We start from the raw sequence: 72,089 nt of genomic DNA, 5'->3' as shown, positions 1-72,089 counted from the left end.
TAAAGATCAAAATTCAATATACTTACCTTATAATTTGCTTGGTTCTTTATTCACGGTAGAGGCCCCCAACCAATCAATTGGTTTAGTATGTTGATGGAGCCACCAATGGGGATTGAAGAAAGAGAGAAGTATCAAAAACTAGTGAATTATTAAAGAATTCACAGCTCTTGGCTTAGGTAGAGTAGAGTAACAATGCATAAGACACTCTATATTTTGGCTTAGGTGGAGTAGAGTAACAAGGCATAAGACACTATATATTTTGGCTTAGGTGGAGTAGAGTAACAATGCATAAGACACTATATATTTTGGCTTAGGTGGAGTAGAGTAACAAAGCATAAGACACTCTATATTTTGGCTTAGGTGGAGTAGAGTAACAAAGCATAAGACACTCTCTATTTTGGCTTAGGTGGAGTAGAGTAACAAAGCATAAGACACTCTCTATTTTGGCTTAGGTGGAGTAGAGTAACAAAGCATAAGACACTATATATTTTGGCTTAGGTGGAGTAGAGTAACAAAGCATAAGACACTATGTCCTTTTTCAACAAGGGGAGGCTTCTATTTATAGGAAAATTTGAGCTCCTAACCAAACAAACCGATTCTAGAATTTTCCAAGTCAGTTTGGTCACTTTTTGACCATTTTTAGGTCAGTTAAGCTAACTTTTTGGAACTAGACTTGAATGAGGAGAGAGGAGAGATAAATTATCTCAATTTTTATGAGTTTAAAATTTATTCAAGCATGTGAAATATGCACCTCCTTTAAAGAATTCCCCTTCCTTACATATGTGTCATAATGGAATCATTTTAATATTGCTCATAGTTTTTTACTAATAAGCCTTGTACATTTTCAACTCTTCATCTTATGTGAGCATTTAAGGGATTCCCCTTCCTTACATATGTGTCATAATAAAATCATTATTCCCAAAATATCTCATATTTTTAATATAGTTTTTTTTTACTAATAAACCTTGTACATTTTCAACTCTTCACCTCATGTGAGCATTTACTCATTTTTGGGTATTTTCTTTTTACAATTTGGATTTATCTCCTCCCTACACATGGATTGATGCTATTGGCCCATAGGAACCTTAATTGGACCATAGTCTAAAGATTTATGAAAATCTAGACCCTTAGGCTAAGGTTCTTTATACCTATTTCCAATTAATTCCAATTGCACATTGGAAAATTCTTTTTAAATTTCTGTTTCAGGGGAACTCATCTGAATTATAAGAGATATTTTTCTATCCAAAAATATTCAAAATCTGAATATTCTCTCTCTAGAATATTTTCTCTCTCTAGGTTAAAACAGTCACAAACAAGATCTCTTATATTTCAGAAAAGGAATTGATTACAGGGGAATATACTAGACATCAAAAAGGGGTTGGGAGAGGAATCTTACATTGAAGCATCAATATGGACATAGATTTGGTTCCAATCTGGTGCCCATAAGATGGGTGGAGACACTAATGCTTGCTTCAACTTTTCAAAGGATTCCTCACACTCGTCAGTCCAATTAAACTTTACAAGAAGAGCATATAATGGTCTGGCTAGGACAGCGTACATGTAGATGAATCGATGATAATAGCCACAATGTCCCATGAATATTTGTACCCCTTTAGGGTTGATAGGCCGAGGTAATGAGACAATGACATCAATTTTATCCATATCTGTTGAAATACCATTGCGAGAAACAATATGGCCCAAAATCTTCCCTGGTCTTACCATGAATTTGCACTTGTGAGGATTCAAGCATATACGATAAACTTGACACTTTTGAAACACAAGTCTGAGGTGTTCTATATGATCATCACGCTCTTATGAGTGAACACATAAATCATCCATGAAGATCTCAAGAAATAGCCTAAGGTACTCCTTGAATACATGACTCATTAAACGCTGAAAGGTTGCAGGTGCATTTGTTAGACCAAACGGCATAACATGATAGGCAAAGATGCCATCTTCAGTTGCAAAGGCTATCTTGTGTTGATCCTTCGGATCAATTGACACTTGATTGTAACCGGAGAATCCATCCAAGAAACTATATGCCTTTTTCCTTGCAACACGTTCCAAAACATGATCCATGATTGGAAGTGGGTAATGATCACGTACAGTAGCTACATTTACCTTCTTGAGGTTTACACATACTCAAAGTTTTCCATTTTTCTTGGGCACCAGGGAGACCCATTCAGTGTGTTCAATCTCATAGATAAATTTTACCTCTAAGAGCTTGTCTATTTCTTCTTTTATCTTTCGTGCAAAATTCTCATTGTAAGTATAAGGACGTTGCTTGGAAGGCTTTACATCCTCTCGCAATGGAATTGTATGCTAACATATGCTTGGATCAACTTCTTTGAGGTCTTTATAACTCCAAGCAAAAACATCGCGATACTCCTTTATTATTTGAATTAATAACTTCTCCTCATCTAAGGACAAGTCTGTGGCAATCCACACATAGCGAGGCTCTTCTCCTGGCTTAGCGATATCAAATTTTTTTGCATCTTCTGGACCATCATATGAAACCCCTGGCATGCTTGGTTTTTGTCGCATGGGCTGTTGAAGAACAATCTTTCGATCTTGAAGAGTGTCTGTGTGAAGTTGGGGGGAACATTGAGACCTTGTTCTTGTCCACTTGAGTCATCACTAATTAAAGACCATGCGGTTTTGAGCTCTCTTTTGCAATCTTGCATCAGAGTTTTTTGTTCAACCGTTATCTTTGCACTTCCGACACTCTCTTTTGAATCGGTTTGAGACTTGAGTTTTTGTTTTGGTCTCTTTGTTTTTTTACGATTTTTGCTAACAATTTTTAGCTTTTCTCCTGGTTGGAATCCATCTGATCGTTTTACTTGGTCTTTGATACTATCTTGTGCTTGGACGTAGTATAGATATCCATTCTTTCTTGAGAAGTGAGGTGGTGGTCGAGAGTGTTCATTCTTAAACTCCTCATTTTCTTTTTTTATTCTCTCATGTCGTTTCCTCTCATCTTGTTTACAAATTCTCTTATGGCTCTTAGAGCATTTACGTTTGGGTCGGCTTCGAGAGATCTCTATTTGAACCTCCCTTCCTCTCAAGAGTAGGCGTGCCTTTCCTAACTCTTCCTCGGGGATTATCACATCATCATCAAAATCAGAGTCCCATCTGTCTTCCTTATCAGAATCATTAGCCGATTCGAGTGTTAAATCCTCCACTGAGACTTCCTCTACATGCAGTGCTGTGGATGCTACCCCATAGTACAAATCATCTAGAAGGTCACGTGGTTGTACCATTCGTATAAAGGAATAATGTCATATCCATCTGAGTCATAAAATTGAATTGGCTTAGGTAAAGCACATGTTAATAATGTTGCAACAAGGACATGACTCCATTCTAGGGGATCAATTGGCTCAGGGAAGGGTTGTGGAATGTATGCCTCATCTGATACACTTCGATTACCCCCTTAAGTCTTTCAGTATTGAAATCCTTACATGAGGCTCCACACATCCATAGATCTTCTCGCCCATCTGACAATGTAACTCTTGAGCCCTCAGATGAAGCAGAATCAAACTCATCTATTGGAGACCGCGTTACATCACGATATGAGTGATTCTTTAGGTTGACCCTTGTGATATGATCGGAGGTACAAATAATTATATCCCCAATCTTGAATCATTTGAAATTGTCGCATGAATGGTCTACCCAATATCACTTCATAGTTTGGATGCTTTCCAAAATCCACTACTGCAAATGTGTGCTCATATTCAATCCCACATGTGGTGACCAATATGTTCTCTAGCAGCCCAATGGGATGTTCTAAGCTTCCATCTGCTAGCTGCAAGCGCATCCTTGTACTCCTAATAGCTGGTTTGCCTCACTTTTCCCAAATGGACCTTGTCACAATGCCCACTCCTGCACCACGATTGAGTATTGCAGTTGAAGCTACTTTTCGCACTTCTAATGGGAGGGTAGCATTTCCCTGATCATCCTCACAAAATTTTCCTACTTTGTTGATAGGAACTGGCATAACATGCTTTGTCTCAGGGTGTATAGTACATTGATGGGTGGTGACCCATTTGTAGCAATACCTGCTCTGACAAACATGTGGCAATATCATTCCACAACTTTGGTAGAAACTTTATCAAATCAAGCAAAGGTAAGGTACAAGCCACTGGTGCTGACAAAATAGCTTGCAAGATACCCATATCCATCTCCTTTGTCAACCTTCTATGCATGGAGGGTATCCTCAAGGTTTGAGAACAGTTCTCATATTCTCCCAAATAAGATGGTAAGGTTTTCATTGTATGCTTACTTCTAGGAGAAACAATTGTTTGAACTTCCTCCTGGATGCTTGGGCGTCTAAAGTTGTTTTCTGTGCCCCTGGTAAAATCCACTTCAGAGAATGGAGGTGAAATAATAGAGTACATATTCTCATGAACTTTCTCATGAACTACTGCCCACATCTCATTTGCCATGTCCTCGGTAGCATCAATAACTTCATCATTGCATGGGAAGGCAAGACTAGGTGGTGGCAGAATGCCTTCTTTCGGTGAGCTTGTGAGATCAGCTTACTTTTCATTTCCCAACTTGATGACACTTCTGGTATGGTTTCTAATGTTGGCTTAAGAGAGGTTGGGCCCCGAGGGATAGGTGGAGGTGGGCCCTCAAGTATTGATTGAGCTTCCCTAATCAGTTGTGCTGATGTACAGCTAGATTGATCTTCTCCTCACGAGGGTTTGGGTATTCTTGAAGCTTCTTGGGTAGCTCAGATAAAGCTGCAATGCGACTTCTATGAGCATCAATGATGGCATCTAGAGTCTCGTTCACCTTATCCACAAAAATAGAACCCCCAGAACTATCCTCGGTTGTACTAGCCTCATCTTGTTTAGCACTAGGCCCAAGTTGAGGTTGATGCTCCTCATGCACTTGTTGGGATGTAAAAGCTTGATCCTCCATGTTTTGTTTAGAGACTTCTTGAGAGCTAGTGGATGCACTCTTAGTTTGCTTGTTGCGGTTATTTTTCCTCCTAGTGGTCCTTTTTCTATTGGAATGTAGGGTCTTGTCCACTAGATTTGCCTTTGTATCCCTAGTTCGAGGTGTCTCATCAGTCTGCATTTCGGCATTTTGTGTCTGTGATCTAGTCATGACTCTAAGTGGCACGACATCCTCATTCTCTAATGAAGGTGGAGATGGAACTGTCTCTACAAAGTTGAGTGAGACCTTTGGTTGAGAGGTGCCTTCCTCATGTGGTTTCAGCAATTGGAAAGTGTTCTACATAATACCCTAGACAATATCTTTCAATTGGTGGAAATTGTGGTACTGTTGTATTGGATCGAGATGCTTGCCTTGGGCGATGTGGACAATCACGAGCCCAATGGGGTTCTCCGCACTCATAACAGGGGCCCATTAGTTTGGCTTCTACTTTCCTTTGCTGCCATTGATCTGAGGGGCCTGAAGTCCTAGGTTGGTAGCCGCCTATAGCAACATCAAAGAATTTTGTTCCCCCGGTTGAGTCCAGTGCTTGGCTTGGATATGCGAGACTTTCAAATAGATTTTCCTTGAATGAATATGAAGCATATTCCTCCTCCACATAGCTTGGGTTTACCAAGTCGCTACACATATTTGAATTATCGTAGTCAATAAACCTCACAGGAGCAGTCCCAGGAGCAGGAGGTTGATCTCCAAGTACAAGTCGTGCTTGCTCTTGTGCCATCCGTGGCTTACATTCAAAATTAGTATACTGTTGATGCATTTGTGGAGCCACTGCACCCCTTTGTTGCTCACGCTCCTGTCTCATTCTTGCAATGCGAGTACATTCTTGTGTGGTGTGGGTATAATTCCAAGCACAGGCCTTGCACCACTTCTTTGTGGGTTGGTTTGTGACTAGAGGAGAAAAGGTATTACATTCTTCGGTTTTATGGTTACCGCCACATGCTCCACAAAGATGAAGACCTGTGGGTAGTAGTACACTCCTCATTCACTGCTGGTGCTGCTGTTGTGGCTACATGGGTGGGCAATAGTTTTGTCCCAATCTCCTTAGTACTATATTAGCTATCTGGTCCGGATTTACTAGTGCGCTAGACCCTGAACTTTGGTCATCACCCTACTGATCTCTAGGTTGCACCTCAGGGCCAATACCATCTTGGAATTTGAAGTTATCTATGAAATCCATAGCATCATGGCAACACTCATTGAAATTTGTATGCTTCTTTGCATAGAGATGTGTGCACAGTGTTGAATTTTTGAGTCCTTTTAAGAAGAGAGAAATTAATCGACTCTGGGTGGGCTTCTCATCTTCTCGGCAAGGATTAATGTACTGCTTCATCCTATTTACACAATCTCTAACACTCTGGGTGGGCTTCTCATCTTCTCGGTGACGATTAATGTACTGCTTCATCCTATTTACACAATCTCTAACACTCTCAGTCTCGCCTTGCTTGAAAGAGTAGATGTTTGCTACTGTGTCATGCTGAGTCCCCATCAAGGAAAAAGCAGCAATGAATCTCTCTTCCAAAACTCGTAAAGAAGATTTGTCTAAAGCCTCTAGTGCCTGAAACCAAGCAAGGGCCTTTCCCTCAAGAGTGATCCCAAATCCTTCAATTTGCGTATGCTTGTCACCAATCACTTGCTCAGCTCGAACTGCTTGCCTAAATGCTGCTACATGCTCATATGGATCTCCCGACCCTTCGTACTTCTTTACCAGTTTCTGAAGAGTTGATGGCCTTACTCGTCTTGAATACTCATCATCGGGCCTACGGCCTCTCACTCTTAGTGGTTCCTCTCTTTGGTAACGTGGTCCATATGCATCCCAAATTGGTGTGGGTCCCCTATTACCCTGCCTCACCAACCCCCTCCAAAGATCTTGTTACCCGCATTTCAGGAGGTGCATTTATGGGAGGCCGAGTTGGCTCCCCTACCCTCCGATTGTCATAGTAAGAGAAACGTTGTTGTAGTGTGATCTGTGGTCGCACTTTTGGTGTAGGATAATATCTTGGTGCTAGAGTTGGGCTACTTGCAGTGGTCCACTTTGATGTTGAGGGTCCCTCTCTAGTGAACTCTCGTAGGGGAGGAGCAATAGTTTCTCCAAGAAAGGTTGTCTCTCCTAGTTTAGCTATATTAGTAGAGAACACTTCCATGAATAATGGTTGTCCTCTCCACGTGAGCTCATGAATCTCCTTCCAATCTAAGATTCGGTATTCATTGGGCAATTTAATGATTTGGTTCTTGTATCCTACAAGCTTCTGGACTACCACCACAAGTGCTAGAGGAAGATCTAGCTCTGGTAAGCTAGTTGTGGCATAATATCCTTCGAAAGAGTCCTTATAGACCTCTTGAAGTGGGTCATCCTCCTGAAAGACCTTTGTCACTTGAATTTGTCGTACAAACTCCCATTGGCTCTCAACCCCTTGATCCATTTTGCTCTTGCCTTTCCTGTCCCTTTCCAAATTTAGATCTACAAAAAGTAAATCATCTATGGATGGCTTTGAGGACTGGGCATTGGATGGTCCAGGCATGTCTGGCTCAATGAGCCAATCATCTCTAGACTCCCTTGCTCTGAAAGGCTTTGATAAATCTAGGAACTCACTCTTAGAGAGCTCTCCTAATTTGTCTACATTCTCTGGATGATAGGTGACTTCGTAGCGAACACCATCTCCACCCATGTACATGTTACCCTAGTCATTGACTAGAGGTGCTCTATCAAGCTCTAAGAAAAAGTCTGCGATCTTAACGAGATACCGTTGTTGTGGATCCCTAAAGATCTCAGCTCCTTGAGCATTCGTGTAGACATATTGAAGTCTCACATTGAGTGGTAACCCCATGGTGTCGGCTTCAAATGGATTAAAAGATCTTGTGGGTGTCCTATTTGGGGTTAAGGGATGACTAGATTGTCCATAGACAATGAGCTAGTTGTCCTGGAAAGGGTATCAAATTGGGATTCAGAAAAGGTTTTAGCAATATCTACCAAATTTCCTACCGATTGGGTCCCACTTTCGTGTGTAGGTACTCTAGAAGGTGCCCTAGACCCTATGGCAGTGTCTATATGGCGTCCCGACTGCAAGTGCATAAGGTCAAATTTTAAGGTTTTTTTTTCAAAAAAATCCAAAAATTTTCAAGTTGGCTCAAACTTTGCCTGAACCCATTTTGAACCCCCTCGAACACATTAGGCCAAAAAAATAGCGTATTTTTTCAGATCAAAAATCGCCTAAAATTTACCAATTTCCCATACACTATGGGAAAATGGTTCCGGGACCGAAATTTCGACGATGGGTGTTTTCTAACTCCTCTCGAAAAATTAGATAACCTCCCAATTTTTTGCGACAGAAAATGAAAAATTTTCCACCATTGAGTTATGGCATACTTATCTTGCTAGCTCACTCGCTTAGCATGTTCACATTATGGACCACATGCACATAGTACTTTAATACTTATGTTGTATTTCCATTATCTTTTGGGAAAGAACCCTTTTGTTATGAAGAAGAAGAAGAGAAAATTTTCAGCTTTTCATCTTGTGTTCTCTTCTAGGGTTTGTGCAAGTGTGTGTGTGCTTTTGCAAGATTGAAGAGGGGTTCTCTCTACCGTGCAATATAGTGCTCATAGAGTACTACCGATCAACAAATGTGTTGAGAAACACAATGTCAATCCGAGGACTCGACCCGATTAGTGCATGAAGGCTTATCCCTTACGGGAGAGCTCACATACACGAACAACCACTTGACGATTCAACCATTCAACACCTCAATCAATCTCTCAATCCCTTAAACCCACTACACTAATGAAGAAAACAAGCAATGCATGGCAATCTCTTAATCCCATTCAAACATTGATTAAATCTTAGCTTTCCCTAATGCCAGCAAATTTATAAGTGTGCATCTACTAACCCACAAGCTTAAGCAAGCATAGAATGTAACATTCACAAACCCACAAGCTCATAGAGAGAGTCTATCCATGAATAACTCATTGCCAATGAAGTGGGCAAGAGCTTGCATCAATGGAGACTACACACACACACACTACAAGCATGCAGCATACACAAGAGAAAGAAAGAAGCATTCAACTAATCATAGATTAATCTACTTCAATGATGCTAAAACAGATTAAGAGAATGAAGTGGAGCTATACTAATTGGAGCTTGATGCTCATTAGAGTACAATAGAGAGAGAGTTAGAGAGTTGCCACAGCTTGAGAGCTCAAGAGCTTCACTCAATAGCTTATGAGAATGGCCAAAAATGTACTCTTTCTTTAGCTAACATCTCTTTTATAGAGATGTCACTAACCCTAACCCTAGGGCTCTTTCACACATGGGCGGACAACCCCATAAGTGAGCCTTGCTTAATACACTTAGAACTCTCATTTAGAACCCACATTGGCCTAAAACGATTTACATTGCACTTTGGCACAAAAATATGGAAAAATTATGTGCGTCTTTATGTTCCCATGGCTACAATCCCGCTCTCTCGCATTAATTGCTTCCGGCCTCCTTCCATAATCCGTGTTCCCGTGGAACAAAGAGCTCAAGCTCTCTTCCTCCCTGCATATTTTCAAGGTATCAGAGCTTGTTTCATGCTAAGAAGCTGAGCAGTAAGCAAGATAAGCCCCAAAAGCAATACGAGGGTAAGACCTTCACCTACTCTTCCCCCTTTGTGTTGGCTACTACACCCTTGGTGGGAGCTCCTTGGGAGGCATCGGCAAACGAACTCGGATTGAGAAGTTATCTTTGCAGTAGGGGAGTTGTAGGGAAACTATAATGTCCTTTGGACTAAATTTTTAGGCCCAAAAATGCATTTTACGCGTGTCTTAACCTTCATTTTTTAGTTCGTAGACGTTCACGTGCACTGCGACGAGTAGATTTGGATTCTTTGCAGAATTCTATTTTTGAAACTACAAGAAGGGAATTTGGTTATGTAGACTATGTGTACTATAAGATGTCTTACAGGTGCTATTGGGTGTATGTATGCAAATTAAAGTCACTGGTTGTGACAATTTGAGTCTAGTATAGGACTGCTAGAGAATATAACAGTTTGTATGCAGGTCAAACAAGAGTGTTGTTTTGGTGAGTTTGTGTTGCAGACAAGATATAAACTAATGAAATTAACCAAATTAATGGAGAGAAGCTTGACATGAACAAATTCTATGCTTGGAGGTTTAAATTAACAATTTTTTTGATAAGAAAAGGCTATTGGGACTACATTGAAGGTGAACATAAGGAGGAACCACAGATACCTGATGGAAAACAGCTATTGGGACTACATTGAAGGTGAACATAAGGAGGAACCACAGATACCTGATGGAAAACAGCTCCTGGGACTACATTGAAGGTGAACATGAGGAGGCACAAGAGATACCTGAGATAAATCCAACTACTGCAGATGTAAAGGAATACAAGGATTGGAATCAAGGGGCACTCAGAGTCACGTATTGGATTTTTATTAGCATACAGGTTACAATCATTGGGAATATATAGGATGTCATGTCACCCAAGAAGGCATGGGACACCTTGGTGAAGTTGTATGAGACTAACACCAAGGCACGAAAGATTCAGTTGAAGAATGAGTTTCATGTTGTGGAGAAGAAAAACATGTCTGCTATGAATGATTATGCCTTGAGGATTATGGACATTGTGGAATCCCTTACATCTATTGGTGTTTTTGTTAATGATGTTGACAATGTGAAAGTATGTCTATGTGGCCTGGAGCCATGATACAAGGCATTCAAGAAGTCTATTCAGACTAGGGAGACCATTCCCAACTTTATAGATTTGGTGTCAATGTTGATCATTGAAGAAAAGCGTTTGGGTGAAGACTAGGCTTCACAAAACAATCGGAGAAACATGCCTTCACAAAACAAAGGCAGTTTTTTTTGTGAAGACCAGTCTTCAAAGTGAAGACCAGTCTTCACAAAACAAAAGAAATTTGGAGCAACATGTCTTTTTCACATGTGTAAGTAGAGGATGCGATAGAGATTGAGGCCATGGACAAGGTGATGGCTGTACAGGTAATCAAAATTATGGTCAGCCATGAATCACAACAACACACAAGTGGAAGAGGCCAGTTCAGAGACAGGGGGAGTCAAAGAGGTCGTGGAAATTGGCAACGGTACCAAAATGATACACGAGGCTATTTTTACTGTGGCAAATCTGTGCATGTGTAGAAAGATTGCTATAACAAGCAAAATGACATAAGAAATGAAAAAGTGCAGCAAAATAATTTTGTGTTTTCTAACTGAAGTAATGAGGACAATGAGAGGTTGTTTGTTATGTGGCACGTGCTTAATGTTGTGTTGGAAAATGATGTATCCGCATGCAATGATGATGTGTGGTATGTGGATTCAGGTACATCAAACCATATGACCAGTCATGGCGAGTGGTTCAAGGATATTAAAACTCTTGAAAAACTAGGTTTTGTTGAAATAGGGGATGATACTACTCATCCAATTGTCCATGTTGAAAATGTGTCATTGTCTATGCAAGATGGTAAGGTGAAGTATCTTGCAAATGTACTTGACGTTTCAAATATTACAAAGAATTTGGTTTCTGTTGGATCCGGGTTTGTAGCTGTGCTTTAACCCTGATGGTTATTATGTCGAAGACTTTAAAGACAAGTGTAGGTTGAATGCAAAAGGCAATAGAGTGGGTAGAATGTTTACACTAGATGTAAATATGCCTGAAATGAAAGCTACAGTGTTTGCACAAGTTCAAGAGTTATTGCAAATATAAGCATTTGACACAAGAGAATTGGGCATGTAAATGTGTAAAGAATGAAGTCTATGCAGACTAAAAAAATTATGATAGGGCTGCCTAAGTTTAAGGTTGATGGTTTGCAGAATGTATGTGAAGCGTGTCAATTTGAAAAGTAGACAAAGCATGTATTTACACATGATAGAAATGTGAGTAGGAATGTACTAGATGTTGTGCATTCAGATGTATGGGGTCCTGCAAAAAAACTACATCTATGGGTGTTGTCTGCAGGTATTATGTAACATTCATTGATGTTAACACAAGGAAAGTGTGGGTGTATTTCATGAAGGAGAAGAGTGAAGTTTTCACTCATTTTTTAGAATTTTAGAGTGATGGCTAAAAAGCAGAGAGGAGAGCATGTGAAGTTCCTAAGGTCACATGGAGCAGGAAAGTAGTTCCCTAATGAGTTCTCTGATTTTTTTTGTGAAAGAATGGTATTCACATATAGTTTACATGTAGTTACACTCCACAGCAAAATAGAGCTACTGAGCAAAAAAATAGGCACATTGCAGAGATAGCACGAGCATTATTCCGCATAGCTATTAGGCTAAAGCTATTTCTACAGCATTTTATATCATGAGTTCAAGACCCCTTTTGCAGCCATACATGATGTAACACCAGAGGAGAAGTTCACTGTCAAGAAACTTGATTTGTCTCACTTGAAAGTTTTTCGATGTATTGCCCAGTGCATGTGCCAGATGAGTTGCGTACAAAGCTAGATCTAAAGGTAGAAAAATGTGTGTTTATTGGATATTCCCTTGAGCAAAAGGGATATATATACTATAACCCTACTACACGTGAGTTGAGGGTAAGCAGAGATGTTGTGTTTGATGAAATGAGTAGCTGGTATACTACTCATTATATGAAATGAGTAGCTAATACGCTACTCATTATATGAAATGAGTATCCAGTATGGTGCTGAAAAAGATTTCGATAGGGTTGATGTAACTGGAAATGTAATTGCACAAAATGTAAGTCAGCAATCATAGTCATTGAGTGGACCTGGAGAGTCCTCTTGTGTTGGGCCTGTTGATAGACCATGGAGTGGTAGGCTACATCAAAATACCACTCTTGAAAATGTAGTTGATATAGCATAGAAAGGCAAAGAGAAGGTTGGTGAGCCTCTTGGTATGCCCGACATTTTTGCAAGGCATTCTTATGTTGATAGAGAGTCTAGTGGCTTGGAACAAAGCCTCGACGATGAGCTTGGGATTCCACCTATTAGAACACTTGGTGTAAGAAAGTCAAGAGAAGTTGTAAAAATGTTTGACAGTGATCATGGACAATGCACGTCAGGGGGGAGATTTAGAAAAACTCTTGACAGGTTGACATATGATGGTTATGTGGCTCATCATTATGCATATATGGCTAAAGTTGTGCAAGATGTTGAACCCACATGTCTTGAAGAAGCTATTGAGAATGTAGATTGGGAGAAACCCATGGATGAAGAAATGGCTACATTGGATGCAAATGAGACTTGGGACTTGCACTACTACAGGATGATCCATTTTCGATGACTAGTTGCAATGGTGGTTGTGCTGCAAAATACCTATCGATATAAATGTCGAAGAAAAACATCAAAATGATCGTCAAAATAACTGGCAAAAATGAATGTCGATATAAGCCTCAAAAAGCGTGTCAAAATAATAGTTAGTATAAGCATCAAAAAACGCGTCAAAATTTAATTTTTTGGGTGTTGGGCCGCCAAAAAATTCAAAATTCAATTGTTGTGAATTTGAATAAAAAAGAGAATTGAGGCGGGCGTCAAAATAATCATAAAAAAAAGCATCACAAATTACCGTTCAAAATAGGTATTATTGATGCTTATTTCAATGCTTTTATTGACGCCTGTATCGATGCCTATTTCGACGTCTATTTTGACCTTGGGAATTATTAACAGAACCATGTCGCCTCACTATTAGCATTTTTGAAACCTGGATTTTCTTCACCACTCACCCCAAAAATTTGAAAGTTCTCTACTCTCCCGTTTCCCATCCCTTTCTTGTTTCATTTTTTTTTAAATGTGTGTGTGTCTCTTATATGCTGTGTTTTCTGTTAAAGTTCTATTATCTTTCCCAAATTTTTGCAAGTTTTCTCCTCTCACCTCCCCCATCCCTAAACCCTAAATCTAGACCCTTCCCCCATCCTTTTCTTGCTTCCAGGTTTTAAACGTATATGTGTGAGCTAACATGCTATGTTTTTTGTTTGTTTTGCAGCTTCTAATTTGCTAAGATTCGAAGTAGCCCTTCACCTTTCTCTTGTTTTTGTTTATTTATTTGCCTTTCCTTTGATAAGTGCATCCTTGGGTGCTGGGGTTCAGGATTAGCTTAGGTTTACACATGCATGTATCTAGCTTAAGCTTAGATCATAGATTAAGCTCTATGCATAGAACCTAATTCATGCATTAAGCGCTATACGGTTTTGCCGCGTGAGCTGTCCTTTGAACACTCCCCGCCAGTTGTTGCAACTGGACTTCCCTTAGAAAAACGCATACCAAATGCTCCCTCCAGCATTCTGGTGTAAGACAATCCTTTAAGAAAACAGGGTTTCTATGTAAGTTTGCAGTTTTGATTTTCTTTTGAATTTCCTTAAAAGGAATTTTCCTTCTCAATCTTTGTGGAACTTTTTTACTTTCTTTCCTATCTCATTCTCTACAAGCTTACGCCATTGTTTAAACTTGCCAAAAGCATTGTCTTAAAGGAAATAAACCTACATCTTCCTACTATAATTGTTGACTTACAACATAAAGTAAGAAGATCTCCCTAATGCAGTAGTAGGCATGTTACCATAGAGATCAATATATACCAGCTCTATAGAAGTATTTGCCCTATTACTGCTTTTCTGTAGAAATACCTTGTGTAATCGTTGACTAAAAGCCCTATTGCTCCTCTCCTATAGAAATGCATTGTGGAAATCTTCCTGCTATAATCATTGACTAACAACATAAAGTAAGAAGATCCTCCCAATGCAGTTGTAGATATCTTACCATGGAGATCCACATGTACTAGCTCTATAGGAGTCTTTGCCCCATTGTTGCTCTCCTATGGAAATGCCTTGTGCTGTTGCTTGCCAATCATGCAAGCCTTACATGGTGGTTGCAATTTTGAAAATGCATGCAAATTACCTACCATTTTCTTTTTTTAAATAGCTCCTTTAGCATTGCAAATACGATGTGACCAAATTACTTGTGCCAAAGCCTACTTGTGTTGCAGTTATATATAGTTTCTAGCACCTCTGCTCATATAGATTGCTGGTGCCTTACTCTTGTGTGTCTACTACCTTGCTAACAAAATCTAGAACTTTTGCTTCAGTTTTCTTGAAGTATAATTGTTAGAAATACACCAAAATACCATGTGACATTGGGGATACCGGCATCCGGTCATTAGGTTTATAGCCAACTTGGTGTGAACACTCTAGGTGTGAACAACCTCTTAGTTAGAGTCAAAAGATAGGGTTTAATGCCTATAAAATGGTATTGTACTTGGTGATTCATATCTCATTCTCATTCATTCATAATAAAATCACCTTGTGTTGTGCCCAAATTGCTCTCTCTTGCTCTCTCTTTTCTTTCTTCTTCTTCCTCGTGTCAACCATGGAGAGATTCCATCCTCCATAGCTCCATGGTTGGACCTGTGATTGCCAACATGGTATCATAGCCATGTTCTATTAATTGAAAAAATCCTAGCTGTAGTGTTCTCACCTTTCTCATCTCTAAACCCTATCCAGTGGATTATTTTTTACCACACCTCTTAACATACAACCATTTTCCATTCTACAAATTCAGCCAAATTCCCAAGTCAAAGGTGTATCAGCCATGGCAAGTAATTTGGAGAAAACGCTGCTAGACCTGCCGTCAATCGTCGTCCCCTGATTGAAACGCCCCCGCATTTTTGGGGAAAAATGCAATGGTGGATGTCTCTTTGCTAATTAATCTAATTTCTCTTGGCCCCAAGGGTTTTTAGCCACTGCAAATCTGCCTGCACTATTACTTTTGTGTGAATAGACGTCTGTGTATAAGCCGCAACCATGTGGTACCTCAGTAAGCTTCCTTTTCAAAGTGATTAATCTCTGATTAATTAATATTAATATCAAGATTACGGGCATACAACTTAATTAGACACATTGGTATAAGTTTCCTTGAAGCTTGTTGGAAGAAGATTTGAGAAGGGTCTTCAATTTCACACTCCAAGTTGCGTCTTCTTTGGCACTACAAACAATGAGTGGCCTCATCAAATTAGTGATTAATCGACACTAATACTTATGTTGTTGGTCCATTGAGGGTTCAATCATACTATTGGGGACTTGCTATTGCCAAAGCTTCATATGGAAAAGACACTTGATTTTCCCCTTTGACAACGGTCTCCAAATCATGGTATTTTTTGCTCAAGTAACAGAAAATTGCTTTCACTAATACCTTGATTAGTGCTAATCATGAGGTTTTTAGTGCCATTACTCGTGGGATCCACTATACGTAAACTCTCTATATCACGTGCATTCAAGGCCTAATTTAGAAACTCCTTATGTGTAAAATTTTCATGAGTAAAACACACCCTTTTTCTATTCAATTTGTAAATACTCCCTTTAAATGGTACCCTTCTGTATGTAAAAAATGTGTTAAAAAGGGATTAAAAAAAACCCTTCTGTTGAACCCACGTGCTATGCTTACATATTTATGAGTGACCCCCCCGAGGGCCATTAATAGTTCATATCTCACATTCAAGTGTTGCTAAACCTCTATAAAGCATCAAATTAGATTTTCCCCTTGATTTAGGTGGCCAATTTATTAATCCAAAATTGGGTATAAATCTTTATCAATATTTGGGATAATGGGATTTCTAAGCTTATATGCTTCATGTACCACATCTGTCATGCTCATAAATCATTTGTATAAGAGCAAGACATTGGCCATTGATAAGTCTAAGGCCTCATTAAGCAGGTTCAATGAACTATCATTTGGAAAGGACATGCATCATCATCATGTCAGGCTCTATAAACACATTGAGAATATGATACATCTTTGCCTACCTGGATTTCATTACACAATGAAATCAAGGATAAAGAAGACCAAGGGCTACATCAGAATCAAGATCTACATAAAAATAAAGAAGATCAAGAGCAACATAAACATTACGAGCCACATCAAGAAGATCTTTATATCAGCATATTGATCATCAAGAGGGAACTCTCCCTTTATTTATAAATTTCTATTTTATGTTCAGTTAGGGGTTCTCTGCCTCGATCGTCCCCCAAAATCTAAATCTTTTGGACTTGTTATATTGCCTTGATGTTACAAAAGGCATAGGTGGCTTCCTAAACGAGACCATCTGTGGTCACCCCTCTATCCTAATAAGTGAAATGTAATCATAACTAGATGTCTAGCATCCATCATCATAACTAGCATTGTAAACCTAATTGGAGTAAGACCTACGGAGTCCACCATGGTCATCACCAACTAGCATTGTCAATAGTAACTAGAGCTAGCATTCACATCATAGTATCCATGGATATTTTATTGAGGGAGGGTGTTAGAAATACACCAAAATACCATGTGACATTAGAGATACGAGAATCCGGTCATTAGGTTTATAGCCAACTTGGTGAGAACACTCTAGGTATGAACAACTTCTTAGTTAGAGTCAAAAGATAGGGTTTAATGCCTATAAAAGGGTATTATACTTGGTTATTCATATCTCATTCTCATTCATTCATAATGCAATCACCTTGTGTTGTGCCCAACTTGCTCTATCTTTTCTCTCTTCTTCTTCCTCCTCAACCATGGAGAGATTCCATCCTCCACTGGTGGACCTGTCATTTGGAATAGTACTTCAAGCCCATGATATGCCATCACACAAAGCAACTAATAGCATGTTCCTCTTCATTTGAGGTATATAGAGCATGTCTGAAAGCTTCTTCTACTACAAAAGAGATGGTTCCAGACCCTTTGGCTAGACATTTAGCATTATTCCACTTCCTATAGAGGCTTGCAAGAACTATACCAACCCTTTTCTTACTAGTCATTTGTCAAAATGCTCCATTATCTAAAATACATGGATCAACGATAAATAAATAGGATCTTGAGTAGATGAGCATACCTTTTCAATGGTAATCTAAAGTTCAAGCTCGGTATTGGCATTGTTTTAAGTGGCTCATTTGAAGATTTCAAGGTGTTGTTCTTCTCATTAACCTACTTCTTTCTACAATCTTTGATAGCGGGATGCTTCTTGTAACAATAATAGTAGCTTCCTTGCAATTTCTTCTTCTTTGGCATCTTCTTTTTATCAACAAAAGATGCTGTACCTTTATCTTTAGCATTGGCTAAAAATGCAGCATTAGTGCCATCTGGGGTTATTAGTCGCATCTCTTCCTTAAGTAATATTTATTTATATGATAGTGGTGGTACTCTAACCCAAGTATTTAGTGCCATAATGAAACCATTGTACTTTTTGCGAAAGAATTTGAATACACCTCTAGGATATTTTGTCACTGGTCTTTGTAATCCTCATAGCAGCCATTTGATCCTACAGATTTTTTATTTGTTTGAAAAATACTTTAGTAGCATCTTCTCCTTCACCAAATTTCTTAGCATTAAGTTGATTCTCCACGCTGTGAATCCTAATCTAATTTGGGTCTCATACTAATTCTTTAATATGGTCTAGGCCTCTGATACATTAGTTGTGTGTTGAACTAGAGTAAGAACATAATCACTTATGCTAGTGGTAGTAGTAGAAGAGAGTGGTGATCTACGAGGTGGATCTGACATTCAACTTGAAACACTATAAGCATTTGGAGCTAATGCTAGCTACTACTATATAAACATAGTATGCTGACATGGTGAGAACCACATTAGAGACAAATTAGGGAGACACATGTACACTCAATCTCTAAAGTCACTAGCTGGAAATAACCCCTAGACACAATCACAAACACGTAGGAATAATATGCCAACACTAAAAGATGCCCATCTAATCCCATTAAATAACCTACGAGGTTGTTATTTAATGGGCTTAAATAACCTCCTAGGAATAATTTGCCAACACGAAAAAGATTCTCATTAAATCCCATTAAATAACCTAGGAGGTTATGCTCATGATGGAATGTAACACATCATGTTACAATAGACAGTTATGATGTAGCACTTCAAGAGTAGGCCATTAAAGGACACCACTTGCCACCTCCGGTTTGGCTATGTCCTTTTATCATGGTGGAGTGGGTGATGAACCATAGACATTAACTAGAGAGAGTTGTAACTAGGAGAGAGAGAGAGAAATTAACTTAATATAGTGATGTTGCTTATTTTGTAATGAGATTCCTTAATTTTGTGAACCATAGACATTAACTAGAGAAAGATAGAGAAATTAACTTAATATAGTGATGTTGATTATTTTGTAATGAGATTCCTTAATTTTGTCTCCATTTAGCTTCTTAGCACTTGGTCTATATGTGTCTAACGATATTCCACATCTATCTGTGTGCTAACCCACATTTGCATATTGATGGCTATTGGTTACCAATACTTTTGGCACACTGGGACAATGCCACACATAGTAGTGATTAGGGAGGCTTATGATCTTGGTGGAACATCCCATACGTTTACAATAGCAGATCTCCACCTCAACAATAGTGTCAACCCTTGAAAATAAAACATGCAGTAATAGCCCCAGGGCTCTCTACCATGATGCTACAGACATGATAGCTCAACTATGCCATCAACCTACTCCACAACAAATTACTGGTACAATTCAATGAGATCACCCAGTAGAGTGTAGTGATCTACTCCGCTCAGTCACCATATCCATAGTCTAGGTAGCTGCTAGTATAAGCCAAGGCCGAAAGAGGCAGCCAAACATCGCGCACACCTACTACAATGAGTGTAGATCTAATATGGGAACCTACCTAACGAGTGTAGATCTAATATGGGAACCTACCTAACGAGTGTAGAGCTAATATGGGAACCTACCTAACGAGTGTAGAGCTAATATGGGAACCTACCTATGAATGTACAACTAATGTGGGAATGTGCCTACCATGCCATGGAATGAAATGAACAAGTTGATACCACTAGACCTCAAATTGAACATTATGTAAACCTACACAAGGCTCCAATACCTCAACTAGGAGGGAAAAGAAGTGAGTAGTATTCTTTACACTAGAAGCAGGATATTGGCATGTAGAATGATGAATTAGCTTGCACAACTATCTAATTTTTAACAATAATGGGGAAAAGATGTCAGTATTATGGTGAAAGGGCCACTGCAAGAAGGAGTACCAATACCACAGTTGTGGGAGATGTTATGAGCAAAGGCATAGGCAAAGATACTATGACATGTCAAAAAAATCAGATTTGTATGTAAATTAAGTGAAAGAATGAGACTGGGGCTTAGAAAGCTTGATAAATCAAAGAACACACTGAAATATTTCTCAAAGTTCATAAAGGAAGAAAGGCACTGAGGCTATAGCATAACAAGGGGAACTAGAGATCATATTTAAGCATCATTAGAATATAAGTGCTGCAAAACAATCTACAAAGACTCTTGTCAATAGAAAAATAGATAGTAAAAATATGTGCCATTATTAAGTTAGATAAGGAAACATATAGAATCAGATGAGGATTGTAATTTTGAAGAAGAAGATGAAGATGAAAACGGAGATGAGATCTTACACTATAAGAACAAGAAGGAGAGTCTCAGATGAGGATGATTTCTATTTTAAAGAAGATGAAGATGATGATGAAGCTAATTTAATAGTGTAAGAATAAGAAGATAAGAAGAGAAAAGAATTTGCAGAAGCAAGCAACCCTAGACCACACAAGGATGGCATGAACATAAAATAATTTACAAAAGCAAGCATTCCTAGATCTTACAAGCATGCCATGAACATTAAAGAGCAAGCCGAGGCCTTAAAAGTTCTAAATTTGCCAATCTTTAAAAGTGCTATTTCAAACCAACATAACCAAGAAATAAACCAAAATGAAGAGAATGCGTGTGAGATCTCACTGCCCCCTCCGTGCACTGGATTCCCAATTGCTAGTAGAGCAGAAGCAGCTCCATCTTGCACGAGGCAGGGTTTCCCACTCGGGGCCTCGCCCTCGAATGTCCGGGCGGCACGAGACTAAGCTGGTGGTCATTCCGAAAATCGAAACCGAGAAAATTTCCCATTTCAGAAAACGGGGACGATTCCACCATTTTGAATTTCTTAACAAATTTTTCTAACAAGGTCAAGATACTGAACTAACCTTCATCTAAATAAACTTGATAGAAGGGAAACTATTACAGACTTAACTTGAAGGAATCAACGCTTTTTTCCTAATTGAATCAGGCACAACCGCTGTTGATCTATTCATTTGAGAAGTCTTCAGGTTATTATTTAAATATTTGAGTTCTAAGCGTATTCCTATTGATCAATTTTATTATCAAAACTCTACTGATTCTAGCCTAACCCCATCTGGCCCCTGGGTTAGCCACCGCCCAACCACTATAGATACGCACACACTCCTCTTTAAACTTTAATTTATAAAACAATCCATTGACAAACAATGGTTATAGATGTCATAACTCAAAATTTCCATTCCATCCTTGTTTCTCACAAAACACTATCACTCTGGACTCTCCGTTGAAACCAGCAAGTTAGCAACGAGATCTAGTAAGATTACAATAATTTTCTCGTCATCATACATATATATATCTTCCATGACATATGCATGGGTGTCCTAAGCACCGCGAGCCCGTGCATCGCCTGGTCAGAACCCTCTAGGATCCTCCTTAGGTGTCCTGGCACTTCACTGAGGGACTGCTTCATCGACCCTTGCCCATCGTACCGGAAGCACATCATTTTACACCATACCCATGCTGGTCAAGACCTGGGCAGGTTTTTGCCACGTGAGCCGTCCTTTGAGCACTCCTCGCCAGCCGTTTTGCAACCAAACTTCCCTTAGAAAAACACATATACCAAATGCTCCCTCCAGCATTCTAGTGTAAGACAGTTCTTTAAGAAAACTGGGTTTCTATGCAAGTTTTCAGTTTTGATTTTCTTTTGAATACAATGAGTATATCTTAATTCTGTATCCCAATACTTCTAGATCACAGGTCTAGATTCCAATAGAATTTCTTGAATTCTGTAACTTGGATCCTTAGATCAAAATCAAAGGTGTCAATTTAATTTCAAATTCGATGGGTGATTTGAGTGTAGATTACTGAATTGGTCACGTCGTCTTTTCTTGAAACTGACGAAGGAGTTACGTCTTGGTCATAGTCTGATTCAGGGTTTCAGTCTGGAAAGGTTCTCCCTGAACTATCTTTCTTGAAGGGTAATATTTCAGTTAGTTTTTTACTAAATTTCATTCATTGAGTATTTTGCTTAACTGAACTCAAAACTAGTCATCATGAATTCCTATGAGGAATAAATTAATCATTTATCTAAAATTCTGACATCGATAGATCTTCTGAATTTTCTCATTACTATCGTAGAGAATATGAAAGAGTAGAATTTTCCTTCACAGAGTATTTACTTATTCATTTACCAATATTCATGGGATTTAAACAATGATTAAAGAGAACTCTTATTTTGATATAAAAAATTTATGTATGCATCTATTTATGCATAAAATCCAACTTCTTATGGAATTAACACTTTTATATAAAAGAAAATCCTTTTATGCATCTATTTATGTATAAAAATCCATTTTGTTGAAAGTAACACTTTTATAATAAAAATTCTTTTATACATCTATTTATGCATAAAAATCAATAATGATGAAAGTAACTTATTTATAATTAAAAAAACTCTTTTATGCATCATTTTATGCATAAAAATCAATAATGATGAAAGTAACACTTTTATAATAATAAAAAATTCTTTTATGCATCATTTTATGCATAAAAATCAATAATGATGAAAGTTATATTTTTATAATAAAAAAATTCTTTTATATATCATTTTATGCATGAAAATCAATATTGATGAAAGTAACACTTTTATAATTAAAAAATTATCCAATGTGCATCTTTCTATGCATAGAACTTAAATCTAATGAAAATCATGCCTTTATAATAAAAAAATTAACCAATTTGCATCTTTCTATGCATAGAATTTAAATCTAATGAGAATCACTCTTTGATAATAAAAAAATAAACAATATGCATCTTTCTATTCATAGAATTTAAATCTAATAAAAATCACTCTTTTATATTAATAAAAAAATAACCAATATGCGTCTTTCTATGCATAGAATTTAAATCTAATGAAAATCACTCTTTTATAAAAAACAAATAATCAGTATGCATCTTTCTATGCATAGAATTTAAATCTAATGAAAATCACTCTTTTATAATAAAAAAAATAACCAATATGCATCTTTCTATGCATAGAATTTAAATCTAATAGAAATAACACTTTTGTAATAAAAATATTTCTACTATGCATTTTTCTATGCATAGAATGAAAATAACACTTTTAGAATACACAAACGATGGGGATTACTCTTTTTGAATAATAAGAGGTAATACTTATTTCACAAAATTTAAGAAAATTTTGCCATAACCTCCTTTGTATGGCTGACCATTTTTCAAATTTTCCTATTCTTAATTTATTTAAAAATTATCCCCAATTTGTTTAAAGCATTCTAAAGTAATCAAATTACACTTTTAAAAGAGAAACAATTTGAAAAGTTTAATTCAAACAATTTGATTACTTAACTAGGATAAAGAAGGGCTGAATTTAAGAATGAGAGAGGGGGAAAGCTTTTCCAGCAAGGCATAGCATCAGATTATCATTTTAAAGATAACAAAAATTAGAAAACCATTAAAAGAATAAGAAAAAGTAGGATTTCTAACTTACATGAAATTTTGGGAGCTTTCCTTTGGCTTGATGGTTTGAGGGATCTACTCTTGCTTGCAACAAGAGTGGCCACCAATTATTTAGAAGAGGGAAAGGTCAAAAACTAATGAATTATTAAGAAATTCACAGTTTTTGGCTTTGGTGGGGGAGGAGTAGAGTAACAGTGCATAAAACACTATTAAGCTTCAACAAAGGAGGAGGCTTCTTTTTATTGGAAAAAGTGAGTCTCTAACCAAGCAAATTGATTCTAGAATTTTCCAGATCAGTTTGGTCAATTTTTGACCATTTTTTGGTCAGTTTAGCTTACTTTTTGGAACTAGACTTGAATTAGGAGAGAGGAGAGATAAATATCTCAATATTTGAGAATTTAAAACTCCACCACACATGTGAAATAGGCGCCTCCTTCATGAGGGGGAATCCCCACATGTGAGGTCAAAAAAATATTTTTTTAGTATTTCCTTTAGACCTTAGTCCACTCTTCATCTTATGTGAGTATTTACTTATTTTTGGGAAGATTTTTTTTATTTCTTCTATTTATCTCCTCCACATATTTGGATGAATCTGATTGGCCCCTCAAAACCTTAATTTAAAGATTTGAGAAAATCTGGACCCCTAGGATAAGGCCTTTTGAACAGATTATAATTGATTTCTAATGCACCTTCTGAAAATATTTTTGAACTTCTATTTCGAGGGAATTTATTTTAATAAGAAGAGATATTTTTCCATCCAAAAATATCTAAGATCTGAATAATCTCTCTCTAGAATATTTTCTCTCTCTAAGCCAGAATAGGTAGAAACAAGATCTTTTATATATCTGAAGAGGGATTTGATTATAGGGAAAGATACTGGACATCTTGAGGGGCTAGGGAGGAATCTTACATTCTCTCCCACTTGAAAAACGCGAGATGTCCTCATCTCGCAAACTGGGGGTAATCTCGCAACAGTTCGGCTTCTTTCTCCTAGGTGGCATCTTCAAAAGGATAGAACTTCCATTTGACCATTAATTCTCTCTAAATTCTATTCGAGAGAACCTTTTCTCGAACATCAAGGATTTCTTTAGGTTGGAGTTCCATCTGCCCTTGGGTTGAAGAAGTTAAGATTTCATCATCAAGCACATGATTTGGGCTTGGTATATACTTTTTATGAAGGATGGACATGATTTGGGCTTGGTATATACTTTTGAAGAAGGCTGACATGAAATACATTATGTACTTTGAGATGAGGAGGAAGAAGAAGCTCGTAGGCTAAGTCACCTACTTTCTTTGTAATCAGATATGGTCCACAATATCTGGGGGATAACTTCTTGTACTTCCCAAGAGATAGAGAAGTTCTTTTGGGACGTACTCGAATGAAGACCATATCTGCTTCTTTGAATTTTCTGTGTGACCTCTTCTTATGTGCATACTACTTCTGTCTATCCTGGGCAGCTTTTATATCTTTGCGAATTGATAGCATCTGCTGCTCCATGTCATCAAGCATCTATCTGGACATCTCGACCCTAATCAATGGGTCGGACCAAGTTAATGGAGTTAAGAAATCTTGTCCATAGAAGGCTCTGAAAGGGCTCATCTCAATACTTATGTGATAAGAAGCATTGTAGGTAAACTCGACTAGGTGTAGATAGCTTAGCCACTTCTTGGGTTCCCTACCCACAGCATGACCGAAGTATATCTTTGATTACTTGGTTCACCCTTTCAGTTTGACCATCAGTCTCGGGGTGGTAAGCTATGCTCAGATCCAAGAAAGTTCCTACTGCTTCAAAAAATGCAGTCCAAAATCTTGACGCGAATTTGGGATCTCGATCACTTACTATTTTTCTGGGGGGTAGGCCATGCAATTTGAAGATTTCTTTGAAGAACACTTTGGCCACATCCACTGGCCACATCCACTGTAGTGTAGGTTTCTTTTACTGGAATCAGATGGGCAACTTTGATTAGTCTATCAACTACCACGAAGATGGAGTTGTAACCTGATTTGCACTGAGGGTAATCCAGTAATAAAATCCATACCGATGCATTCCCACTTCATCTGGGGGATGTCTAATGGATGTAACTTCCCATGCATTTTTACTCTCTCGGCCTTGACTTTCTGACAGGTCAGACATTGACGTACATGATTAAGCACATCCTTTTTTAGACCAGGCCAAAAGAAGCTTTTCTTCACAGACATGTAGGTTTTTGATGAAACATGGATGTCCTACAATAAGTGTCATGGGCTTCATTTAGAATTTGTCCTTAGTTCCCTCATCATTGGGAATGCATAACCTGCGATTATAATACATAATTCCATCATCCAGGCTAAACCCTTGAACTCGGTTCAACTTCTGTGGAGTTTTGCTTTCCTGCATGAGTAGGTTAGCAATAGGGCCAAAGAACCTATCCTGCATGATCTTCTCACTTGCTTCAATAATAAAGGGATTTAACACTACAGTAATTGTAAGCAAGGAGGCTTTTCTGCTGAGGGCATCTGCTACCACATTTTCTTTGCCTTGGTGGTACTTGATTTCAAAATCAAATTCCTGCACGATCTTCATCCACCTTCTTTGGTGCATGTTGAGATCCTTCTGAGTGAAGATCCACTTTAAGCTCTGATGATCTGTCATCAAAGTGAATCTTTGAGCCAGTAGGTAATGTCTCCACAATTTCAAGGCATACTGAAAGTAGTTCTAGGTCGTGGATAGCATAATTCCTCTCATGCGTTCTGAGTTTTCGAGATTTATAGGCCACTGCATGACCTTCCTGCATGAGTGCACCTCTAAGCGCAAAACCACTGGCATCAGTTACTACCTCAAAGGGTAGAGAGAAATCTGGCAGCTTTAGAACGGGATTGGTTACCAAGGCGATCTTTAACTTATCAAAAGCATTATGGCACCTGGCAGACCATTGAAACAGGATATTCTTCTTGAGAAGATTAGTCAGGGGGTAAGCTATGAGAGCATACTTTGGTATAAAAATTCTATACCAACCAATCAATCCCAAGAATCCTCTAACTTCTTTCACTATCTCTGGTTCAGGCCAATCTATGACTGCTTGGACTTTTGCGGAATCTAGAGAAATTCCATCTTTGGATAACAAAAAGCCCAAGTATTCAAAATGGTCGGTAGAGAAAGTGCATTTGCTCTTTTTTGCAGAGAATTGGTGCTTCCTTAGAATCTCAAGAACTTTTCTGACACGAGCTTCATGGTCAGCTACATTCTTTGAGTAAATCAGAATATCATCAAAGAAAACCAGAACAAAATCATCCAAGTATTCTCTAAGAATGTCTTGCATTAATCGATTGAATGTAGCTGGGGCATTTGTCAGTCCAAATGGCATGACAGTGAATTCATAATGCCCATACCGAGTATTGATGGCTGTCTTCAGGATATCTTGCTCATTAATCCTAATCTAATAATACCCTGATTTGAGATCTATCTTTGTGAAGATCTCAGCTCCACTTAGCCTGTCCAAAAGCTCATCAATTCTGGGGATAGGATACTTATTCTTAACTGTCAACAACTGATTGAAACCTTTGTAGTCCACAAAGAGTCTTAGTGTTCCATCTTTCTTTTTCTGAAAGAGAACTGGCGTACCCCAAGGTGAAACAGTGGGTCTTACAAACCCTTGTTCTAATATCTGTCTAATCTAATCCTTGAGTTTGATGGCTTCAAGAAGTTGCATTTTGTACGTGCAGTTTGTAGGTGCAGAGGGGGTCAATTCTATCACATGATCTACTTCGTGAATTGGAGGCATCTCTGTTAATTCTACTGGGAATAAATCATCAGAATCACTTAACCATTCAGGTTCTTTAGCTTTTAACTTTGAGTCTATTGGATTCATTTTGACAGCATAAATGAGCTGCTTCTTTCTAAGTCCTTTTAGTAACTTAGAAGCCTTTACTAGAACTGCAGATTTGGGGATCCTGAAATTTCGGTTCCTTGAACTTTATTTCTGTGGAGGTCACGGAAGGAAATGGTTCCATTATGATAGTGAATGTCAGCTTGACTTTTATGGACCCAATCCATTCCAAGGATCCCGTCAAAAACTCTCAAAGTTATAACTCTGAACTGACAGTTAGTTGAATTCCCATCTACATTGAACTGAATATATTGAGAGTCCCCTTAGAGTAGGATGCACTCTCCAATTTTAAGACTGCATTGTAATGAACAAAGACTAAAAAAATAAGAATTTATAATTTGACATGGTGAAAGTATCCTTATATACACAACTACTACAAATTAACATTATTAAAGATAGAAAGAGTCTCCTTGCAGTTTTGTCAAAATGATAGTTAAAAGTCTTCACCTACTCTACTAAAAAAATAATAATTTGCGCAAAGTTTGACCAAAAGATAAAAGGATAAAAGGAGTCCCCTTAGAGAAGGATACACTCCATTTATGACTCAATTATAATAAGACATTGTAAATGAATATGAATTTATTGCTTGTGCTAGAATTTGTTCAATGCTTTGCAAAGGCAAACATTTGAATAGTATGCTCCATAAGAGGCCTGATTACAATATCATATTTCAATATATGGACTTTTATTACACTAAAAAAGGCCAAAAAAACCGAGATGAGCGTCCCCTATCAGCATAAAACCGTGTCCTATCATGAGCACTCCTGATAGAATCCCGAGCTTTGGTCAGCATTTCCTACATATCAGGCAAGAAATCCCTCGATGCATCAAGCCTCCTGTCGTCGCTTCCACACGTCTGCCTTTTTTCTATTCTCTACTTCCAATTTCTCTTCTTCAAGCCATTTCTTCATCACATCATCTGAGAATTGGTTAGGTTTTTCTTCAAAGGCATTTTCCCATGTATACTCTTGCCGATCTTCATTCTGTAGCCATAAAAACAACCAATTTCTTAAATCTTCTATAAAAAAACTATATCTTTCCTTGGAAGGTTGATGGTACAATTTTGGGACTATTAACCAGGTTCCTCCCTCATTCTTAAACACCTTATAGTAGCTATCATCAATTATCAATGTATTTTTCTTGCTGTACAAAGGATGGAGACCCCAAAAGGTCTCAAGCTTTTTAAAGAAAACTTGTCTATTTTGCACAACCCATGTGGATTTTGAACAATGCTCTTGTGAGAGAACTCCTGCAAACTTCGGATTTTGTTGTGGAAATACTGTGTCAATTATTCCAAAGCGCTTAGTTCTCCTACATGCGCTCCAAATAAAAACATAAAAGAATTGAATACACCAATCTAAGAACTCATGTGCATTCTTGTGACATAGGACATAACGATATTGGTTAATTGGGTATTTTACCAACTCGTTGCTATAAGGAGGATCCTTCTCATCATATTGGGTTTCAACAACATGGCACAACAAACCATTGAGGTTTAGAATAATAGCCCTCCTATCATCCTCTTTGCGTAGGGGTACGCATATTGGGTATGACAAATACCATGTCAGTATGATAACCCCCTCAGAGGGATGCACAAAGCGCAACCTTGCATCAGTTTTCCGTAGACAGTCAAGACGGCGCTAAACCAACTGTCTTCGTACACTCTGGATTTTCTTGGACATGTGACGTACTAATGCTCTGTGACAAAGAAGTCGCCTCTGCCAATTAGAATCAATCACATGACCTGGAAAAAAATGAGCATGCTTAATGATAAAGGTGGGCATGTGGGGGGAAGGCATGTTACAACTACTCTTATGCAAAGATAGATTTTAAACAATTACAAAACAAATGTGACTATGCACGCTAACATTAAACTATATACTGTTCCAAAATGTTGACTTTAGTTGCATTACAAAATGACCCAAGATGCAAAGACTCTTTCCATTTCATTCTAAAAAGACACGACAAAATGTGCTAGCAGGTATCAAAACGTGGTGAAATTAGAATGCATTGATCTAGATCAACCACGTTGATGGCACGGAAGCGGTAAAGCTGTTTACGCCCTTATAGCATGCCACACTTCCACACACGCATGCAAACACACCAGAACACCAGACCAAAGAGCATGAACAAGACTCATATTTCAGAAAGGACCTTGACCTTTACAGAAGTGGATATCCCAAAATATCCCAGACACTAGCTACACCAAGCACCCGCTCGCAAACAGCCCTCCCCAGCTCCTGGTCGCTCCCAAAAAACCTTCGCTCCTGCTTCTCTGCAGCCGACCTCTTCCCTTCTCTGTACTGCACCTCACCTGAAGATCTCTCAGCTGTGCCACCAGCACACTGCCAGACCTCAAAGCAAAACCAGTCACACGAGCAATCCCTTCGCACTATCAGGACTTATCCCCTCTCCCTTTGCTTCTGCTACCACCGGCGGTCCAAAACAGTCTGAGCCTGTCGTTGTTGCCCACCTATTGCCAACAGCCACAGCTAGCACCCAACACCCAAAGTACTCTCTCTTCTCAGCATCCAGCTATTGTCGAAACCCAAACAGTGACCCACTCTTCGCTTCCTCTCCTTCATTAGCTTCCCCAGTTCACAAGAGAAGCATCCCCCCTCCACTGAGACGGCTACCATCACCGGAGCCTCCTAGTTGGCATCTCCAGTCACCCCAACGTCCAGCTCATCACGTCCACCTCTTCGCTGCTCCTCACAAAAGAGAGAGACCCCATCCGTCACCTTGCCAGCCTTCTCAACGCCTTCAACTTCCCTTGGCTTCTTTTGCAGAGCTGCGCCTAGCTGCACTTTGCCTGCAGCCCGTCACACCAACCTTCAGACTGATCAACGTCTCCAGCACCTGCTCCTTTGGCGGATCCCAGAGCCTTCCCTTGAACACCCCTTAAACACTCGCGGGGCCTTTGTCCTCGTCGGCTCCCAGCGGAATCACACACTTAGCTGCGCCTTCCTGCGCCTAGCTCCACATGTCAGTCCTCTTCAGCCAACCTCAGCTACGCCTAGCTGCACTTCGCCTGCAGCCTCCACACGGCAAACTCCCTTCGCGTCTCTGGGCTCCTTTGGCTACAGCTAGCCACCACACACAAAACACCCGCCGGGCTCTCCCGACCTTGCTCTCCTCTTCCTCGCTGCTCTTCTCTTAGCTTCTCTGTGCTTGTGGCTGCAGCCAGCGAACCCCAGAGAGTTCCCCACCTCTCTACACGATTCACCTCTTTTGGCTGCAGCTAGCCAAAAACACATGCGGCCCCTTGGCCTCGCACTCTCCCCCAGAGAGTCTCGTATCTGCGCCTCCGAAAGTCCCCTTCGCCAGCCTTCTGGAAAATCCTCGCTGGCGGCATGATTGGCTGCTACGTGGCCATTCTTTTGTAGGCCATGTTTGTATTATATTTATATATATATTTTAGAGTTTCACTAATGACCACCATATTCCTTTTCACATTCAAGCTCAAGCATACTATCCACACCAATATTTATGGCCCAAACTTCCATACACCTTCAAACACAGCTTCGATGCCCATTCATTCTTTGACGCGCCCACACATTCGATGCTAAGTAGCTGATACCGCCTTCAGCAAACTACGCTCCGGACGAGCTTGTGTCCAAGATTTCATCACTTTTTCCAGCACATACACTTCCATCAAAACCCTATGTCTGACTGCTACATCCACAATGCCCACACTGAGTCAATGGGTGCCCCCATGACTTCATCACAACACAAACAGCACTCATGTACACATGTACAAGTTGAGTTGGAGGTTCCCAAAAAACTACACACATATTTAGCAACCCCCTTTGCTCTGCTGAGACATTTTTGTCCAGCAGCTGCACTAACAGAAACCACTTATCCCCCTGGATCAAACAAAAACCTCGGTGCATCTACCTTCCAATCCTTCACGCATTCCCCTCCATCAAACAACCATTGATAGATCCTGCCATAATCTTCCATTTTCAGCAACCCCCTTGGCTCACCATATATGGCCTCATCACCATCTATTGTTGCACTTCCTCCATACCAACTCACAAGAGATAACCACTCCTCACCTCTACTCCCCTCTGTCACATCTGACTCCCACTCATAGTCATGTACCGAAACAACACTCATCTTATCATCAACCCCCATCTCATGGTTGCTCAATTTATAGCCCACATTATTGGCTTCCAACCCTTCCTCTGGACTAACTGCCAGACTTGAACTATAACCAAACCGCTCATCCATATACTGAGCATCCACATGCGGTGTGTCCACCATACACTCACTTCCCTTCAGCCCATCAACATCACACACAACAACCTCGTGCACTGTAGACTCATCATTGTCGCTTTCCTGCAGTTTCTCTAGCTTCAAGACCATTGGCGATCCTTCAAGATTCTCCACATCTTGCAAAGGCATCCCTACCAAGTCCAAGCTCCCCAAACTCCCAGGCAAAGCATCTTGGTCCCCCTGACCAACAACGATAGCCTCACATGCATCCTCACCATCACTGACAATCACCGACTCATTCTTTTGGGCATGACAAGGAACACACACCTTTTGATCAGCATCCACACCTGCGAAATCTATCGCACCATCAACCAAAGGAGCATCCAGCTCACCATCAGTCACACCATCACTCTCTTCCTGCTGCACAACTGGCATGCAAGTATTCTTTTCCAAGGAAGCCATCTCCAACAAATCATCTAGTGCACTATCAAGTACACTGTCCAATTCACCATCCACACTCTCACAACCTACAATATCCAACTGATCACCCGGATCATCAACACATACTCCATCCATAGCATCTTCATTGGTAACACCTTGATCATCACACTCCACCTTGACTGGTGGAAGTTCTGGCACCTGCAAGTCATTCCCCTTTTCTGAATCAAAGAGATCATCCAAGCCATATCCATACTCAAACTCATCAGGCTCTTCAGCATTAGCATCACTTTCACAATCCACAGCATCATCAACACTCCCATCCTCCTCCTTCTCACCTTCTGAAAGCTCTTCAGGGCTGATTCCGGAAACCTCACCCTTCTTCATTCCCAACAGGCTAACCTTTCCCATATCCTGCTCTGCAAATGTGACCTTATGGGCTACACAAACACTGGGCTGAATTGCATCCTTCACCATACTAGGGTCCATCACCCTATCACTCATTCCCATAGATAATTGATATATGCCACCATTAGCTTTGGCTGGTCTCTCATATTGTGGACTCATATGACCCCACTCATCACAATTCCGGCATTGCACATCACTCAGATACCCTTTCCCTCTTCCAATATCTGCTGAATTTCCTCCAAAACCAGATGATGCATCAGTCTTCCTTCCCATATCACCTATGCCTCTTCCTCTTCCTGTAGACTCTATCCAATTCACGCTTAAAGACTTCATGAGCTCCACTGCATCATGAACTTCCCTCTTCAAAGAATCCACCTGTTTAGGAACAACAGCAGCTTTTCTTCCAGGATGCATACTCTCAATCTGTGGCACCTTCACAAACCTCCTCGGCTCTTCCTGTATTCCCAACTGCCTCAGACGCTTCACTTTCCACTCCTTTTCACGAGCAACTCTAACAGCCTCCTCAAAGCTATCCAGGTTTTCAGCTCCACCTTCAGACGGAGGGTTGGCTCCAAACCAGCTACAAACCGGTCTCTCTTTATCATCTACGGGGGTACTTCAGGAATCAGAACCTCACACCATAGACTCCACAGTCTACCAAACTCTATCAGATATTGATCCACATCCTGACCGTCCTTCTGCTGAATGTTACACAACTCCTTCCACACTTCATTCGGACTCTTCACATGGACGAACTGTGCCAAGAATGCAGCTCTGACTACACGGTACTCAGGATCCTGTTGATGAACATTCCTGTGTGCAGTCACAAACATCTGCAGCCATATTTTTGCATCACCTTGCAAGCAATAAGCCAAAATCCGAGAAAGGATCTCCGGGGTTGCCCTGTCTTTCATCAAGGCTGTAAATTCCATTTTCTCCAGAAACCTGGTTGCATTTTCCTGTGGCAATCCCCAATACTCCGGAAAATCCTGAGCCATTTCCAAATCTTTCTTCACACAGCCCCTATCTTCTTTCACAAACCAGAGGAAATTTGCTCCTCTGTGGAGGCACCAAAAAGTGATGGCACGGAAGCGGTAAAGCTGTTTACGCCCTTATAGCATGCCACACTTCCACACACGCATGCAAACACACCAGAACACCAGACCAAAGAGCATGAACAAGACTCATATTTCAGAAAGGACCTTGACCTTTACAGAGGTGGATATCCCAAAATATCCCAGACACCAGCTACACCAAGCACCCGCTCGCAAACAGCCCTCCCCAGCTCCTGGTCGCTCCCAAAAAACCTTCACTCCTGCTTCTCTGCAGCCGACCTCTTCCCTTCTCTGTACTGCACCTCACCTGAAGATCTCTCAGCTGTGCCACCAGCACACTGCCAGACCTCAAAGCAAAATCAGCCACACGAGCAATCCCTTCGCACTATCAGGACTTATCCCCTCTCCTTTTGCTTCTGCTACCACCGGCGGTCCAAAACAGTCTGAGCCTGTCGTTGTTGCCCACCTATTGCCAACAACCACAGCTAGCACCCAACACCCAAAGTACTCTCTCTTGTCAGCATCTAGCTATTGTCGAAACCCAAACAGTGACCCACTCTTCGCTTCCTCTCCTTCATTAGCTTCCCCAGTTCACAAGAGAAGCATCCCCCCTCCACTGAGACGGCTACCATCACCGAAGCCTCCTAGTTGGCATCTCCAGTCACCCCAACGTCCAGCTCATCACATCCACCTCTTCACTGCTCCTCACAAAAGAGAGAGACCCCATCCGTCACCTTGCCAGCCTTCTCAACGCCTTCAACTTCCCTTGGCTTCTTTTGCAGAGCTGCGCCTAGCTGCACTTTGCCTGCAGCCCGTCACACCAACCTTCAGACCGATCAATGTCTCCAGCACCTGCTCCTTTGGCGGATCCCAGAGCCTTCCCTTGAACACCCCTTAAACACTCGCGGGGCCTTTGTCCTCGTCGGCTCCCAGCGGAATCACACACTTAGCTGCGCCTTCCTGCGCCTAGCTCCACACGTCAGTCCTCTTCAGCCAACCTCAGCTACGCCTAGCTGCACGTCGCCTGCAGCCTCCACACGGCAAACTCCCTTTGCGTCTCTGGGCTCCTGTGGCTACAGCTAGCCACCACACACAAAACACCCGTCGGGCTCTCCCGACCTTCCTCTCCTCTTCCTCGCTGCTCTTCTCTTAGCTTCTCTGTGCTTGTGGCTGCAGCCAGCGAACCCCAGAGAGTTCCCCACCTCTCTACACGATTCACCTCTTTTGGCTTTAGCTAGCCAAAAACACAGGCGGCCCCTTGGCCTCGCACTCTCCCCCAGAGAGTCTCGTATCTGCGCCTCCGAAAGTCCCCTTCGCCAGCCTTCTGGAAAATCCTCGCTGGCGGCATGATTGGCTGCTACGTGGCCATTCTTTTGTAGGCCATGTTTGTATTATATTTATATATATATTTTAGAGTTTCACTAATGACCACCATATTCCTTTTCACATTCAAGCTCAAGCATACTATCCACACCAATATTTATGGCCCAAACTTCCATACACCTTCAAACACAGCTTCGATGCCCATTCATTCTTTGACGCGCCCACACATTCGATGCTAAGTAGCTGATACCGCCTTCAGCAAACTACGCTCCGGACGAGCTTGTGTCTAAGATTTCATCACTTTTTCCAGCACATACACTTCCATCAAAACCCTATGTCTGACTGCTATATCCACAATGCCCACACTGAGTCAATGGGTGCCCCCATGACTTCATCACAACACAAACAGCACTCATGTACACATGTACAAGTTGAGTTGGAGGTTCCCAAATAACTACACACAACGTGGTAGAGGTAGAATGCACTATTCTAGCTCAAAAATGTGGTAGGGCTAGAATATTTTTAAATCTAGTCCTACCATGTGCTATATCAAAGTATTCTAGCTCGATCCCATGGCAAAATTAGAAATATTTGAAGTCCAGCTCTAGCACGTGGTAGAGCTGTATAAAAATATTTTAGCTAGACCCCATGGTAGAACTAAAATGGTTTGAAGTCCAACTCAACCATGTGGTAATGTGGAAGAGCTAGAATGCATTGATCTAGCTCTACCATATGGTAGAGCTAGAATGCTTTCAAGTCTAGCTCTACCATGTCGTGGAGCTAGAATGCTTTGAAGTCTAGCTCTACCATGTGGTGGAGCTAGAAGGCATTGATCTAGCTCTACCATAGTCCAAATATGTAGGAATTAAAATCATAAGACAAAGATCAAGCTTCCATACATTTTCAAAATAGGAGGCCCCTTATATTAGAGTGCACTCCAACATTTATAAAATTATCTGTAGAGTAATACATTTGCCACTACTTTAAAAATAGGATTAAATTTCTTGTCAATTCATGATTACAAAAAGATAAAATTTCTCCAAAAAAATACAATCCTTCTGACAAATGGCTTCTTTAAGTGAATACTCCTTGGAACAATATCCTTGAAATAAATCTGCAAGAAACCATCATAAATTAAGTTTCTTCATTGTGAATACAAAATTGTTGTATAAAATCATGTATTTGGTTATAATTATCATTTATGTTGGGTAGTACCTTAGTTATTTCTATCCCGTTGGAGAAGATTGTACTTATTTAACACCTTGTTTATGAAAGCCCTTGCATCGGCCTTCAACTACGTTGTGGTAGAACCCAATTTTCTAGCTAGAGAAATCACTTGTGGTCCCCTCATGCTAGCAATACTGACTCGTTCTTTTGCCATAATTTCTATTATCTCTTCTCTTTTGTTTTCATATTGTCTCGCTAATACCTCTTGATTGTCGACAAACTTTTGTATAATCTCTGATAGTGGTAGCCTATCTGTGTAGATTGTCTTCTGTGACCAATTTAAATTGTGCTTTTTCCAAAAATCTACCACACCTCTGTATTCATTTTCATTGGATACTGGAGGTTGTCCGTAGCAATTAGAGCCAATGATATCATGCACATCTTCACTCTCATCAAGCTGCAATAAGTAAGGGGGCAGCTCATCAATGAGAATATTGTCGACCATCTTTTCTTCATCAAACTTTGCAGGATATATACAATTATTATCAGGAGAAGCACATCCCTTGTATGAGTCATAAATAAGAACCGTTCTACAAGCATCACAATCAAAACATGAAGCGATTTTTGACAATGGCTTGAACATTGCCTAAACTGTTGGATTATCAGGTCTAGCTATTTTACCACTTTTATCCTTCTCGCAAGCCTCTTGAGCCCAAACTACAAAAAAAGGGAATATTTCTCCTGCTCTGTCTTGTAATATTCTCAATATTTGAAGAACATTACTCCCTGTTTTGATGTTGACCAGATCCCAACATTAATATTTTTTAATAAAATCTTCAAGAACATTACTCTCGCTGTTGACCAGATCCCAATATTAATATTTTTTAATAAAATCTTCAAGAATTGGATACATCCTGGCCTTAGTATAATATATCGTTTTGAATCCATTTTAATACATTCATATATTGAAGATAGTTGTGGTTGACAACGTTTCAGTACAGTAGACCATTCAGGTCCAACACAATTGTCAACACTGATTTCTTGTTGGAGATAGCAGTGTCGGTACTTCTTGGTACTTCTTCTTTGGGCTCTTCTTCCGGCTGGAAACTCTCACCCATTAGTTCATTTGTTGGAGATTTAGGTACCCCAATTTCATTGTCAGCATTTTTCTTTAAACCTTTTGGATGGACATCACTGAATGTGTGGGAGAAGCTCTCATCCACAGTTTGATTGTGGCATTCCGTAGCTACTTCACTCAGTGCTACTATCTCAATTTCAAGATCTAAAAGAAAAAAAAGTAACATTGACTCAACAATCTTTCAAACTACAAGAATTTACAATTGTAACACCCACTCTTAACACATGTTTATTGGTGTAATCTAAAATGAAATCATGTTTGGATACCAATTATCAATTCTACTTGCTCACTCTAGAATTGGAGGGTTTAAAATGGATTTCCAAATACACCCATTATTCTAGCTCTACCATTTGGTAGAGCCAGTTTGCAAGGGAGCTCTTGTTGTTGGAAGTAGGCCTTGAGATCCACCCTTGAGCTCCAAGAGTAGGTGGAGGTGAGAAACACAAAACCACTCAACTATATGGTAAAGCTAAAATTTTAGATGTTTTAGATTTTTCATATGGTAGAGCTAGAATTTATAAGTCTTGCTTTACCTGTAAGATTCCTCCCCGGCCTTCGAGGTATACAGGAGTAAGAATATCCCTTTTTGATCTTATAATTATTCCCTCTCTAAAATAAAAGAAAGATTCTGTTTAAAAAAAGAAGACCCTCTCCCTAGAATACTTCTCAAGAGTCACGCCTGTTTTAAGGATTCAGAACAATGAGTTCGGAAGTTCGGTGTTTTGGATACCAAGGTTTTGGTTTTCATTTGAGTACGGCCCAAAAGAAGTTCTTTATCTCTTGGGGAGTATAAGAAGTTATCCCCCAGATATTGTGAGCCTTATATCTGAATTCAATGAAAGTAGGTGACAGCCTACAAGCTTCTTTTACCTCCTCATCTCAAAGTTCTTAATGTATTTCATAGAAATATGTGCCAAACCCAGATCATGGAAAGACGGTAAAACTTCAGTGACAAGATACCGTTGGCTTCTAAGTTACGCTAACTCCTTCCTTTATATAAGTCGTAACTTTTACTTGTCACTCACAGTAATCTTACTCCTATTGATCTCCTTTGTTCTTAATCTCCTTCATGGCTTGGCAACAAGAACTAGTTTTATCCGTGATGATTTCTCACCTTCAAGATGCAAGCGAGTCTGTGAAGAAGGATTTTATAGAACAGTATGAGCGCTCACTTTTTCCTCAATTGGGAATGTCTGTAGCTCAGACCAAATGGCAGACCTATCAAGACATAACTAGGGTAGCACCTTGGGGTCAGTAGCACTTTCGCAACAATGTCCGCTTGGCCATGGTTATTGAAGCCTTGGGTTTGGGTCCCCGATACTACTGCGTCATGAGATCAAGACATCTTGGGTTTTTTGAGCGGGTCTTCTTACTGGCGTGTTTTCTTCCTCATCAGAAGATATGCCTTTACCCCGTTTTTGGCTTGCCTCTCAGAGGTCCTTTTGTTAGATCACCTCATAGAACTGAGATAGGTGCGGCAATAACCAACAGAATTATTTCCATAGATGAGTTACCTTATACATGTGTAGCTTGTGAGTGGTGCTTTTGTGATCATATGATGGACGGGCTTATGGAAGTGTAAAGAGTTCTTCTATCTTTACTGTATATGTTCCAAGAATGAATAAAGTTTAAATCTTGTTCTTGTCTTGACCCTTACTCTCTTTGAGACTTTTTTTAATTGGTGGTTAATCTTAATTAAAAATTTCCTCTCGGTCTCATACTTGTGCATCTTGCGAAATTACCCCCAGTTTGCGAGATGAGGGCATCTCACGTTTTTCAAGTGGGAGAGAATGTAAGATTCCTCCCCAGCCTCTCAAAATGTCCAGCATCTTCCCCTGTAATCAATCCCCTCTTCAGAAATATAAAAGACCTTGTTTCTAACTATTTTGACTTAGAGAGAGAGAGAATATTCAGATTTTTAATATTTTTTTTATAGAAAATTATCGTATCTTAACTGTGAGATCCCTGTTCCCACCGAGCAATGGATTCGGGGTACCAGCAGCGGAAGTAGCACTTCTCGTGCGGGACAGGGGTCCCGCACTCGAGGCCTCGCCCACGGATATCCGGACAAGAGACTAATCCGTCGGTTTTTCCAAAACCAAACCCGAAAAAACTTCCTTCACCCGGAAAGCATGGGAGATTCCACCAGGATAACTCTTTACTCTAACGTAGTCAAGACCATTATTAATCAAGCTGATCCGCCGACGACTGCACCTATAAAGATACTCGGTCAGATCAAGGAAGAAACTTGCACTTGGATCATTGGGATCAACGTTTTTTTTCCCATTAAGTGGCACAGCCGTTGATTCCTATCCATAGAACAATTACTATCCGAGATTTTCTTCATCTATCGTAATAACAAAAATTGAGTCTCGATTTACGGATCCATCAGTCCAGCCTAACCCCATCCAGTCCCATGGGTTAGCCAACCGCCCAACCACTGTAGTGATGGGATCCAATTTGGAATTTGGTTAGGTTTTGTCCCGGGCACCAAGGAAAAGAGTTCCAAGGCCCCCTAGCCGGAAGTTCATGCAAACATAAAACTAGCCACACCACTTACACACCCACTATGAAATTGCCTTTTTCTTAGCATCAGCTAACTTTAAAACAATCCTTTAATGAAACCATAGTACCACTGATCACAATCTTCCAAATTATCCGGTTGATTCTTAATTTTCCATCATTCCTTCATCAGAGTATCTATAGCATCATTGGCAACTAGAACGCTCACCACCTGTCCACTCAGGGGCCTTTTCAATAGTTCCTAGCCCATAATACTCGGCAATATAATCACTTATAAAAATCAAGATGGACTCTCGTTGAAGATCAGCAAGATCAACCAACATAAAAAGAGCCATGGACTCATCCATTGAAGACCAGCAAGGTCAATCAACCAGATCCATGCCTGGTTTCAGAAAACAACTCTTACTCCTTGTTCCAATATCTTCCTCGACGCACGTGTGGGTATCCTAGGTGACCCAGAGCCCGAGCACCGTATGGTCAGCACCCTCTAGGATCCTTCGCAGGTGACCTAGCGCTTCACTCATAGGCCGCTTCCTTGGTCCCTCATCCACCGTACCGGAAGCTCACCATTTTAATCGAACCGAGGCTGGTCAAGACCTCGGCCGACCTTGCTACGCGAGACGTCCTCCATTGACTCTCCGTCTCAGCAGTTGCAACTTTATCAATTAGGTCTCCACGACCTTAATCACAAGACGGTCAAAATGCTTCCCCAGCATTCTTGACATAAAACAGCCATACAAACAGCATTTACAAACAGTTTACAAATACAATTTCTATATTAACTCTCATTTTTCCACATTATCCCTCATTAATCCACATTACTTATTCCACATTCCATATATATGTGTACTCATCCAATCACATCATTTTCCATCTCTTCACTTCAGATTCCTTCATATCACATATCATATATTCACATCCATATCCACATCCATACATCCACATCCACATCCACATCCACATTCACATCCATACATCCACATCTACATGCTTACCTCCATTTTCACATCCTCCTTTATACATCCACATCCCATATCCACATTCATACATACACATCCATATCCACATCCATACATCCACATCCACATGCATGCATCCACTATCACGTCCTCATTTATACATCCACATCCACATACATACATACATCCACATCCACATTCCCATTCACATCTATACATCCACATCTACATCCACATACATACATACATCCACATCCACATCCACATCTACATCCACATTCACATCCACATTCCCATTCACATCTATACATCCACATCTACATCCACATACATACATACATCCACATCCACATTCCACATTCACATCTATACATCCACATCTACATCCACATTCACATACATTCACATCCACATTCCCATTCACATTTATACATCCACATCTACATCCACATACATACATACATCCACATCCACATTCCACATTCACATCTATACAGCCACATCTACATCCACATTCACATCTATGCATATACCTCTTCATGCATACATCCATTTTCACATTCATACATCCACACTCCCATCTCCACATCCACACATCCACATACATACATCCATTTTCACATTCCCATTCATATAACCCCATATGCCTTCACATCTAATCTTTTACATCACATCCATTCTCGCCCTATCACAACCCATATACATCTTATCCTATCACATACACTTCTTACCTCATCCCATACACATCTTAATTCATCTTATCACCTCCTAACTTATTTCATAAGCATCCTTTACATCACATCCATTCTCGCCCTATCACAACCCATATACATCTTATCCTATCACATACACTTGTTACCTCATCCCATACACATCTTAATTCATCTTATCACCTCCTAACTTATTTCATAAGCATCTTATCACCTCTTAGCACATCTTATACACCTCTTATCACATCCTATCACATCTCATATCTATTTATAGAATACAAGAGAATTCTTATATTTGATATAAGATTTCTTTACACATTTATTTATGCATAAATTCTATTTAAGGAGATTAATACTTTCGAAGTAAAAATCAATCTTTTATGCATCTTCCTATGCATAAATTCATTTTAAATGAAAATGACACTTTTGAATTAAATTTCAATCTTTTATGCATTTTCCTATGCATAAATTCAATTTAGATGAGAATGACACTTTTGAATTAAAAATCAATCTTTTATGCATCTTCTTATGCATAAATTCAATTTGGTAGGAATTACACTTTTAGAATAAAAGAATTTCTCTTATGCATCTAAGTTATGCATAAAATCTATTTATGATGAAAAATCACACTTTTAGTATAAAAAGAATATCTTTTATGCATGCCTCTATGCATGAAATCCAATATAATAAAAGTCACACTTTTAAATTAAAATAATCAACTTTTATGCATACCTTTATGCATGAAATTCAAATATAATAAAAGTCACACCTTTATAATAAAGTAATCAACTTTTATGCATACCTTTATGCATGATATTCAAATATGATAAAAGTCACACTTTTATAATAAAATAATCAACTTTTATGCATACCTTTATGCATGAAATCCAAATATGTTAAAAGTCACACTTTTATAATAAAATATTCAACTTTTATGTATACCTCTATGCATGAAATCCAATTATGATAAAAGTAACACTTTTACAATAAAATAATCATCTTTTATGCATACATCTATGCATGAAATCCAAATATGATAAAAGTAACACTTTTATAATTAAATAATCATCTTTTATGCATACATCTATGCATGAAATCCAAATATGATAAAAGTAATACTTTTATAATAAAATAATCAACTTTTATGCATACTTCTATGCATGAATTCCAAATATGATAAAAGTAACACCTTTGTAATAAAATAATCAACTTTTATGCATACTTCTATGCATGAAATTCAATTGTGCTAAAAGTAACACTTTTACATTAAAATAATAATCTTTTATGCATACCTCTATGCATGAAATCTAATTATGATAAAAGTAACACTTTTATGTTAAAATAATAATCTATTATGCATACCTCTATGCATGAAAATCAATTATGCATAATATAAAAATCAATTTCTCTATGAATATCTTCAATTAATCTAGGATGATAATTCCTAGAATATGGTAGGAAGTCCTCTTTTCATTCTTTGAATGAAATTATTTTATGCATAATTTTTATAAAAAATTTGCCATAGCTCCGCTGCTATGACTGATAAATCTCAATTTTTCTAAGGGATAAAGCTTATCATTAAGAAAATAATTAGAACGATCCCTAATTGGATCATTAATCCATAATGGATTGAATCATCAATATTCATGAAATACATAAACTAAAAGCATAGAAAAAGCCATTAATTTAGCCTCAAGCATAGATTAATCTTAAATTAGGGAAAAGCTTTATGAAAAGCTTCACTTGGATTGAGAATAGGTCATGTGAGAAATGAAAATTTATGTAACTCTTAACTATCATTAATCAATTAACTTCAATAACATTCATTAATTTATTTAATTCAAGTACTACCATTCATCAATTAACTTTAATAACATTCAAAAATCATTCCAATTAAGCTTCTTAAGCTTGAGAGGGGTTGAGAAGAGAGAAACATTGAGAAATTATAAAAAATGATCAAAATTCACTAATTACCTTACAAATTGCTTGATTCTTTGTTCACGGTAGAGGCCCCACCAATCAATTGGTTAAGTATGTTGATGGAGCCACCAATGGGGATTGAAGAAAGAGGGAAGCTCCAAAAACTAGTGAATTATTAATGAATTCACAGTTCTTGGCTTAGGTGGAGTAGAGTAACGATGCATAAACATTATATATTTTTCAACAAGAAGGAGGCTTCTATTTATAGGAAAAATTGAGCTCCTAACCAAACAAACTGATTCTAGAATTTTCTAAATCAGTTTGGTCAATATTTGACCATTTTTAAGTCAGTTAAGCTAACTTTTTGGAACTAGACTTGAATGAGGAGAGAGGAGAGATGAAATATCTCAATTTTTATGAGTTTAAAACTCATTCAAGCATGTGAAATATGCACCTCCTTTAAAGAACTCCCCTTCCTTACATATGTGTCAAAATGGAATCATTATACTCAAAATATCTCATATTTTTAATATTGCTCATAGTTTTTTACTAATAAACCTTGTACATTTTCAACTCTTCATCTTATGTGAGCATTTACTCATTTTTGGGTATCTTCTTTTACAAATTGGATTTATCTTCTCCCTACACATGGATTGATGCTATTGGCCCATAGGAACCTTAATTGGACCATAATCCAAAAATTTCTGAAAATCTAGACCCTTAGGCTAAGGTCCTTTATACTCATTTCCAATTAATTCTAATTGCACATTGGAAAGTTCTTTTTGAATTTCTGTTTCAGGGGAACTTATTTTAAATAGGATGAGATAATTTTCTATCAAAAAATATTAAAAATCTAAATATTCTCTCTCTAGAATATTCTCTCTCTCTAAGTCAAAATAGTTAGAAACAAGGTCTTTTATATTTTTGAAGAGGGGATTGATTACAGGGGAAGATGCTAGACATTTTGAGAGGCTGGGGACGAATCTTACATTACCATGTGGTTGAGTTGGGGATCAAGATAGCTGCTTTATGGGTGGAGCTAGTAGACTTCCATAGGTTCTAGGTCTACCACATGGTAGAGCTTGACTTCAATGGGTTCTAGCTCATACCACGTGACAAGAACCAAGGAGCTAGAATTGCATTTGATCTAGCTCTACCATGTGGTGGAGCTAGAAATGCATTGGCCTAGCTCTACCATATGGTAGAGCTAGACTAAAATGGATGCTCTGCAAAAACTGTCTTTGGGGGGGTGCATTGGCCTAGCTCCACCACTTTGAAGAGGTAGCTAAAGTTTAATGGATTCTTTGTCCACCACTTTGAAGAGGTAGCTAGCTCCACCAAATTGTAGACCTATTGAAATCTAGATCTACCACCACAGGGTAGGATTGAAGTAAATGAGAGAATCTCTAGCTCTATCATCTTAGATTTATAAGCAAGATTTTCAGATTCACCAGCTGGCCATTGTGCGACCACTAAGTAGGCTTTCCAAATTCACCAATTGGTTACATAAAAAGTGAATTTGTCAATGAACATGTTAGGATCCATAACTTGGTGATTCTAGATTCCAAATCCCAATTTGGAGAGAGCTACAAAAATAATAAAAGCATTGTATAAAATCAAAAGAACTAAATACTACTAAGAAATGAACCAAGGATATAACAAGTCAAAACATCACCAAGTCAAAGTATTGACGATACAAGGAAAGCCCATTAAGAAGTTACATACTATCTTCAAAATCCAAAAAATCTCCAGCTGAACGAACTTCACCATGTCTCGATCTTTCCGTGGTATTCCTTTGATTGTTAGTAATAGGCGGAACTGGTTGCTCATTTCTTGACTTTGCAAAGTCAAGAAGCCTTGTTCCCATCTTTCTTTGATCTTCAATACTCTCCACTAGGCAAATCACTTCTTTATTTAGTGCTAGCCCTAGCTTGATGATAAAGCCATTACTGAAAAGATCAACAAGCTTGCAGCCTTCTCTGCAATACTTCTGAATACATTGCTTGATCTAAAGATTCTTCTTGATTCTTAGAAACTCAATGTCTGGGATAGTTTTAACATCTTCATTATCTATATCAAGAAGTCCAATATCCAATATTGTCGCTTGTGTACCTAGATCAGGAACATTTGCTAGTCCTTAAAAGGCATCTCCCTTGTTGCTAAAAAACACTAAGGATGTGAAGAACTCTATTGCACCAATGCATCGGTTGTCACATCGAAAATGCAATGCCCCATTATACTATTCCTTTGCCCATCCTCCATTGCCTCCTATGAAGCTATGAAGATCCTCGTTATTGTTTGTATTACTTGATTTCTTACATCTTAGAGTGGGTTGGAGTACCATAAGCACTATTAGAGAGTTCATTGTGAAGTAGATTGGGTAATACATGCAACCCTATGTAAATGTATATATATCATTACATCTCCTACATGGTATTAGGCTATCCGCAATTTCCAAAAAAAAACAAAATCTTTACTTCCACGAAACCTTACCCGCGTCTCTCTCTCTCTCTGCAGACTCTTTACTTCCACGAAACCTTATCCCGTGTATCTCTCTCTCTACAGACTCTGTGGCACTGGTTCGTTGGCTTGGCTGCTTGTGATGCGATGCGATTGACTGCCTAGATAAGCGTTGGCCTGGCTGCTTGCGAGAACTGCTTGTGATGTGATGCGACTGACTGCCTAGATCAGCGTTGGCCTGGCTGCTTGTGACTGCTTGTGACTGCTTGTGATGCGATTGACTGCCTAGATCAATAGGACGCCATAGCCAAAAAAGCTTCATCATCGCCAGCTTCTCTTTAGACTCTGTTCTACTATCTCTTCTCTTATGATGCGATTGACTATGATGCGACTGACTGCCTGGATCAGCAGGATGCCTAGCCAAAAAAGCTTCATCATCGCCAGCTTCTCTTTAGACTCTACTCTACTATCTCTTCTCTTTCCCCCAAACCTCATGACAAAATCATTCAAAAGGAAGACTACAAAGCTAGATCCTGCGAAGGAGATAAAGAGGAGGGGGAAAGAGGAGACAATCAGCTGATCGCCATATCAGACACCCTTACCCTTTTCCTGCCAGATGCATCAAGCCCACCCTTGAACTTGGTGTCTCCCGAGGGACTAAGGGGGGTCTTGGTCTGGATCTTCTTGGCACTGCTAGCCTCTACTCTGAAAGAGTGAGATGGATGCTTGACAACCAAGGCATGCACTGCAGCTCCATGCACTTGGCAGAGTATCAGGTTTTTTCTCTTCAACCATTCCTGATTTTTTGAATTCTTGCATACTTTTATTTTCTACTCTATGTCAATGTGTATGATTTGAATTTTAATTGACATGTTCAAAACTTTAAATCTAATCATAGATAATGATTAAATATGAGACAAAAATACGTGTACCTTGTGGAATCGTTGAATTTGATAATGGATGCGGTGATGTCCAAGTGCTAGTTATCAATGACAAGATGGGAAAGTAGGTTTGTATCACCGGGGGGGCTGCCGGGGGGCGTCACGGCACGGCCCGGGGGGGCTGCGGGGGGCGTCGCGGCACGGCACCGGGGGGGCTGCGGCGGGGGGCGTCACGGCACGGCCCCGGGGGGGCTGCGGGGGGCGTCACGGCACGGCCCGGGGGGGCTGCGGGGGGCGTCACGGCACGGCCCGGGGGGCGTCACGGCACAGCAACGGGGGGGCTGCGGGGGCGTCACGGCACGGCACCGGGGGGGCTGCGGGGGGCGTCACGGCAGGGCCCGGGGGGCGTCACGGCACGGCCCGGGGGGGCTGCGGGGGGCGTCACGGCACGGCCCCGGGGGGGCTGCGGGGGGGCGTCACGGCTCGGCACCGGGGGGGCTGCGGGGGCGTCACGGCACGACACCGGGGGGGCTGCGGGGGGCGTCACGGCACGGCCCGGGGGCGTCACGGCTCGGCACCGGGGGGGCTGCGGGGGCGTCACGGCACGACACCGGGGGGGCTGCGGGGGGCGTCACGGCATGGCCGGGGGGCGTCACGGCACGGCCCGGGGGGGCTTAAGGAAAATTTGAAAAAGAGCAAGACCATTTTAAATTCTTAAAGGGTAGGATAATTTGAATTTAAAATTGGGCGGGATAATTTGAATGCTCTACCACATGCTAGAGCTGAAGAAATGCATTCTAGCTCTACCACATGGTAGAGCTGGAGTTGAAGTGACTTAAACTAGTGCAAGATGACTTGAAATGACAAACCATCCATCTTTGTATGGGTGTCTTCAAATAAGCACTGCTTGTGTCCCAATGGTAGCCAAGAACATTGCTAAACCGGCTATGGAAGCTCCCTTGTCCTGGAGCATGCACAAAAGACCCCTCTCGACCTTCTTCATAGCATAGCTTCTCCCCTCTCTCCTTGCTTGAAATTGTACTTTCCTGCTCTAACACTCTATGCATGAGATCTATGCAAGAGAGCTCTCATAATAATGCAAGATGTAACTCTATGCATGTGAGCTCTATGTATGAGAGCTCCTAATGTAAGATCTAGCTCTATGCATGATAGCTCTTTCACTTTTTACATGAGATCTATCCATGGGAGCTCTTATAAAATAATGCAAGATATAGCTCTATGTATGAGAGCTCTTATAATAATTAATGCAAGATCTAACTCTATGCATGCGATCTCTATGTATGAGAGCTCTTAATGCAAGACTTAGCTCTATGCATGAGAGCTCTTTCACTCTATACATGAGATCTATCTATGGGAGCTCTTATAATAATGCAAGATATAGCTCTATGCATGAGATGTATGTAAGAGAGCTTTGATAATAATGCAATATCTAGCTCTATGCATGTGAGATCTATGTATGAGAGCTTTGAATGCAAGACCTAGCTCTATGCATGAGAGCTCTTTCACTCTATACATGAGATTTATCCATGGGAACTCTTATAATAATGCAAGATATAGCTCTATGCATGTGAGCTCTATGTATGAGAGATCTTAATGTAAGACCTAGCTCTATGCATGCGAGCTCTATGTATGAGAGATCTTAATGTAAGACCTAGCTCTATGAATGAGCGCTCTAATGCAAGAACAAGCTCTATGCATGGGAGCTCTATGTATGAGAGCTCTTAATGTAAGACCTAGCTCTTTGCATGAGAGCTCTAGTGCAAGACCAAGATCTCTATAGCTCTCATGCATGATATGAGAGATCTATGCATATGAGAGCTATTAATGCATGAGAGCTCTTACAATGCAAGAGGGATCTCATGCATGAGACCTCTTAGAATACAAGAGAGCTCCGTGCATATGATCTCATGTATGATAACTCTATATGCATGAGAGCTCATCGATATGCATAAGAGCTCTCATGCATGAGATATATATGCATGACAGCCCTCTATTATGCATAGGAGCTCTCACAAATGAATCTATATGCATGAGAGCTCTCTATGCATGAGATTTGCGATCTATATGCATGGGAGCTCTCCCAATGAATCACACACAATGATAGCTCTATATTTATGAGATCTATATGCATGGATCTCTCATGGAAGAGATCCAAGCTTGAGAGCTTTATGTAAGATCTCTCACAATGCATGAAAACTCTCTATGCATGAGAGCTCTCACACCTTGCGTAGATATATCCTAGATCTATATGCATGAGAGTCGTCTATGCATAATCGATATCACATGCATCAGAGTAAATAAAAGTATGTAAATAATTCTCTATTGTGTTATTCTCTTGACCTCATGTCCCTTGACCATGCTTTGGTGTTAGGTCCTCACCACCTACCGAGTTGTGGTAAGCTCTAAACCCAATGCTCTCTTTTTTATGTTGCAACCCACAAGGGTGCTATGGGAGTTTTTTATAAGAGCATTAGAGATCTCATGGCTGCAAGAGATCTCTATGCATAAGATCTCTTATTTTCATTTATTTGCATTGAGTGTACGAGCTCTCGTGTGCTGCATGATATCTCTATATGCATGTGAGTTCTCTATCCATGAGAGCTCTCATTTATTAAGAGCTCTTTTGCATGAGAGCTCTCATTTTCATGAGTGTAAGCACTCTCATGCATGAGAGCTACATAGAGTTCACATGCATTGCGCTCATGCATGTGAGAGATTGTTATGCCTAGAGTGATCACATGCATGAGCTCAATACATAAGATCTCTCACATGTAAGAGCTTAATGCATGGATCTCTCACATACACACTGCTCTCAATGCATAGAGCTCTCAAATGCATAGAGCTCTCAAATGCATAGAACTCTCAGCGCATAGAGATCTCACATGCACATATCTCTCAATGCATAGAGCCAATGTATGATAAGATACTGAAACATAGTTCATAATATGGTTTTAATTGAAATTTTGCTGTATAGAAAATGTGGATATGGGAACGAGAAGGTGATACTAGTGGTCGGAAGGCAACACACCATGACGAAGTAACATTGATAATAACCCAAACAAATCCACTCTCCAAGCCCTCATCTCAAGAAAGCAGATGGATTTAGTAAATGATGTAGGGGATTGTCCCCTTTGAAGCCTCCATCTAGGCCCCTATCTATGCCCATGTCACTACTTTTATCCTGTCATTTATCGTAATCATCTTCGACGATCCTCTCATAACCCTTTCCATGTTTTCTTCACTATTCTTAGCTCCATGCTGCACCTAGCGGAGTTCACCAGTATTGCCTGGGAGGTCATCCCTGTGCACCCCTTTGCTTTGGAGATATTGGCTTAGCTTCAAGTAGATTCTTGACTATCTACTGCTTCTGCTCTCTACTCGCCTGTACCAGCTTTTCACTACCCAATCTTCTTGCCCGTATTAGTTTCAATATCTTATCCCTCGTATTAGTTTCAACATCACCATTGCTAAGAAGTGCAACCCAAATCTGTATCAGGTTTTTTCTCTTTAACCATTCCTGATTTTTTGAGTTTTTGCATACTTTTATTTTCTACTCTATGTCAATGTGTATGATCTGAATTCTAATTGACATGTTCAAAAATTTAAAGCTAATCATAGATAATGATTTAATATGAGACAAAAATATGTGTACCTTGTTGTATCATTGAATTTGATAATGGATGCGGTGATGTCCAAGTGTTAGTTGTCAATGACAAGATGGGAAAGTAGGTTTGTATTACATAAGCGACATGGACGTCAAGGAAAATTTGAAAAAGAGAAAGACCATTTTAAATTCTTAAAGGGCAGGATAATTTGAATTTAAAATTGGGCGGGATAATTTGAATGCTCTACCACATGCTAGAGGTGGAGAAATGCATTCTAGCTCTACCACATGGTAGAGCTGGAGTTGAAATGACTTAAACTAGTGCAAGATGACTTGAAATGACAAACCATCCATCTAGTATCGTACCTCTATCTTGACTTGAAGAGTCAAAAATCACTTACTCTTACCTACTAGGCCTTTCAAGGTTCTATGCTATGGCTGACCTTATTAGTCACACCCGTTTAAGTCTAGCTCTAGCACATGGTTCCACCCCAGCTACACTTTAGAGTGTTCTAGCTCTACCATGTGGTACAGCTACATTTATGCAACAAAAGTTTTGTGAGTCAATTTGGGTATGCATAGTGAATTGATTCTTCTCTTTGTATTGGTGACCCCATCAGAGAAGAGACCACACGGAATTATGCTAGGGAAGTTTCTCTATGTCGACATCACTCCATGCATGGATTTGGGCATCGCAATCACTTCTTCCAGCACGTCAAAGTTGGGTCCCGGCGAAGATAGTGCAAAATCGCCATAATAGAGTTTCCGATCCGAAATGAGTCCGAAATGAGTCCGAATCGCATCTGAACACAACAAGAAAGATCCGGGTTTCTTGCCACACATTTGTCCATGCATGATTGGAATTTCATGCCTCTTCAGCACCGTTTGGGCCACGGTTGGAAATTTTCGTCATTTGGCACGCTCGTGCATCTTTTTTGAGAACTCGGATTCGAACAGTTAGAAGTTGAGGATCCGGGACCCCATCAGAGAACGGACCACACGAACTTATGCTAGGGAAGTTTTTTTATGTCCACATCACTCCGTGCATGGATTTGGAGATCGCAATCACTTCTCCCAGCGCGTCAAAGTTGGGTCCCGGCGAAGATAGTGCAAAATTGCCATAACACAGTTTCGGATCCAAAATGAGTCCAAATCGCATCTGAACACAACAAGAAAGATCCAAGTTGCTTGCCACACATTTTTCCATGCATGATTCGAATTTCATGCCTCTTCGGTGCCATTTGGGCCACTGTTGGAAATTTCCGCCATTTACCATGCTCGTGCATCTTTTTCGAGAACCCGGATTCGGACAGCTAGAAGTTGAGGATCCGGGACCCCATGTGAGATCCCTGTCCCCACCGTGCAACGGACTCGGCGGGGGTGCTAGCAGCGGAAGTAGCACTTCTTATGCGGGGTAGGGTCCCACACTCGGGGCCTCGCCCACGGATATCCGGACTAGAGACTAATCCATCGGTTTTTCCAAAACTGAAACCGGAAAACTTCCTTTGCCCGGAAAGCATAGGCGATTCCACCAGGATAACTTTTTCCTAACGTAGTCAAAAACCTTAACTAACTGAACTGATCTGACCGAACTCGTAAGTTCCATAGTAATATTAAGGGACAGATTGCACCTGGATCATAGAGACCAATGCTTTTTTCCTCATCGAGAGGCACAGCCGTTGATCCTTTTTCCATAGAACAATTTTTGTCCGGGATTTACTTCATCTATCGAACTAAACAGAAATTGAGTCTCGATTTAAGGATCCATCAGTCCAGCCTAACCCCGTCCAGTCCCATGGGTTAGCCAACTGCCCAACCACTGTAGTGATGGGATCCAATTAGGAATTTGGTTAGGTTTTGTCTCGGGTACCCGGGAAAAGAGTTCCCGGGCCCCCTAGCCAGAAGTTCATGCAAACATAAAACTAGTCACACCACTTACACACCCAATACGAAATTGCCTTTTTCTCAGCATCAGCTAACTTTAAAACAACCCTTTAATGAAACCATGTCACTGATGACAATCCTCAAAATCTCTGATTGAATCCATATTTCCAATCATACATTCATCAGTGCACTTATGGCATTATTGGCAACCAGAACACTCACCACCTGTTCACTCAGGGGCCTTTTCAATAGTTCCTAGCTCACTCGACAAGATTTTCAGATATAAAAATCAAAATGGAATCCTCATTGAAGATCAGCAAGATCAATCAACAGATCCATTAGGGGAAGGTTGAGGTCTATAGGGGCCCATTAAGATGCCATGTGATTAAAAGGTCATTAAGGAAAAGGGCCAATCATGTGATGCCATGTATACAAAAATGTTGGGTGATTAAAGGTGGTCAAAAGATTCTCTAGAAGATGCCTTTTTGTACTTTTCATTCCCAAAAAGTGGGGGGAAAGTTTTTGAAATTTTGGACATCCATAACTTCTACATATGAGCTCAAAATTTGTCGGAGATTAGAGATCTAGAATCTACTCGCTGAGCTCTTTCCATAGATATGTCACATGATATGGTGTTGCCCACTCAATTTTAAATTCAATTTTGGCGCGAAACTTTGAAATTCAAACTTCTAGCCATTTGAAGAAAAAGAAGGTATCTAAAGTCAAAGAAACTTAACATTTTAACAAAATCATTAAAATCATAATATTGCAGCTTAAAGGGCCCCTATAGACCTCAACCTTCCCCTAATGCATATAAGAGAGCCATGGACTCATCCATTAAGGACCAGCAAGGTCAATCAACCAGATCCATGCCCGGTTTCAGAAAACAACTCTTACTCCTTGTTCCAATATCTTCCACGACACACGTGTGGGTATCTTCGGTGACCCAGAGCCCGAGCACCGTATGGTCAGCACCCTCTAGGATCCTTCGCAGGTCACCTAGCGCTTCACTCATAGGCCGCTTCCTTGGTCCCTCATCCACCGTACTGGAAGCTCACCATTTAAATCAAACTGAGGCTGGTCAAGACCTCGGCCGATCTTGCTACGCGAGATGTCCTCCATTGACTCTCCGTCAGCAGCAATTGCAACTTTATTAGTTAGGTCTCCACGACCTTAATCACACAAGATAGTCAAAATGCTTCCCCAGCATTCTTGACATAAAACATTTACAAACAGGTCACAAATACAGTTTCTATATTGAACTCTCGTCTTTCCACATTATTCCACATTAATCCATATTATTTAATCCAATTCCAATTCATATGTGTATCCATTCTTGACCAGATACATCATTTTTTATCCCATCACATAGGATTCATTCACTTCACATAACATCCATTCCTATCTTTCTTAATTTACATTACGTCTCCTCACATCCATTTCTCATTATATCTCATTCATTCAGATCTTATATTATTCATTCACATTTTGATTCACATGACATCTCATCTCATCCATTCGCTCATATCGACTTCATATCCATTCACATTCATATTTGCATTCATTATTCCATACACACATCCACATTCTTACATCCACATTCATTATTCCACACATCCACATTCACATCTACATTTATAGATCCATTTTCACATCCACATCCAATTCCACATTCATACATCCACATCCACACCTACATTCATACATCCACATTCACATTCACATCCATACATCCATACATCCATATCCACATTCCACATCCTCATTCACATTTACGTACATCCACATCCACATTCCATATCTACATCCATATCCCCATTCACACATCCACATTCATATTCACATGCATCCACATTCACATTCCATATCTACATCCATATCCCCATTCACACATCCACATTCACATTCACATACATCCACATTCACATTCACATTCACATCCAGACATCCATATCCACATTTCATTCACATCCAGACATCCATATCCACATTCCACATCCTTATTCACATTTACATACATCCACATCCACATTCCATATCTACATCCATATCCACATTCACACATCCACATTCACATTCACATACATCCACATTCACATTCACATTCTCATCCATACATCCATATCCACATTCCACATCTACATCATTTCTTTTACATACATATAACTACATCTATTCTTTCACATACATACATCTCCATCTATTCCTCGTTCATTTTCATCTAATTGATTCGTTTCACATCCTCATATCTATTTATAGAACACAAGAGAATTCTTATTTTCGATATAAGATTTCTTTACGCATTTATTTATGCATAAATTCAAATTTAAGGAGACTAACACTTTCGAAATAAAAATCAATCTTTTGTGCATCTTCCTATGCATAAATTCATTTTAAATGAGAATGACACGTGAATAGAAAATCAAATCTTTAATGCATCTTCCTATGCATAAAATCAAAATTGACGAAAATAACTCTTTTGAACTAAAAATAGATTTCTTTATGTATCTTTCCATGCATAAATCCAATTTAGTAGGAATTACACTTTTAGAATAAAAGAATTTTTCTTATGCATCCTATTTATGCATAAAATCAAATATGATAAAACTAACACTTTTATAATAAAATAATAATCTTTTATACATACTTCTATGCATGAAAATCAATTATGATAAAAGTAACACTTTTACAATAAAATAATAATCTTTTATGCATACCTCTATGCATGAAAATCAATTATGATAAAAGTAACACTTTTACAATAAAATAATAATCTTTTATGCATACCTCTATGCATGAAAATCAATTATGATAAAAGTAACACTTTTACAATAAAATAATAATCTTTTATGCATACCTCTATGCATGAAAATCAAATATGATAAAAGTAACACTTTTACAGTAAAATAATAATCTTTTATGCATACCTCTATGCATGAAAATCAAATATGATAAAAGTAACACTTTTACAGTAAAATAATAATCTTTTATGCATACCTCTATGCATGAAAATCAAATATGATAAAAGTAACACTTTTATAATAAAATAATAATCTTTTATGCATACCTCTATGCGTGAAAATCAATTATGATAAAAGTAACACTTTTACAATAAAATAATAATCTTTTATGTGAAAATCAAATATGATAAAAGTAACACTTTTACAATAAAATAATAATCTTTTATGCATAAAAATCTATTTTGATGAAAGTAACACTTTCATAATAAAAGAAAATTATTTCTTTATGCATAAAAATCTATTTTGATGAAAGTAACACTTTAATAAAAGAAAATTATTCCTTTATGCATAAGAATAATAATAATCAATATGCATCTTCTATGCATGAAAATGACACTTTTAGAGTATAGAATTGATAGGAATTACTTTTTTAGCATAATAAAAGATAATGCTTATTTCCAAAAAATTTACCATAACCTCCTTTGTATGGTTGACCATTTTTTAATTTTTCTTATTTAATTTTATTTTAAAAATTAACTCTGATTGATTTAAAGTAATCTATACTAAGTGATTTAATTAACTCTAATTGATTTAAAGTAATCTATACTAATCAAAAAAGAGAAAACATTATAAAAAGTTTAATTCCAATAATTTTCACTTAACTAGGATAAAGAAGGGTTGACTCTAAGAAGAGAGAGGGGAAAAGCCTTTCGATCAAGGCATAACATGGTACACTACCAACATGTGTAATGACATGTTGGGTATCATCACCTGTTTCCACATAGCCTTTCACATCCATAGGCTTCATATGCCCAAACGATTCCCCATCACATGTCATATGGTTTGATGCTCCAAAGTCCATATACCATGTATCATCATTCTCAGCATTTGTCACCATAGATCCCACAACATGTTTCATGGCAAACAAGTGATTTGCTGTGCCATCATTACTGCTTAATGCATAATTTCCACAACCATGTTGTGCATAATTTCCACCATAATGACCACCACGTTGTGCTCTACCCCCTCTCAAATCATTCTGTTTGCGGAAACAATCTCTCGCCATATGACCATATTTGCCACAGTAATGGCATTCCACATCTTGCATAGAATTTTGTTGGCCTTGCCAACGTCCTCTACCACGGGGGTTACCTCTGCCTCTCTGAGGTTTTTATCCACAACCACCTCTGGCACCATATGAAGGCTGAAAATTTTGTTGTGGTGACCTGTCCTGCCATCCACGACCATTACCACCACGGCCATGTGATGCGAATCTCCCCCTGCCTTTAAAACCTCTCTACGAATAGAAAGCCTGATTTCTGCCATTATCATCATGGCTAGTAGATGCATCCAGAAATGAATCACTGAGTTTGATTTCCTCAACAAGCAAGATCGAAACCAACTCATCAAAGTCTGGTAAACCTGTACTCCGAACCGAGATAGATGTATCAAAAGATTTATATTCCTTGCCAAGACTACACAAGGTAATATCCACCAAATCATCATCAGGCATGGGGGCATTTATTGTTGCCAATGCATCTGCAAACTTCTTTATTTCTTGCACATAATCATGGAGGCTCCTTTTATTCCTTTTCACATTATGTATCTGCTATCGCAATTGAGACTTGCGAGCACTCGTGTCTATATCAAACATCTTTACCAAAGTATCCCATGCATCTTTGGGATTCTCAGCATCCTGTATGTGTATGAGCATAGCATCAGAAATACATATAGACAGATAATGCAGCACTTTGAATGCTCTTTCTGACCATTGCTTATGAGCAATAACCTGCTATGTAGGTTGTTCGGGTAGCTCAGGCTCTGGCTCAGCACCTGTAATGAGATCCCAAAAACCTTTTCCTTTCAAGAAACTTTTTATCATGTACTTCCATGCCTGGAAGTTCTTCCTATCCAGCTTTTCACCAACAGTCTGTACTGGATTATCCGACATGTTTGCTTAATGTGCACCTTCCGCATTCATCCAAATCTATAACCGAGCCTTCCTCAGCTCAACCACACTCCAATAAATGTTCCAGATACTCCAAAGTAACCAACAATCTTCAAATTTGATGTATAAAATCAACCTGTATGCATCCAAGATGAACTGGCTCACGTAGTCCGAGATACCCTGTTTTGATGCGCCTTCCAAGGCTCCAAATCACAATCTAGTGGTGCAATCAAGTATGGACAACTTGTATTGACACCTAAACAACCTCAATGTAGAGTATCGACACCATTTGACATGTGTACAGATCAATTTTTAAAACCCCTTTCTCTGTTTTGGAAAAAACCAGAAAAACCAGTAGTAAAATGGCTCTAATTTCATCAATATTTGTCCAAATTGAGCAACCACGCATTAATTAGCTTAGAAATAGTGTCCACTAACTCCATGTAAGAGGAATTTGTCCAATTGTTTAAGACCAAAGATTAATTGCTCAATTAAAATTGCTCTGTTTCTCTGCAACCAGTGCATAGCCTATTTAATCAGCTCATTCCTAGCTCAATTGATCATAATTGATCAAACCAACCATGTATCCCTCTTCTCCAATGTGTGTAGCAACAAATTGCTAAATAAATTGTGAAATATATCAAGCAACCAAGTGATAATCAATCTCCTCGTACCAAAAATGTCAAAATTCTACCTTGTTTCTCTGTTGGAACTGCGCCACCTGCTCTACAGGGATTTGTGAGTGTTTGTAATACTAATTGATGATGAATATAAGTTCCCAATACACTTGGGTATGTGTGCAACCAATCAATGGTTTGATTTTAGTCAAAAACACACTCCAAATATATCAATTTTTTACTCCTTTTTCTCTGTTTTGTGTGAGCTCAAAAACCAGAAATTATCATACATTCATATGCATCCAAATTGCTCCAAAATGAGTATAGGGCTTGCATAGGAGTTGCCAATACATTCCCCTTTGTCAGATACATGTGTCTTTTGCCAGAATCCTTCTATTTCACCATACATCAATGTTTCCAAGCTTTAATGGAAAGCTTCCAAAAACCAAAAATTTTCTTTGCTTTGAATTGCTCTAACTTGCTTTGTTTTTGCCTGTATCACCTTACCCGGTAGGCCAAGCTCTCATATCTGATAGTAATCGGTGTGCTCCAAGCTTCACAACTCCAATGGCTAGCTTCACAACTTCTTTTCACAGCTTCTTCTCCCTCTTCACTCACTCACTCATAAACCCTAATAGACAGCACAAGGCTCTGATACCATGTTGAAAGAACGGTAGAGGGAGAGGAGACACACACACAGGAGCAAACCCTAATGTATATTACAAACCCTAACCATAGAGGGAAGCCATCTCCCTTCTCACACAATGCATAATGCCATAATCCATAATACACACAACACACTATGAGTTGTGTCCACATACATCTAACCCTAGCTAATGTCCACACACTATGACCAACTGGACGCGGTCATTTATGTCTCACACATGTTCCTACCTAATCTGCCAGCACATAGCACAGCTGACTCACACTGACATCGAGCTTGAATCTCAACATGGGTGTCCTAAGTACCGCGAGCCCATGCATCGCCTGGTCAAAACCCTCCAGGATCCTCCTTAGGTGTCTTGGCACTTCACTCAAGGACCGCTTCGTCGGCCCTCGCCCATCGTACCGAAAGCACACCATTTTACACCATACCCAGGCTGGTCAAGACCTGGGTAGGTTTTTGCCACGTGAGAGCCGTCCTTTGAACACTCCCTGCCGCCAGCTGTTGTAGCCAAACTTCCCTTAGAAAAACACATTACCAAATTCTCGCTCCAGTATTCTGGTGTAAGACAGTCCTTTAAGAAAACAGGGTTTCTATGCAAGTTTTCAGTTTTGATTTTCTTTTGAATACAATGAGTATATCTTAATTCCATATCCCAATACTTCTAGATCACACGTCTGGATTCCAATAGAATTTCTTGAATTCTATAACCTGGATCCTCAGATCAAAATCAAAGGTCTCAATTTGATTTCACATTCGGTGGTGATTTGAGTGTAGATTACTGAACTGGTCACATCGTCTTTTCTTGAACTGACGAAGGAGTTATGTCTTGGTCATAGTCTGATTCAGGGTTTAAGTCTAGAAAGGTTCTCCCTGAACTATCTTTCTCGAAGGGTAATATTTCAATTATTACTTTACTAAATTTCATTCATTGAGTATTTTGCTTAACTGAATTCAAAACTAGTCACATCACGAATTTCTATAAGGAATAAATTAATCATTTATCTAAAATTTCGACTTCGATAGATCTTTTGAATTTTCTCATTACCATCGTAGAGAATATGAAACATCACAGAGTATTTACTTATTCATTTACCAATATTCATGGGATTTAAACAATGATTAAAGAGAACTCTTATTTTGATATAAAAAATTTCTTGTATGCATCTATTTATGCATAAAATCCAACTTCTTATGGAATTAACACTTTTATATAAAAGAAAATCCTTTTATGCATAAAAATCTATTTTGATAAAAGTAACACTTTTATAATAAAAATTCTTTTATGCATCTATTTATGCATAAAAATCAATAATGATGAAAGTAACACTTTTAAAAAAAAATTATGCATCATTTTATGCATAAAAATTAATAATGATGAAAGTAACACTTTTATAATTAAAAAAATTCTTTTATGCATCATTTTATGCATAAAAATTAATATTGATGAAAGTAATCCTTTTATAATAAAAACATTCTTTTATGCATCATTTTAGGCATAAAAATCAATAATGATGAAAGTAATACTTTTATAATAAAAAATAATTTTTATGCATAAAAAACAATATTTATGAAAGTAACACATTTATAATAAAAACATTATCCAGTGCATCTTTCTATGCATAGAATTTAAATCTAATGAAAATCACTCTTTTATAATAAAATAAATAAATATGCATCTTTCTATGCATAGAATTTAAATCTAATGAAAATCACTCTTTTATAATAATAATAAAAACCAATATGCGTCTTTCTATGCATAGAATTTAAATCTGATGAAAATCACTCTTTTATGAAAAAAAAATCAATATGCATCTTTCTATGCATAGAATTTAAATCTAATGAAAATCACTCTTTTATAATAAAAAAAATAACCAATATGCATCTTTCTATGCATAGAATATAAATCTAATAGAAATAACACTTTTGTAATAAAAATATTTCTACTATGCATTTTTCTATGCATAGAATGAAAATAACACTTTTAGAATACACAAACCATGGGGATTACTCTTTTTGAATAATAAAAGATAATACTTATTTAACAAAATTTAATTTAATTTTTTGCCATAACCTCATTTGAATGGCTGACCATTTTTCAAATTTTTCTATTCTTAATTTACCTTAAAATTATCCCCAATTTGTTTAAAGCATTCTAAACTAATCAAATTTCACTTTTAAAAGAGAAACAATATCAAAAGTTTAATTCAAACAATTTGATTACTTAACTAGGATAAAGAAGGGCTGAATTTAAGAATGAGAGGGAGGTAACTTAGCCTTTCCAGTAAGGCATAGCATCAGATTATCATTTTAAAGATAACAAAAACTAGAGAACCATTAAAAGAATAAGAAAAAGTAGGATTTCTAACTTACATGAAATTGTGGGAGCTTTCCTTTGGCTTGATGGTTTGAGGAATCTACTTTTGTTTGCAAGAGTGGCCACCAATTCTTTAGAAGAGGGAAAAGTCAAAAACTAATGAATTATTAAGAAATTCACAGTTTTTGGATTTGGGGGGGAGGAGTAGAGTAACAGTGCATAAAACACTATTAAGCTTCAACAAAGGGGGAGGCTTCTATTTATAGGAAAAAGTGAGCTTCTAACCAAGCAAATTGATTCTAGAATTTTCTAGATCAGTTTGGTCAATTTTTAACCATTTTTAGGTCAGTTTAGCTTACTTTTTGGAACTAGACTTGAATTAGGAGAGAGGAGAGATGAAATATCTTAATATTTGAGAATTTAAAACTCCACCACACATGTGAAATAGGCACCTCCTTCATGAGGGGGAATCTTATGTGAGTATTTCCTTTGGTCCTTAGTTCCTTTGGTCACTCTTCATCTTATGTGAGTATTTACTCATTTTTGGGGGGGATTTCTTTATTTCTTCTATTTATTTTCTCCACACATTTGGATGAATTTGATTGGCCCCTCCAAAACCTTAATTTAAAAATTTCAAGAAAATCTAGACCCCTAGGATAAGGCCTTTTGAACAGATTATAATTGATTTCTAATGCACCTTCTGAATCTTTTTGAACTTCTATTTCAGGGGAATTTATTTTAATAAGAGATATTTTTCCATCTAAAAATATCTAAAATCTGAATAACCTCTCTCTAGAATATTTTCTCTCTCTAAACTAAAATAGGTAGAAACAAGATATTTTATATATCTGAAGAGGGATTTGATTACAGGGGAAGATACTGGACATCTTGAGGGGCTGGGGAGGAATCTTACAATGCGAATGTGATAGGAGTTGAGGTGAAAAATGAGAATAAAAAAGGATAGGAGACCCAAGAAGAGTCCTCACATCCACCTAACTCTAGGTCAAATAAGCGTCAAATTTTAAGTTTTTTGTCAAAGGGAATTGTCAAAGAAAGTCTTTAGGGCCAAAGAACAACATAGATGGAGGACCAAATTTACTAGAATTTAGACCAAGATGGCCATACTAATGCCTTGGATGCCACTTTCTCGTGGAAAAGGAGCTTAGACATCCAAGAGGATCTCTAAAGTAAATCAAACCAGTGAGATGATGCTTCCAGAAATGCAAGTGGATTGAATTTAAAATTAAACATATGTATGTAGGATGCTTTGAACATAATGGGGCCAACAATGCTATCACATAATTAGGGTAGTGTTGAGGATTCTCTTGAACAACCTAACAAACTATTGACATATATGTCCAATGCCATAATTAAAATGGGGCAAAGGCTTTAGTACTGTGCTTACAACACTTCCATCTTGGACATCATTAAAAAATCAACCCACCCAGATCTGAACAACCTAACAAACTATTGACATATATGTCCAATGCCATAATTAAAATGGGGCAAAGGCTTTAGTAATGTGCTTACAACACTTCCATCTTGGACATCATTAAAAAATCAACCCACCCGGATCTGAACAACCACTGACCACTACCTAACCAAGTGGATCATCTAACCCATTAGTGAGAGGTCAGCTGTGCTGCTGAGAGGTGGATCCAACCCAGTAGTGAAGGGTCAACATCCATCCATCAGTTGAAAGTATGACTATAAGTGGAGGCGACCCGTTATTGGCTAAATCCGATCCGACTACGGATCTCATCTACCATGGATCAAATTAAGAATTGGGATGATTACAAAATTTGCACTAGAATCTTGATCCAAATTAGGTCCAGAGTGATAGGATATAGGAGGTGGTCTTGATCCAAATTAGGTCCACATTTCTCTTAAAGAATAAAGTGTGGAGGTGGTCTTGTGTGATGATTCACATGATTAGGCATATTTTTTGCAGTACTGCTCAGATTTAATGGATGAAAGCAAGTTTTATAGGTGTGGATGAAGCTGTCATGAAATAGAGGGGCACCAAGGATGGACGCTTTCAAGTGTGCCTACCATTTCGTCAGAGGACCTTAATGCAAAAAATGCATGTCTATTAGAAACTTAGAATCGGTGTGCACCAATATTTTCACACAAGGCTATGGATCACTTCTCCAAGAAATATCCAACTATGGCCTTTGTACCTCCAACAACCTACATGCACCGATATGATAGATCCAGGCTTGGATATTTAATGTATATCTATGTGGTCCAATGGAGCCACTACAAACATCAGATAGGTCAAATATGATGGAGTTGCTGTAAACATGGGATAAGTCAGATCAAACATTGGATAAGTTAGATTTGATGGAGCCACTATGGATAAGTCCTAAACCAGATTTGTTCAAGATGTTGCAATACAGAGGATGCTGCTTCCATGATGAAGTTTCCCATGGAAGTGTAGATATACATCATACCTCTTAGAACTAGGAGGAATCAGACCTAACATGCCAAAGTCCACCTCAAAATAATCACATATCAAAGAATTTACTAGAATCTGCACAAACATAAAAAATGTACATCAGAGGAAGGTTGAGATATTCTAGGGGCCCTTTAAGAGGTGTCATTAGGCTTTTCAAAGCATTTTTGTTTAAGGTGTTAACTTACTTTAACCTAATAACTATCATTGTATATTTTTATAAGTATAATATCTTATAATATGACTTATAAACTCATTATTACTTATAAGATGTGACTTGTAAGATTCATAGTCATCATTAATTTTTTATGCATATCTTAGTCACTTTCATTCACTTTTTGATCCCACCAAAAATCAAAATTTAAATTTCAAAATTTTGATTCCTTTGAACTTCTTTCTTCTCCTTTCTCCCTTCTCCCTTCTCCCTTCTCCCTTCTCTCCCCCTCCCCTCCTCCCTCCCTAGCTGCCCCTCCTCCTCCTCTCCTCCTCCCCTCCTCCCCAGCCACCCCTCCTCCTCCATTCCTCTACTTGCTGCCCCTCCTCCTCCATGACTCTCTGTCATGCATGCTCTCACCCCACAGCTACACCTCTACCTCTCCTATTATACACATCCCCAACCACCCCTCATGCTCCCTTCCTCCACTTGCTGCCCCCTCACCTCCACTTGTTGCCCCTCCTCCATGCCTCTCCCTCATGCATGATCTCACCCCACAGGTACACCTCCACCTCTTCTTTTATCTATATCCCTAGCAACCCCTCCTATTTTCTTCCTCCACTTGATGCCCCTCCTCCATGCCTCTCCCTCATGCATGCTCTCACCCCACACCTACACGTCTACCTCTTCTCTCATCTACATCACCCACATCACTCACCAAGCCTCTTCCTCATGCAACTTTTCTTCCATGCAATTTGTAGACTTCCATCATGAAGATTTTTCTTGTGTGATTCCTCTCTTTATTGAGTTGCATGTCACTCACATGAGGCATTTCCTTGTGCAGCTTCAACTCCTTGCATTTTGCACTCTCCCTTGAACTTTTCATGCTAGATTCTTATCTCCCTTACTATGCAAAATGCCTCTCTAAAATATCCCTAAAATAATAAGCCTCCTAAATTTAGGTTATATGTAGATCTTGACTATGACTACGTAAGACTTTGGAGTTCTAGAGGTGACCACATTTACATAGATACTAACTTTGGAAGCATGCAGACAGATAATAGGAAGAGCACAAATGGTAAGATGTGAAAAGATGCAGGGGAGAAGAGAGCTTGAGCTCTTGCCAAGTGTCAGGCGTTTTTTTGAAAGGTGTTTTTGTTCAGTGTACATATGGATGCGTGGCGTGTGTAAGAATTTGGCCGTGGAATGCCTGGCCAAGTGTTTAGTGTGGACAGATTTGGTTTGAGCTGTTGGCAGGCTTGTCCGGAGTGAAGTCAGATGCAGATGGTTCCAGCTACTCGATGACCTTGAAGTGTGTGGGCGTCAAAGAAAAGAATGGGCACTAGCCGGTTTGTGTTGAAGGTATGGAAAGCATGGGCAAATCAAAAGAGAGTGGCCAAGGTAGTATTGGGCATTTAGTGTGAAAGCTAAGGGAGTGGCCATTTTAGGTAAAATAAATAAATATTTAATATTAAATGGCTAAAAAAGAAAAGGTGGCGTGGAGCGCTGAAGGGCTGCCAACGCAGCGTTCTGGAAGCTGGCGAGTAATGGAGTCGGCGTGGGCTGCAAACAAAAGCAGTGAGGTCGCCTTGTTGTGCCGGGGGTTCCCAGGCGAGCTGCAGTTTCGAGCCAGAGGGTGCGCGGCTGGAAGATAGAGCAAAAGGGGGGCTTCTCGGGCAACGAATGCTGCAGGCGAGAGGTGCTGCGGATGCGAGTAGAGAGGGCGCAGCTGGTCGAAGGTGATGGGCAGCCGTGTGTGGGAGCCTCCCCGTGTGCAGACATAGAGTGTCGAAGGCTACAAAAGGTGGGCCGCCTTGTGAGTGGAGAGCCTTGGGTGTGCGCAGCTACTGAGAGGAGACAGCTGGCGCAACGGTGATTGTAAAGCGGGCTGGCGTGAGACTGAGAGAGAAACGCCTGGAGAACTGGCCATCGTGCAGACGCAAGGTGTCGAGTGAAGCTGCTGCGGCTGGTGGGCAGAGGGTGTGAAGAGATTGGAGCGCAGCTGCTGGAGTGGCTGGCATGGCCAAGTCGCCTTGGGGTGTGGCTGGTGTAGAGGCTGCCTATGAGCAAGACAAGCGCAGTTGACTCTTGTGAGTGGATAGAGCCAAGGGAAGAGCTGCAGCTGAGGCAGACTGGCTAACAGTGTTTGAGAGAAGCAAAGAGGCAGAAGAGCTGCCTTGATGAGGAAAGCCGTGTGGGCTGTAAGTGAGGAGGGCTTGCGTGTTGGAGAAGGCAGAGGCTGGTGGGGCGCTACCTGTAGATAAGAGAGCGGGTGCTGGCATCAAAGGGAGCTGCTAGCGAGGACAAAAGGGATGCAGATAAGCTGCAAGTGACAGGTTGGCTGGTGTGGGCCGCCTAGAAGACAGGACAGAGGACAGAGTGGGTGCCGAGTGAAGCACAGAGAGATTAAGTGTTGCTGCCTGGTGGTGGGCCGGTATCAAGGCAGATAAGCTGCCTGGGTTTGTTGTGAAGCTGGCAGAGGATCAGCACAGAGACTGAGAGAGAGATGATGGTGTAGCTACTGCTGGTGAGGACACATGCAGAAGTGATGGGCTGCAGAGGACTCGAGGGTTGGCTGGTGTGGGCGCCTTCTGGAGCGAGAGTGGCCGGGTTCATTCTGGTGTGATTTGGTACAGCAGGCAAGCGAGTGGATTTCGTGGTGATCAGGGATGTGGTGTATCCTCGGCTGACAGGCCTGAGTGAGTGTTTTGTGGGTTGTGTGAGTAAAGCTTCTGTGTCGGGAGAAGCTTGTATGAAATGTTTTGATCTGGGAATATAAAGCTGGGTGTTTGTCTTGGTTTATGGTGCCCCTGTTTTATGCTGTTTGTCTGGCGTGGGTGGGTGGTGAATGTTGAGAGAGTGTTCCAGCCGGTGGCTGGTGGTGCCCCCGTTCGTGTGTGTGATTCCAAGTTTGCGAGGTGGAAGGGCTATAGAGGCAGGTCTTTCTTTCTTTTTTTCACCTCACACCAAGCACACACACACTCACAAAACCCTAAAAGAGAACACACAAGGTGAGAGGCTGAAAATCTACTTCTTTACACAACACTCAACACACCATATACAAAGATAGGAGTACACCATATGAACAGGTACTTAACCAAATACATACTAGGGTTCTCTATAGTGTGAACCCAACTAAATGAGCTAGCGCTATAACTATGCAAGTCTCTAGAATGGCTGTCACACAGCGTGTCATCCCACTAGCCGCATATCACCCATGATCTCACCAACCATCCTAGTGGTGTAAGTGTGGGGCCTATCCCCCCCAGGCGGGTCATCAGTGTCCACCGCCTCACACCGCCTCACTAGATGAGCTCAATACCTCAACACTCCCCCTTGAGCTCAACTCCATCTCATGTACACCAAGCAAAGCCCTGAATCTACGGAGCTTCTCTGTACCCAATGCTTTGGTGAAGATGTCAACGACCTGATCCTCTGTGCTGACATAAACAAGATCAATGTCTCCTGCCAAAACCTTCTCTCTGACAAAATGGTAGTGGACCCATATATGCTTCATGCAAGCATGAAAAACTGGGTTCTTGGCCAGCTGTATATTGCTAATGTTGTCACAGAAAATGACAACTTGTCTATCATCTCATGTACACCAAGCAAAGCCCTGAATCTGCGGAGCTTCTCTGTACCCAATGCTTTAGTGACAACTCCATCTCATGTACACCAAGCAAAGCCCTAAATCTGCGCAGCTTCTCTGTACCCAATGCTTTGGTGAAGATGTCAATGACCTGATCCTCTGTGCTGACATAAACAAAGTCAACGTCTCCTGACAAAATGGTAGTGGACCATATATGCTTCATGCGAGCATGAAAAAATGGGTTCCTGGCCAACTGTATATTGCTAATGTTGTCACAGAAAATGACAACTTGTCTATCATCTGACCCAAATCTGCAAGTAGCTTTCTCAACCAAGCTACCTTACACATGCTACCATAGTAGCACCTCTGTACTCAGCCTCTGTGGTACTGGATAGAGCAACCGTAGGCTGCTTCTTGTTGCTCCAAGTCAGAGCAGCACTCCCCAGAGAAAACATGAAGCCACTAGTAGATCTTCTCTCTGAGATACTACCAGCCCAATCAGCATCTGTGTGTAACCATGTACACATTTCTCTGTCCCAGTTTCATAAAATAGTCCACAATGCAAAGTAGACCTCACATACCTCAGTATGAGTCTCAATGCATCAAAATGCGGCTTCCGAGGAACCTGCATAAACTGACTCACAAACCCAATAACATAGCTCAAATCTAGCCTAGTGATCGTCATGTAGATCAAGCTTCCTATAGGCTATGCACCTATACATAGTAGGATCCTCCAAAATCTCTCTTGAATCTGCACTCAACTTGCCATTCTGATCCAATGGCATTGAGATAGGCTTACAGCGTGTCATACCATACTTGGACAACATGTCCAAGCCGCCATACTGTCTCTGCAGTAATCCAATACCATGTGGTGACCTAATCACCTCAATGCCCAAGAAATATCTGAGCTCCCCCAGATCCTTCATCTCAAACTTCTGTCTAAGCAAGATCTTTACATCAAAGATCTCGCATCATGGTCTCGCGTAATGATCAGGTCATCTACATAGATGACAACAAGCACAACCCCTCTATCACTGTGTCGTCTCACATACAGTGAGAAATTTGCATTGGCTACATGAAAGCCAATAGTGACAAGATATTCAAAAATCTTGTCAGACCATGCTCTTAGTGCTTGTTTTAAGCCATACAAGACTTTCTTCAACCTGCAAACATGCTCGGGGTTGACTCACATCCTCATAACTAGGTGGCTGCAACATATACACCTCTTCCTCATAACCAGGTGGCTGTAACATATACACCTCTTCCTACAAATCCCCATGCAAGAATGCATTCTTTACATCCATCTGATGTCAAGACCATTGCTTTGACGTAGCCACTACTATCACAACTCTTACTGTTGCCATCTTGGCAACTGGGCTGAAAGTTTCCTCATAATCAATGCCATATGTCTGCGCATATCCTTTGGCTACCAATCTACCTTGTACCTGCTTATGCTTCCATCACTGTTATGTTTTACTTTGTACACCCACTTGCATCCAATGGCTTTCTTGCCTTCAAGCAATTGCACTAAATCCTAAGTCTCATTTCCATATAGTGCATCCATCTCCTCATCCATAGCTTTCTCCCAACACACATTTCCAACAGCCTCATCAATGCATGTGGGCTCTACAACATGTACAACTTTTGCCATGTATGCATAGTGATGTGCCACATAACCATCATAGAGGTAAACCACTACACAGGATTCTTCACCCTCCCAGATCTTTGCAGCTTTGCATTCATGGCTTCTGTAGCCTTCTTTACACCAGGTGTTCTCATAGCTGGTATCCCAAGATCCTCATCAAGGCTCATCTCTGAGCCACTAGACTCTCCCTCAACATGAGAATGCCCTGCAGAAATGTCAGGCATACTAAGGGGCTCAACCACTTTCTCTTTGCCTTTATGTGATGTACTAGTCACATTTTCAGGACTGGTATTATGACGTAGCCTACCATTCCATGGTCTACAACTAAACCACTAGATGAGGACTCTCCTCGTCCACTCAAAGACTATGATTGCTGACTTGTATTCTGTGCAACCACATTTCCACTCACATCAGCCCCAATAGCTTCTTTTTCAGCAGCATACCAGCTGCTCATCTCATCAAAAACAACATCCCTACATACCCGCAACTCACGTGTTGCAGGGTTATAACACCTGTATCCCTTTTGCTCAAGGGAATACCCAATAATAACCACACATTTTTCAGCTTTTAGATCTAGCTTAGTTCTCAACTCATCTAGCACATACACATATGCAATGCATCCAAAGACTTTTCAGATGAGAAATCAGGTTTTTTGCTAGTAAACCTCTACTCTGGAGTTACATCATGTATGGTGTTGGGAGGCTGGGAAAAGAAGAAATGCCTCTATAGCTACCTACCCAACAGCCTTGGAAGACACAACAAACACAAGGGGCATGACCAGCACAATGCTGGAAATAGAAATTTCTCAAAACACCACACAAAGACCAGAGAAAAAACAGCTTCAATGGCTCACATATCTCATTATCAAGGCCTTTTATCTGTTAGCAAGGCTAAGCCACTCATATATCATTAACACAAACCCTATTGTCCATTTACAAGGGATCATCTATCACACATAAATTTTATCAATTGACAAGCTTCAACCCACTCTTCCTTGCACTCTCCTTTTATCACACACTCTCAGCAAACAACCCACACACACTACCCAAAGCTTTCTCTTGGTCTCACACCAGAGGCCTCGAAACAAGGCAGCTACCACATCTCTTTCTCTGCTCCCACCAGTCACCGCCTGCTCTCAGCTTCGGTGTTGTCCAGCTTCTCTACAGCTCCCAATCTCATCTGCACCACTAACTACCTTCACCTAAGTGTCTTTTTGCACAAGGCGACCACCCTTGTTCTCTTTACTCTCCACACCGTGGTCTCTAGAGTCTCCCCAGCCTGGCTCTTGCTGCATCACCAGTCGCCAGCCCTTCACTCGCCTCTCTGGCACCAGGCGGCCACCTCACAACTGGTCCATGCCTAAACACCTCTCTCGCCTCTGGTACAAAGGCAGCAGCCACAACCTGCTCTTCACGAAATTACCAGGTCGTTTCACTCGTCCACGAGGCGGCTGCTCCCTTTCTCTACACCTGCAGATACTCCAGCCTCTTCACTTACACGAGGGCCCTCTGCACAGCTACTCCAGTGCGACCCCTTCTCTGGCTCCCTATCTCCTCAGCAAGGCAGTTCACTCCTTCTACTCGGTGACCCCGGCTCCTCACTCGCACAAGGCGGCTACAGTCGTGAGCTCCTCTTCGCCTGCACACTCCCTTCTCACGATCACCCGGGCACCTCCAGCTCCTTTGCCTCAGCTTCGTGACGACCTCCAGCACTAGTAGGCTGCCCTCTCACAAGGTGGTTCTCACCTCTGATCTCTGCACTGCCTTCGCAAGGCAAACTCGTCCTCTCTTAGGCTGCAACAGTACCCGCCCCTGGCGCTTCACACACGGCTCCCAGACCTCCAGAACCAGTAGGCTGCCTACGTCTTCACGCCTTCGCCAGCTGCTGTGCAGACTCTTGCAAGGTGATCCTCCTTCTACTCGGTGGTCTTTCTTCTCTTTTCCACTCGCTCACCCACCTTCCAGCGCCTTCGCCAACTTTTGGAACCTCTGCTGGCAAACGAATAAGACCTCCACGTATCTCTTCTAATTATTGGCCACTTGTATCATATTTTATTTATTTTTCAAAGCTTCATAATGGCCACACAATATAATGGCTCCATCCTTCTCCTCTTATTTCAGGTTAACACGCCGCGCCGGACCTTCCAGAACCAGAGCTGCCCACAAGCTTTCATCAGCTACACCAACTTACCAAACATGATAATTGCCCTATGCCATACTTCAATGCCTATCAAGGCCTTCATCAAGATTTTTTTTAAACACCGAACTTTGCACAATACCATTTCTCAACACCATGGCTATCATGCCCAAACCCTCTGCAATGTGGAGACATACGGCCATTCCAAACCTGAAAGACCCTCCAAACTCAAGCACAAGAGCAATTTATGTTTTGCTGGTGTCCCTTATAGATTTCAATATTTACAGTCTAAATTGGGCTCTCTCCACATAACCAGCATATGTACATCCATTTCCACCAGAGGTTCATCAAAACCCCATCATTGACATCCTCATGCTCTTCCACCTCTTACTTGCACACATCCAAAACACCTTCTTGACAAATAGAAAGCTCATACAAATAAAAACTTCAAGTCTCCAGCAGCTGCTCTCCAAAGAAAAATGCATGCACTAACTCACTCCAAAGCCATTCAGTCTGTACACTTGCCAGGGCATTCAGGGCAAAGTTTTATTGCACACCATGCATCCCATATGTACACGGACTCAAAACACCTTTACAGAATTTTGCCTGACATATTTTCCCAACCCCCAGCCTGCTGAATCATTCATGATCAGTAGTAAAAAGCATTTCAAGACCTAAATCCATATCCAAAAACTGCCCTTCATTTGAAATTACATCTTCAAATACTGCATCCTATACAATCACCATCAAACGTGCATAATACTTCTTCAGCCTATATCCATTTACCCTGGAAGCATGTAAAGTCCCATCTAAATCTGCCAATTGATAGGTACCATTTGCAAATCCTTGCATCACCAAGAAAGGTCCTTCCCACTTAATTTGGAACTTCTTATGAAAGGAATTATCCTGCCTGCTATTATAACGTAATACCAAATCATCCTTCATAATTCCTTTGCTTTTAATTTTCTTGTTGAACTTCTCCAACGTCCTTGCCTGCATATCTTCATAATGCTTCAAAGCATTATCCCTGTTTAGCTATGCTTCTTGTAAATATAACAGCCGCTCTTTAAAGGCATCTTCCATAAACAAGATGAAATGGAGTGAAACCCGTGATAAAAAACAGGAGCAGGATGTAACACACACAAGAGAAGCAAACCCTAATCCATAATCATCAACCATAAAGAAGGAGAGAAGCCATAGTCACCATCTCTCTCACACACACCAAGGAGAACACAACATAGTGTTATGTCCACACTACAAGTAAACCTAATGTAATGTCCACACACACTATGACCAGCTGGACACGCGGTCATTTATGTCTCACACATGTTCCTACCTAATCTGCCAGCACATAGCATAGCTGGCTCACACTGACATCGAGCTTGAATCTCAACAGCCCCTCTCAAGCTCATGATGTACTGCCGATGAAGATGTAGATGAGCTTGGGATATCAACACTCTCAACACTCCCCCTCAAGCTCATCCCATGTACTCCCAACATAGTCCGGAAGTACTCAAACTTCTCCC

The sequence above is a fragment of the Cibotium barometz genome, chromosome 15, assembly GCF_041138505.1.
Source record: "Cibotium barometz isolate CiBa-2024 chromosome 15, ASM4113850v1, whole genome shotgun sequence".
NCBI lineage: Eukaryota > Viridiplantae > Streptophyta > Polypodiopsida > Cyatheales > Cibotiaceae > Cibotium > Cibotium barometz.
This window is presented reverse-complemented; position numbering follows the sequence as displayed.